Source organism: Ctenocephalides felis, unplaced genomic scaffold (genome assembly GCF_003426905.1).
Source record: "Ctenocephalides felis isolate EL2017-DRISC unplaced genomic scaffold, ASM342690v1 CF-g0.4_SCAFFOLD_01886, whole genome shotgun sequence".
Classification (NCBI taxonomy): Eukaryota; Metazoa; Arthropoda; class Insecta; order Siphonaptera; family Pulicidae; genus Ctenocephalides; species Ctenocephalides felis.
Window position 1 is genome coordinate 69,330,229 of NW_020538040.1, and position 72,089 is coordinate 69,402,317.

Below are 72,089 nucleotides of genomic sequence, written 5' to 3' on the forward strand. Positions count from 1 at the left end.
ATCGTCGCGCAAAATTGATAAACGCTCATCGAATGGCTTTTAAATTTTTAAAACCGGTCCAGCCGTTTTTAAGAAAACGTCGATTTACGCAAAAAATCTGTTCACACACACACATTAACATACTTTTTCCAAATTTGATCTCATTTGATTCAGAATGGCTTTAAGCGCCGAGAAAACATAAAATTAGCATAAAATAAAAACGGATTTTTTAATGAAAACATAAACTTCTTTTTCGGGAAGTTAAAAATAAAATTTAAACAAAATAGAAACATTTACAGAATTATGTGGTTTGTCATGTCATCTCATTGAATATGTTTTGAGGAATGATGTGATAAACAACATAATTCTATATTTTTTATATTTATGTTTAAACTTTATTTTTATTTTCAAGTAAAAAAATAATCGTTTTTCACTTCAACAATTTGGCTGCATAAATCACATGAATATTGTATATACATATTCAGTTTAGATGATATATTGTAACTAAATGACGACAAACACAGACAACGTTTAATACTAGATTAATATCAATAATTTTACAATTATTGATTTTTAACGTAGTATCTGTCCTTTATTGCAAAATATATTCTTTCATATATTATTTTTATGTGAATAATGAATATGTTTATAATGTGACGTAAAGATATTATAGTTTTTACTTAAAAATTACAATTTTCATGTAAAATAAAACAAAACTTTTAAATATTGTTCATACACCTTGACTACATTATAATAAAATTAAATACCTTTAACAATGCAGAACTTTAACAATGCAGAACCTACAGATTTTTCAGGACAGCTGCGACGGTTTTTTTTCGGCAAGCGTGTACAAACCGCTTTTGCAAGATTTATTCGACATTTCATTCTATTTTCAATAAGCCAGATTATATGAAGACACATGCAACAAATGACAAAAGGTAACATCAATTTATTATAAATAATATATACATATATACTTGACAACGAATTTGCGCACACGCACGCACACACACACACACACACACACATATATATATATATATATATATATATATATATACATATATATATATATTATATTAATTTAAAAATATGGACAAATAACACTCTTTTTTTTGCACTAATTTATTAAATAATATTAATTTTACAAACGCTTCGAGACTAGGTTTGTCTCATCATCAGTGTATTATAATTTTAAATCTAAAAGTAATTAGTAAGAGCAAGTTGTAACGGATAACATATAATGCTATTTTAGATTTCCATGTTTTAGATTTTAAATTATAATACACTGATGATGAGACAAACTTAGCTTCGAAACGTTTGTAAAAATAATATTATTTAATAAATTAGTGCAAAAAAGAGTGCTGTTTGTTGATATTTCTAAATTAATTTCTGACCACTCAGAATACATTTATTATATATATACAGGGCCGGTCCTGGGGGCCTTACCGCCCGCATGCAACTTTTTTTTCTAGCGCCATCCCCCCCTATTAATATTACCTGTTTTAACAGTTTATCATTGAAATTATATAATAATTACATTTTTTTAAAATTAATTTTTAATTATTACGGATTTAGTACACAAAAAATTAGATATAATCTAAAAGCGTATAAAATACATTGAATTTAAATTTGTTTAGAAAATCGAGGCGATTTGCGGGTTGATTATAATTAAATATTTTTAAATTTTCAATTATTTTTAACGTATGTGCAATATTAATATTTGGGTTTTGAAACATTTTACTTATTTATTATTCGATTTATTCTATTGAGCAAAAAAATCATCTCGCAATTTTTCGTCAATAATGCCCAATAATTAATTTAATCTTTCGCAGGTTTGCGCTTACGGGATTGAACAATAGATAATTTCTTTTTCGATTCCACGGTAACTTCAAACAAATAAAAAATTGAATAAGTAGATTAAGCAATAAACAGAGCTGTTATTTACTAATTTGCAGAGTTAGTAATCAGTTAATTGTTTCTACTGATATCACATTGCAATATAAATATGCTTTTTATGTCTCCGTATCCCTTGTTAAGTTAGATTGTTTATTATAATTTATTAAGTATTCTAGATTTTATTCTAGATTATATAGCAATGTATATATATATATATATATATATATATATATATATATAGCAATAGATTGTATAGCAATAAGTAACTGTTTTTTGAAATTACACTGAAGATGAGGCACACCATGGTCTCGAAACGTTTGTAATCATAAAATAAAGTTGTATTAAAAAATATGAGTGCTACTTTGTTCATATTAAACATTTAATATATATATATATATTTATATATAAATATATATATATATATATATATATATATATTTTTGAATAGTCTTGAATTTGATGTTGATATATATGTTTAATTTGAGTTTAATAATCGGGCGTAACATCAATAAAAATAGTATGAGTTTTTTTTTAAAAATTTATTTATTTAAAATCCATACGTTTCGGCTAGCATCTTAGCCATCATTCAGTGGTAATCAAGTTAACTATAAAAATTGAAACTAAATAAATTATATGAAAGGAAATTTTGTGGAAAAACAATAATAATAATAATAGTAATAAAACACTTACAATTTTGTATCCTAATATAGCATATGAAACCATTATTAATCCATGGTATGAGTATGTGCACATTGATAAGATATATATTTTTTAACACAAACATCACAAATGGTAAAACACACTAATAATCATGATAACTTAACAAGTTGTCGAAACTATGTATTTACTCTTTGGAGTTTAGGATAGAAATGTCACATTTTTCTCAAAGCAGTTTTTAGCATGTGTTGATATTTTTTGGAAAATTTAAAAGGCGATGGGATTTTGTTATTTTTTAAGGAATTTTGACACGCTATTAAGAAACCACGTGTTCGTTTCGATAAGGGCCGTATTGTCATTGCGTTTATTTATGACTCTGTCGTTATGTAATTGTAAAAACAACCCCTCAGCGAATCTTCTTTTAATTGTATTCTCTTCAAAATGTAAAATTTTAGGGTTAAAAAAATCGATATTATGATTTAAATTTTTAATATGCTCAGTTAACATTGTTTTAAATTGCTTAGGATTTTTTGAATTATTTTTGTGTTGATTAAAGCGTTTACTCAGGTTTTGGCTAGTTTCTCCAATATAAAAGAGTTCGCAATTAGAGCAATTAATTTGATATACTAAATTCCTGAGGCGGTCAAAATTGAACTTAGATTTCATTTGTGTAAAAATTGAACTAAGGGTTGCATCACAATTACATACCAACAGAATGCCACATTGTTGAAATAGTTTTTTCCACGAGAAATATAAATCTTTTACGTACGGTAGGCAAATGACACCAGTATATGATTCTAAGTCTAAGCGGTTTTTATGGTCTGTGAGGTCTTTTTGTTTGTTAAAAATGTAACTGCGTCTGTTATTTATGACCGAGTTGATTATGTTCGTAGGATATGAGTTGTTTTTCAGTGTGTTTATAACCAGGTCAATGTTCGTGTCCCAGAAGTTTTTGTCAGATAGTAATATGGCGTGGTCTGTTAAATTTATTATTGTCGCAATTTTCATTTTAAGAGGGTGGTATGAGTGGTAATTTGTCATGTAGACGATATCATTACTTGTATTCCGGAAGAAGACATTAACATATTTACTGATAATTTTAACAATTTTAATAAAAAACTACAGTTTACCGTAGAATTAGAGACAATGAATTCGATTAGCTTTCTAGACATCAGACTCATACGTACAAATGACCACCGACTAATTACTAACTGGTACCAGAAACCAACTAGCTCCGGACGATACATAAATTACCACTCATACCACCCTCTTAAAATGAAAATTGCGACAATAATAAATTTAACAGACCACGCCATATTACTATCTGACAAAAACTTCTGGGACACGAACATTGACCTGGTTATAAACACACTGAAAAACAACTCATATCCTACGAACATAATCAACTCGGTCATAAATAACAGACGCAGTTACATTTTTAACAAACAAAAAGACCTCACAGACCATAAAAACCGCTTAGACTTAGAATCATATACTGGTGTCATTTGCCTACCGTACGTAAAAGATTTATATTTCTCGTGGAAAAAACTATTTCAACAATGTGGCATTCTGTTGGTATGTAATTGTGATGCAACCCTTAGTTCAATTTTTACACAAATGAAATCTAAGTTCAATTTTGACCGCCTCAGGAATTTAGTATATCAAATTAATTGCTCTAATTGCGAACTCTTTTATATTGGAGAAACTAGCCAAAACCTGAGTAAACGCCTTAATCAACACAAAAATAATTCAAAAAATCCTAAGCAATTTAAAACAATGTTAACTGAGCATATTAAAAATTTAAATCATAATATCGATTTTTTTAACCCTAAAATTTTACATTTTGAAGAGAATACAATTAAAAGAAGATTCGCTGAGGGGTTGTTTTTACAATTACATAACGACAGAGTCATAAATAAACGCAATGACAATACGGCCCTTATCGAAACGAACACGTGGTTTCTTAATAGCGTGTCAAAATTCCTTAAAAAATAACAAAATCCCATCGCCTTTTAAATTTTCCAAAAAATATCAACACATGCTAAAAACTGCTTTGAGAAAAATGTGACATTTCTATCCTAAACTCCAAAGAGTAAATACATAGTTTCGACAACTTGTTAAGTTATCATGATTATTAGTGTGTTTTACCATTTGTGATGTTTGTGTTAAAAAATATATATCTTATCAATGTGCACATACTCATACCATGGATTAATAATGGTTTCATATGCTATATTAGGATACAAAATTGTAAGTGTTTTATTACTATTATTATTATTATTGTTTTTCCACAAAATTTCCTTTCATATAATTTATTTAGTTTCAATTTTTATAGTTAACTTGATTACCACTGAATGATGGCTAAGATGCTAGCCGAAACGTATGGATTTTAAATAAATAAATTTAAAAAAAAAAAACTCATACTATTTTTATTGATGTTACGCCCGATTATTAAACTCAAATTAAACATATATATATATATATATATATATAAAGCGAGAGGTTTTTCTTCAGATGGTGAAATAATATAATAAAATTGTTTCTTGGGCATCCATCCAGTAATTAAAAAACAGTTTTGTTGAAAAATGTTTTTATTTAAAGAACATACGTTTCGAGTCTTGATTTGACCCATCTTCAGTGCATACAAATAAATTTTGAAAAACAACACAAAAAACAAAATTGCACGAAAAAATAAATAAATGTGAAATAAAAAATTGATGAAACGTCGAGTTATGAAGAATTTTAAAAAAATTGTAAAATTAAAATAAATGATATATTTTATTATAAAAAAGCTTATTCCAAACGAACATGTTGTTAGTTTGGAAATTGTATTGCGAGTGTCTACTTACACTTGATGATTCCCTTTCCTTTCCTTGTTTTCCATCAAACACTTTTTATGCACTTTTATGCATTTTCCTTTACAAACTTCTGTTTCCATGTTTCTTGATCCTGCGCTTCGGCTTTCAGTTCCCTGTATTTTCTCTTCTCACGTCAGTAATCAATCATCTGCATTCTTTCAGTTCATCTATTTTACCTTCGACTACGTCGTGTATGAGACACTATTTTGGAAGACTGGGTCCGATCCAGTTTCCTTTTCTTCTTAAGATCGTGCTAAATAGACTTCTTTTTTCGCCCACTCTTCTCAGGTCTTCTTCATTTGTTATCTTGTCTATCCACTTTATCTTTATAATATATATATATATATATATATATATATATATATTTAAATTATTTATGAATTAATATTTAATTCCCAAACTACTATTATCGACGATATTGGAATTCATCTTACATCAATAGATGTGTACAAGGAACATAAGTTAACACTAACATTCATATATTGTCAATAGCTATAATTTTTTCTCAATTTATGGAGACAGGTAAAATAATGAGATTTGTTTAACAAAAATATAGATAAATTTAAGATTTGTTTTTGTGAAACCATTCGCATTTACAAGTTCTTTTGCAAAAATATCTTAATTTTATTTACATTTTTGGTAAACATTCTGATTATTTTACCTATCTACGTAATATGAAAAAAAAATCATGGCTATTGATGAGTTTAAAAACCGTTCGAAAGATAACAGCAGGAAATCATCTTGATTAATTTTTTGTAAAAATCGTCCTAGCCGTTTGTTCTCATTAATTGTTTTTTGGCGATTGATTTTATATGATGATTGATTTCGTGGTTTTAATGAATATCCTTAAAAATAATGTACCCATGGAAAGCGGTTTAATTATAAAGAATCCCCAAAGATTCGAATAATGGAACGTGTCAAAATTTCAAAATTTTATCGCAATAATTTTAAAACTTCATACATCTCAATTGTTATTGAATAAGTCGATAAATAATTTCGATCAATAACAACACAAATCAGATTTTCTGGCAAAAACATAAACTGTTTATACTGGAAGTTAATAAGCTGGAGAATAAGGTATATAAATTCATTAGAGATTATTTTTCTTACATTTAATAAGACTTAGCTACCTAGTTGAAGCCTCTTCGAGTATTTCAGTAGGTTTATTTATTAATATAATTTGATTAATTGTAAATTATTTTATTTTATTGGTTAATTATCGCCTGTAAGAAAAGTTAATGAAAACATTGTATCTAAAAATTTCACTACTTCGAATTCTTTTAAACAGTTCATAAAATTCACTAAATTATTTTCTTTTTCATTGATTTACAAAATAAACAGTTGCTAAAATATTCAATAAATCAGTTTAATATTTTTATAAACGGTTCAATTTTAACAAAATTTTTAAAGTTATATGAATACTTCTATTATTGCGCACATAGTAAAGAGACTTTCAGTCGCACGCGGAAGTGGATTAATTGGATGACTCCTATTTTAAATCAAAGGGAAGGTATAGACATTCGTTCTTCATATAAACATAAAAGAACACAAAACCAATTTTTTGCAAATGTAAAGTTCTGTAAGATTTAAAATTAACTAGTTGAAAGTGGCATTTAGCCTTAAGGCAAGTTGCATGAACTTCCCGAAATGTGTAATAATTGACTTAATCAATCAAAATTGAAATTTAGATATTTAGATAAAATTTTCAAATATTTATTACGAAAATAAAGTTATCGGTAAATCTAAATATTGCGATTTTCAATAGAATTTTCTCAAACACATTTAAATTATCTGTAATTATATAAATTATACTGCACAGACAAGTGCTTGTATGTCCTAAAATTGAAGCTTATTATTTTAACTTTAAATTTTAATGAATTGATAGTGTTTGACTCATCACATCACAAAAGCAACTTTAGACACAAATATTTTTTCAAATTTTGATGAATTTTTAAAATTAAACTAATTGCCCTAGAAACGTACAATTTTAGTATATTGTCCAAGAGCATGTTATCTATCAACATGAAAAGTTTCATCAAAAAATTTTAACAGTTAATTACGAAGTAACGGCTCGGTCGATCTTTGTCTAAAACTAACCAGCATGACTCCCAAATAATATTTTTCGAATAGTTTTTTAATTTTTAAAATTGATTTAGAATTTTTCGCTAAAACGTGAGCGAAAGGTGCTACAACTTTATGCAAATTACAAAAAAACGGCTCGGCCGATCGTCGCACAAAACTGAAAAATGATATCTTCATCGAGATACATAAAATGGCTTTTAAATGTTTTAAATCGGTTCAGGCGTTTTAGAGAAAACGTTGATTAAAGGTCTAATTTTGATAAACCCCAACAAAACCCGACTTTTTTTAAACTTTGACGAATTTCCAAAGTTAAACGACTTGTGAATGGCCGTAAAATTTTAGTATGATCTAAAAGACCATTATATCTATCGCAAAAAAATCATAAAAATCGAAAAAAAAATTCAGCAGTTAATTACAAGAAATTGTGCCAGCGAATCTTTACCAAAAACTAATCAGCAGGATTCCCAACCAAAATCTTTCGGTTAGAAATTTTTAAAATCGATTCAGAATTGCGGGCTAAAACGTGGACGAAAATTTTCTCGCTTTTCTGCTATTTACAAAGAAACGGCTTGGCTGATCGTCGCGCAAAATTGATAAACGCTAGTCCTCATCGAGATGCATCGAATGGCTTTTAAATATTAGAAATCGGTCCAGCCGTTTTTGAGAAAACGCCGATTTACGGCAAAAAAATTGTTCATGCACACGCACTCACACACACACATACTGTTTCCAAATTTGGTCTCATTCGATTCAGAATGTCCTGAAACGGCGGCATCCGAGTCGAAAGAGTTAATAATATTTATACTTTATACTCAGAAGACTAAAAAAAAATTAACCCTCTAGTTTTAGCAAATAACATATAACGTAAATTAAGTTATTATTACTGTTCTGTAATTTTATCTCATCAATTTCAAACCTAAAAAACTTACTACCACTAGGTAGCATTTTAAAGTCTTATATTTACACATATGTCACCAAAATTACTGAATGCCCAATATATATTTATACTTATTGTTAGGTGTGATATGACTAGCAACCCAACATTATGAAAAAGTTTGATACAAATAATATTCATTTTTATCTAGAAGGACTACATTTGTGGTATATTAAAGAACCGTATAAAATTTATTATTGCTCCATTCTATTAATTATTGCAATTTCTCTGTTAAAAGAAATTGAAAAGTATGTTTGAATATTATACATTTCATTGCAATATATTGAGTAGTAATGGATAGTACTGCGCTAGGGAATATCCAACTCCATTCAGGGAAGAATAGTGTGAGAGATTTCTCATTGCCATTTCATATCGCAGTGCATAAGCGGAAGCTTGAACTCGGGACCCTCCCACACGGGGCCGCGCGTTAATCTAAACGGCTATGGAACACCCTATACTAGTAATAAGTACTAAAAAATAAAAGATTGCATACGTTATACGTTCATTTAGTTAAATATACACTTTCAGACCTTTTTTATTTATTGACTTTTTATTCAACAAAGCGTTATTGAATATTAAGTAATTTCTTAACCATCTCTTTTATAACCTATAACATTAAAATTTTCTTTTTTCTTTGTGATGCTTCATTATACATTATTGCCTAATGTGTCTTCCCACACTTGAAAAAATATTCTTTTTATCTTCTTCTACGATAACGTCTTTATCCTACATTTACCAAAATTTAAATTCCATATTTATCTTTACTTTCAGATTCATGATTACCATTACATTTTTTTTTAAGATTGTAGCTATACCTTTTGTTTTGAAAATTTTTTTTAGTTTCGTATCTATATCGGTCGACAGCTGAGTATGATTAGAGTCGATATCAGTCCCCGAAAAAGACTTAAAGTAAACTTAAGACGAGTAAATTCGATTTATTGCTAATCAAATGGTGATAGATAATAATACAATGATTTAAAGAAAAATAAAAACTTTGCGAGGCTCCCTGAAGCGTAATGTAGTCGCCTAAAGCTCCTTCTTCACTTTGGTACTATACCGTAAAAGATGAGAAGTTTGCTAATAAAATGACAATATTACTAATATGTACTCGTGTTTATGAGATATATTTCAATTTTCAATTTTACAATGTATATATTGAAATCAACAGGGTTTTACATATTTCCTATATATAACAATATTCTTAGATTCACATCTATTTAAATATTTACTTAATTTTACTACATTTCAAATATATTTTATTTGAAAAAAATATATATTTTTGCAAAACGACTAATTAGTCATCAAATCCGCAATTACAGACGACGGTTTTTATTGCCAATCCCCGACATTTACATATACAACTAAATTTTGGTAGTGACAAAGTTGTTTCAGTTTTAAAGCTAGTTCAAACAAATAAACAAACCGATTAAAAAATAATGCATTCATAGCTGTACATATTTGGTAAGTATTTCAATTGGTCAAATTTTTAAGTAAAGCTACTATTTAATATTTAATAATTGATATCACACAAACCTTTTGAATTAGGTCATATAGTCCAAATTTAACTTTTAGTTAAACAGTATTAGTTCAACAGATTTAATGTTTAAGTTTTGATTAACACTAATAACTACAAACATATATCAATATTAAAATATTTCAACATAATTTATTAAATGCAATTTAAGTTATTCATATGGACCTGATCACTGCTATTTCAAAATATTTTAATTTATAAAGTTAATTGCATACAAAAATAAAACTGAATAATATTATTTCATAAAAAAAGCGATGGGCAGCAATTTATATTAGTGTAATTTTATATAATACGGCTTTATTTATGTAAAGTTTCACCAAAATCTGTGATAGAATCAGAGATGAATGAGGCTTTCGCAATTCGAATCCAAAGCATTTCTTTATTTTTTGTAATATGATAATTTCGGTAGTGTGATGGAGTAAAACACTTTAAAACTTACTGTTTACAATTTTCGTTCGAAGATGACTTAAAATTGATTGTTCACATATATTTTCTACAATTATTGTACCATATTAAATGTAATTTCAATAAAATGAAAGAAGTTAAATAAAATAAATAATAATGTCTGTCAACTGCGTTACTAATTAGTAACAGTAACAGAGTTTTAATGAAATTTATACTCTAAATTTTACTACACTAAGCTATACAATTAATCATTTTACACAATATGATTAAAATCAAAGTGAAAACATTCAACATCGATTTTATTCTATTGCAAAAAAGTTATGAATAGTGCACTATTTAGCAACTAAATTAACTTCAGTTTTATTTTATTAGTAGACATAACGAATTAAAAAAAATGGAAGAATTTTCATACATTATCTATTGTATTCACTATTTATGATTAAACTATATAAAAACACAATATTCTGCATATATATATTAATCCACTTCATTGTGAATCAAATGCATTAATGCAATATATAAATTGTTTATTAATAAAAAAAACAATACGGCAATATTTATTATTCGATTAATAATTCAGTTCAACCAATATGTTTAATTATTCAAATTTACAAAACTATTCCAAAATTATGTTTCATAAAAATGTCAGAAATCTATTTTTGTGAGACTTTATATACAAATATTTATATGACTTTCACTTTTTAGAAATATTCACTCTTAACATATGTAATAATATAATACGTAATTTATAACTAGCCAATCAATTTTTATATTTAAATTACATTCATCTTTTATAAAATATTTAGTTGAACTTTCTGAAATTGACATCTTACCAGATTCAGAATTTGAATGAGAAAATTTCATACCCATTCAAAATACCTTTTTTATTTATAATTTTTTTTAGACTATTAACCATGCATCATATTTATACATAAAAATAATGTCCCAAAATGAAAGTTTCAACCTTAACTAATCAAAATGATATATATATATATATATATATATATATATATATATATATATATATATATATCAGTAGAAACTAGGTTACCGGACCTCAATTATACGGATTTGCGATTATCCGGACTACCGAGCCCGACCAATTTATATGACCAATTCGTGTTATAGCAGCAATGAAAAAGTTGCTTACATCAAATGACAATTACCAAATATTTTAAACCAAATTGAACTTATTGCTTACTTATTTCATGATTACCAAATGCAAATTACCAAATACATATTGTAACAAATTATTCGTAAATAAGTGACTACATATTTTATTCTATGATTAATGCTCCAGTTTAGTATTATATATATATGGCAGCCTTAATGTAATCTTAGAAAAATATGTATGTACATTAGGGTGATCCTTAATCTGGACTTTTCGAGTTATATTGCTCCCAGAAGCTTAAATGCTTTCAAATTGATAAAAAAAAATCTCCGCGCAATTCAACCAAAGCTTCGTATGGAAATAGCATGGAAAAAATTTAGAAAATTTAAAAAATGTTTTTTAAGTATAACTTAGCGACAAATGAATTAAAAGTGACAATTCGTGTCATCTTTTATTGAAAATTCGACGCTATGCAAAACAGGTCTTTTATAATTTGTTTTGTAAAGCGTCGAATTTTTAATAAAACTCATTCATTTGTTCTTTATATAAGTTATATCTAAAAAACATTTTTAAAATTCTTGAAAATTTTGCCATGCTATTTCCATTTCCAGACAATATTAAGAGCTAAAACTTATAGAGGATTTGTTTTATCAATTTGGAACGCATTGGGAGCAAGGAAATTCGAAAATGTCCATATTAAGGACCACCCTATAGTGTACATACATAAGTGATAATTTCTTAATAAACATTGATTTTCGTTGATATTTATGTATTTGTTGTTTTTAATAAACACTTAACATTATTCTTTATACATCCGATTATCCGGATTTTCGATTATTTGAATGCCTATCGACAACAATTAGTCCAGTTAATCGAGTTTCTACTGTATACCATTCGCTATATATTCCGCACACAGCATTTACTCAAACTAAATTATATTCACATACCACATCTCTTATACTAAAAGCTACAAGTAGGGGTACTACCTCACGAAAAAGTTTCCACTTACCCTCTGACAAAATATACCCTGCATATAAGTACTATAAATTTCCCATACTAACTAAATTTTAATTAACACAAATGCATAATTCACAGCATAGACCGTTTTATCAATTACAATATTCAAAACCATCACCAATTAAAAGGAATGTTGTAAAAATTTCAAACATTTCTTGATGGTATCAACTCCTAAATCAACGGCAAGTGTGAGGCTTAACACAACTAAAATAGCATTCAAAGTTTCAAAAATCAAACAAAATTATATAAACAATATAATATTGTAATATTAACTAATATAATGCTTCTTTTATTAAATCAAAATCTAATGAGTCTCATTCCTGACTATGTTCTTTCATTTTTATTTATGTTTAAATGTAATCTATCATTAATAAAACAAAATGAATAGTACAAAAAATCAAATTGAAAATTGCACATATTCTTCGCAGACAATACATTTTGTTTTTAAAACAAATGCATTAAACAATACAATAGTATTCCTTCCTATACTTTATAAAAAGATTGATAGCTCCTACATAACATATGATAAATGTAAGAAGAAAGACTCAATTCAAAATCAGTTAAAATTGAACACAAATATATTAAGTAAATAAATAATAATAAATAATACAAAAAAATAATTTTTTGATCCAAATTTGTTGAATAAAAGTGAAACATTAAATAAAACGTCGACCTATACAAAATATGTAAATATAAATTAATTTCTAATAAAATTTAATATTTAATGACTGCCAACTCAACAATCAGTACATTACAGTCTTTTATTATAAAAATATGACAAAAAATCATTTGAAAATATTAACAAATTTTCTATAGAAAATTATAAATATATATTTTGCCATAACAATTATCTTTTCTTAAATTCTAAATTGTGACTCTCTTCTTAAATTAATATAGACTCTCAATAAAATATATAAAAAAGGTATCTCTAGAAAAATAAAAGTAGTAAATATATAAGTTAAAATAAATCTATAAAACAAATGCAAAAACACGCACAAACGCAAATATAACTACAAATATACATGTGTGACTGCATGATTCAAATACTCTTGGTTTACTTTCGACCTATTTAATAAGAAACCCACTAGGCCGCTGGAAATGCAATTTTAGAATCTTTTATTGTAAAAGAATTTAAAGGTAAGGTAAAAATCATACATAGCAACAACAGCGCATAATGATGCAATAAAGTATATTATAACGCAGTTAAATTTTCATCAATAAAAATATGAATCACTATTCAAATTAAATTGTTAGTGAGGTCCTTCAATTTTCAAGTTTCAATTTATATTTCAATAGTTACCACCAAAATTCACCTCATATTTTTTTATTTGCACATTGAAAATCAGTGCTATTATATCAGATGATGCAACCAAAAGTATGTACTACCATGCATGTATCACACAACACAAACACGCAAACACATACACAAATGCATATTTGACGCACAAATGGATATATAGATACATATCCATATACACTATATATGTATATTGTATACACATACATGTATATATATATATATATATATATATATATATATATATATATATATATATGCATATGAAATTTATGCACAAAATATAATAATTATATTTTAAATAAATCAGTTCAAGTTCAATATATTACGATTTTCGAGTGTATCCTTTAAACTATAAAAAAGTTGGAGCTGTTGTTCTGGCTTCAGACTATATACCTGAAAACCAAAATTATAATAATGTTGTGTTGTTACTTACATGCATATGTGAGTTTCTTAGAACATTTATATATATATATATATATATATATATATATATATATATATATATATATATATATATATATATATATATATATATAATGATAAATACTATACATGCATATTAAATGTTACATCAAAAAGAGTTTTATAGATAGTTTATATAAGTTTGTGTAAAATCAATATGTTTCAACTGAAGTCCTAGCATTCATTCAGTGGAAAACAAGCTAAGCATATAAACAATACTATTCTTATAAAATATTATTTAAAAATGCTTACAATTTAATCAGAATCTAATAATGAATAAAAACGACAATATTAATTCGTAGTATAAAAATACATTTAGTAAGATATTGTAATATGAAAATTAGAAAAAAAAATCTAGGACTCATAACAAAAAAAATTGTACACTCTGTACAATGCTAAGATTACAATGAAATTTTTTTTTATTTTTGAGTTACATAGATAAGTTAATACTGCATCTATATCTAATGTTTATCGAAGACTTACAAACACCAACATTTTATCAAAAAGTTCAAAGCGTTGTTAAGTATTTAAGATTTTCATAAATAAAGTTTAGTAGTCAAAATAAGTATAAAGAATCAATTCCAAACTAAAAATGTTGTACGTAAAGTATTTATGTATATAAAGTATAAATACATCAACTGAAAAACATTTGTATAATTGAAGAAAAATGTTTATATAATTGATAATATTAACATGAAAGCAAAAAATATGATAAAACAAACTATGCCAAGAAGTACAAAATTACCGAATATATTTAATAACAATGTGTAAATATGAGAGTTAGTAAAACACAGTAATAGAAACCCCATTTTATAAATTTAATTTAATTATAAAAAACTATCTTTATAAATACATTATATATAAACATATTATATATAAACAAATATAAAGCAATACATTGAGATATATCAATAGCAATGTGTACAAATGTACTTACCTGTGCCAGAAGCTTTTGTGGACTAGCAGTGCGAATAAAGCTTGAAATATAAACATTCACAAATGTAGCCATTAAGAATTGACAATCAAATCTGTCCATGATTCCACCATGCCCAGGTATTACATCCCCAAAGTCCTACAAAATATAATTAATTAATTAATTAATTTACTATATGATTATTATATAATAAAAACAAACCTTAATTTTAAAGGCTCTCTTAAAACCAGAGGCAAAAAAGCCACCAAATGGTCCTATAACTGAACTAAATACACTCATTGACAATGAATGTAATAAAAATGGATACATGTTGATATTGCTTTTAATTCCCATCTAAAACAAATTTCAAATTGAATATACGTAATATTATGGAAAAAAACTCACATATATAATGATGTATTAAGAATTCTCAGAATACTCACCCACGATAATGAATATTCTTGTGGTCTAAATATTGGGCTGGGTTCACATTCCATTGACATCCTTCCAAGAGTTTCACTATATTCGATTGGACACACAAAATATGTGTATTGACACATAATATAGGAAAGCTAAAAATATGTTGTTAAAAGTTGTGAATCATATTTACATAAAACATGATAAATTATATGTTACTTAATAATTTCATCAAAAATAGCATCTAATATGTAAAAATAAGACATTGTTCTTTAATAATAAAATTAATCAAAATTTGATTCTACATAATATTTTTTTTTATTTTTCATTCAAAATCTCACCAGTAATCCAAACAACACTGTTGAAATACCTCCACCAATGAATCCTTCCCATGTTTTCTTGGGACTTAGTTTGATCAAAGGAGTTTTACCAAAAAAGAATCCAAAAACATATGCCATAACGTCATTACACACAATCATTGATACTGGCACAATAAGCCAAATCAGACCTAAAAAATAAAACTATGTGTACATGTATAAATATATATGCATGTGATTTTTCAATAAGCAAAAACTACATTAAATCTTTTCAATGGACCAATACTGTATCATGTATAACTCATGAAATAAAACGGAGTAAATGTTCAATTGATGTGGCTAGTTTCAATATTAAAAATTTATATAGAGCTGATTTTGCACAAATAATGAGTTATATACTACTCCATAAAGAATTGAACAATATTATATTTTATTTATTTATTTAGTGATATATTACTGGGTATTAAACAATTGTGAATATAAAAGAAAATAAAATGTTTTATGCTTTACCAAAGTTTATGCTTTGATGACATGCATGAAAAAACTGAATCGATATTATCATTTATAACCTCATAAGTTTCAATATTGTTAAACTAAATCATTTTTTCATGTGCAACCACTACGTTTTTGTATACTATGTTTCAATGCAGGTATATACAGTAACATATTTTTTGTTCAAATTTTTTTCATAATGAGCTTTGAAACATACACGCAGATAAAAAAAGTTGAGAATTTTATATAAAATTGATGAAAAATAAAAATCAACTGAGAATAACATGCTTAAGTATAAATTGCCAATACAAAATTAATGACACTATTCTTACCTTCAAATATATTCTGAATAATTAAATAAGATTGTGTAACAACTATCAATAAAGCAACATGAGTCCATGCGAATAAGCTGAATTGCTTCATATAATACTTTTTCACTAAAGAAAGAACGAACCATACAAATCCAATGCAATATAAACAAAATGACAAAAACCTGTGATACTTCACTAAAAACTGCAGAAAATCCTGCAAAAATTTATAATTTCATTATTTATAATAATTTAGGCACACAGTAACTCTTAAATCTATATCACATTATTTATATTGATTACTTACTGTTCTACTGATTAAAACTCCAAAATAATCAACTAAATTTTCACCATAGAAAAAGTAATTTGAAGTTATTAAGAAATACCAAGACAAGCTTCTAAACCATGGTAAACCATGAATTCTGTAGACCAGGTATCCAATATTTATAATCTCCTCAAAACATTTCACTTGAACTATTAATGTCTACAAAAATGTTTAAATCAGTATAATTAGGTGAAGTAAAAAGAAGCCTATTTCACTTACAGTGACCATTAATGCTAATGGTCCTCCATAAATTATCAAGCAAAAGCCTCCAATCATTAGCCATGTGAAAATACCTCTGATCACCCAATTCCGCCATCTACAATAAAATATGACTATGATATTTATAAAATTAAATTTGCTATAGCGCAACAGTTTCTGAAACTTTATCAACATTAGTTTCTTATGACAAAATACACCAAATAATATAATACAATATGAAAGTGTGATTTATGTTTATAACCTATATATATTTTTTCGAGTTATAATATATATATACATATATATATACATACATATATATATATATATATATATATATATATACATATATATATTGGCGAGATATCAAGGATTGACTGCAAACATTAAAATTCAATATATATATATATATATATATATATATATATATATATATATATATATATATTATATACATATATCACAATTCTTATCAAATTGATTTGGAACCAACGAAACTCTTATCAATGATAACATTGATTATCTATTCAGGATATTACTTATGCGGAAATAAATATATTGTATAAAATACTGAAATAAATACCTAGCAGAAAGACCAGCCAGAGCACTGTCCAGAACTTCTGGTGTCTTGTCAGTACCCTGGGGCAAGTCTGCCGATAATTTGTTAACATATAATTCATCAGGAGTCCTTTCTTCTTCTGAATCTATCTGTATTTAATATTATTACGTTATTAAATATAACACTGTTAATCTAATTAAGGCAACAATGAGTTACATGGTCTGACGATTCTGATATTATTTCTTCATCGCCTTTGCGTTTTCGTATTTCCGACATATTTTATTCTGATATCGATGTTACTGGCTTAAATAAATTCTGGTTTGATAACTCTTGCACAATATTTTATATTATCAGTGACATTTGCACGAACAACAAACACACTCGTAGTATCAGTTTCTAAATGACTGTCAAAATTCAAATCAATAACTGTTCGGGACAATACGTGTACGATCGTGATATTCACGAAGAAAGATTAACATTTTGACGTTTCAAGCCCGAGAACAAAATGTCTGAAGTCATGAACATCACATCTGTCAACACTAGCTATGTTTTCTAGACAACCCAGACTTCAATCATAATATTATTGTCTAATAATGTTGATTATCCTAGGCAATATGACAATATAATATATTCGTATATTCATGAAAGATTATCATTTTTATTTCAATTGAGGCGTCCTATATTTTTATGCAGCTGTCAAGTTTATTCATTATTACATATGAAATTCGTAAAATTCATAATAAATGCAAAATTAACTGCGAAATCGCTTCGACCACTCTAGACAAATCCAATTAGAGTATATTACTTAAGTATTTACATAGCAATGTGTAAAACATTAAGTAATCATTTTAAAATCAGACGTTTGTTGAAGTCATGCTTTCATATCCATGGTGCTTTCTGTAAGGTGTTTATTCTACTTAAGCAGTTGACAATTTTAGTGTTTTGTACAAATAAATTTAAATAATATTTATATAATTTACTCATACTATGTGATATTCATAAAATATTCTCGTGCTTTTCAAGCTTCAATTGAGTAATATGTTTGAATATTTTTTAAGTTTGATTTATTACTACAAATTTAAAATTGTCTGAATGAGAATTATGAATTTATAAATTTCTCGTCCCTATTTATATTGGACGAGTGTTTGTGAAAAAGCATAGCAATTGAATAAAGTATTATTAAACCGTTAACTGTAAACTCATATTTTTTTGCATGATAATATGAAATATAAGAAACAGAGTTCACACACCTGTGTGAAGTTTAGTTGTGCAATTGTATAAAGTATAATATGTAAATATGACTATTTATTAAATTTAAAAATTATTAGAGTTATATTAACAAATATGTACATTTTGTTTAAACATAGTATCAAAATGCTAGTCTAGATTCTCCTGTGATTAGTATCTGATCTACCATTTTTGCTCTCTGCTTTAATAATTCTTTAGATTTTTCATCTAATCGTCCAGATGTCTTATCTGCTACCAGAAAATGATGTAGAAATAATCGCAAACTTTCTCGAAACATTTTCAGCTTAGGTGATTTAAGAATCCTTTCAAATATGTGTTTAATAATAGCTTCTGATGGATTCAATAAAATTCCAAATAATATTTGTCGTATCAGTCTTAACTCTCTTGCTTGCAGTTCACTAAAATCTATTATCTAAAAAAAATGAATAAAAAATATTAGATTATTCTTTAAATTTCTTAACTTTAAATCTTATTTATCTGCTTTTACAGACCTTAAGAACACACAAGGAGAGTCCATTTTCAATCAGCAAATGTATCATAAATTTTCCTAAGTGACTTATTTGATCGTTTGTTAATGTGCTAAGATCTCTAATTTTATCCCATAAACTGTATTGAAATGATATCTAAAAATAATATAAATATGTTTATTTGTCCAAATCTAAAAAAACATACTTTATTCGATATAATTACTCGGTATTTCCTATCTAAATCACAAAATTTTTGTGCCAATAAAGAATAGTAAGGATTGTATTTCTTTTCTTGCAAACAGCAACTTAGAAGAACATGAACCAGTTCCTGTTCTTGAGAACCTTTCAATCCTAAATGTAATACTTTTTCAAATGCATTTAAATAATCCTGTAATAAAAGATATTGTTTTTCAATAATGTAATATTCTTAAACGGTACAATTAACTGGAATTAAACAATGAATGATTATAATGATTGTACTGTATAATACTAACCTCGCCGCTCATTATGGCACAAAATATATTTTTCCTAATTTCAGTATTCATCCCTTGTTTTCTAGCTAGTTCAAGTAACTTTTCACTATAGGCATTATTACTACTACTGGTATTATCAGAGTTCTGAGTATTGTTTTTGCCACTTCCAGACCAAGCCGATCCAACAGACCACCACCTACCATGTACATCAGCTACACATTTAAAAATTTCAAATTAAACATTTAAAAATATATGTTATCCATTCAAGTAAAATACAATAAGTTTATTATTATAAAAATTAATTCAATGTATAATTAATTAATGTTAATTAATGCCTTGTTAGCATTTCAACTGATAGTTTAATTGAATACTTGCATATTTCAGGTGTATCACCAATTATTATTTTATACTATACAAGAATAACTTTCAAAAATAAGTTTGCAAGTAATTGACTTACCATTTATCATGTCCTGCAGGCTAACATTCAATGTAGTTACGTAATTTCCTTTCCTATAATAGTTTCTAACCACTTTTATCAAATTACTGAATAGAGTGGGATCGTATGATGGAATTTTTGACACATTATTATTCTTTATTGCTAATAATACATCAACCAAAAATTTTACTCGAGAACTGGAAATAAAAATGAAGTTGATATTTATAATGCAATGTTGAAATGTATATATATATATATATATATATATATATATATATTTATAACATATATTTATAAATTATTATTGCATGATTCATATATAATTAATGTTTTTGATAAAAAAACATCAAAACCAATAAATTGCAATAACAAAAAAGACAAATAATTTAACTTAAAAAATATGATTACAATTGCATATTATCATTATTATAAATTCAATGCAATTCATAATTTATGATCTAATAGTAATGGATAAAATAATGAACTTATATGTTCATAATAATATTAACTTATTTCCTGAGTTTGAAATAGCTTTATTAGCAGCAGCTTGTAGTTTCAAAATTAGTTCTTTAAGATCTCCGGGATTTTCTTTACGTAGCAAAAATCCACAAACTCTTAGGATAATAAGTATACAATCCAATCTTTTTTCATTAAGATCCTCTGATAGCAGTTTCAGAATGTCTAAGAGCAAAAGACTAGAGAATATCTAAATAAATAAAATAAAATAAGTTATCTCAATTTCATTAATTGATTTAATGAAATATAAATACAAATTATTACCTTAAAATTATATAAATGACTTAATACTGCTGTTATATTTTCTGTTTTTTTATTCTCAATTGGAAGTTCTTCTGATAATAAGGTATTAAATTGCTTAACAGCATTTTGCAAGTAGTAAGCCCCTAAGAAAATTAAAATATGTATAATAAATAACTTCATAAAGATTAAAATAAAATATTCCAACTATTGGAAAAATATTAACTTTACAGTTACAAGAAATGTGAGGAGCTACATAGTTAGCTTATACCTATGTCTGATCCCACATTAGCATGTAATACTGAAATCAGCATTGCATGATGCGCTATCATTATGTCAGGCACAGAATTCACGTTTACTAAGAACTCGAGGGAAAGGTTTGCTAATGTGTCATTTGTGTCATGATGGCTGTTAGATCGGTAAACATTTTCTATTTCTGATGAAATACTATGAATATTTTGCTCTGTTAGCTTATTCAATAGCCCTGAAATAAATAAGATATTTTATTTCTATGCATGTCATGAATTAGTTAATTGGCCTAAGTTATTGATATTAAACACAAACCTTTAATTTGTCGTTTCAACCGTTGCAACTTCTCTGATTGTTCTCCTGACAACATACGAGCTCTAACTTGTGGTGGTATATATTTTGTGTTTTCCTATTATAAAAATTAAAAATAATCTACTTATTCATTCATTAATTATAATAGGCTATTTAATCTATCAGTATGATTAAAATAAGAAAATAGAATATATTCTGAATAAATTTAGCTAATATCTGTACAAGGCAAGCAATAAATTAAACAAATCTTTTATTTTACAAACATCTTAACTGTACATGCAACTGACCTGCACAATATTTCCTTGCTTATCTCTTTTCCTCCCATAAATATCTTCCTTAAAATCGTTTTGCTCATTCATGCTGCTATTGCTGTCAGAATCGCCTGAATTTTCAGATACATGTGCTTCCCTCAACAATTTTTGTGATCTTTTTGATTTCTTTTCTATACAAGTAAAACTATTATGGTAAATTTTAAAAATAAACTAATAAAATGTAATAAGTACTCACGAATGCACTTTCCAGAAACAGCCATTTCATCATCTGAAAAACTATTTTCACTATCATTTGATTCCAAAGCACTAAGATTATACTCTAATGTACTTTCATTCTTAGACTCTTCACAGTCATCTTCCGAGTCCATAGAATATACATCAGATTGATTTTCACTATCGTCAAGTCCAGAATTTTCATCTTGGTTCTCAAATTCAGAATCTGTGGTAATAAACATCTTCAAATTAGGAAATTGTAATCATTAGAAAAATAAAAGTATATGTAACACATTCTAAGTAAAATTGATTATCACCTTTGTCATTTTCACTATTAAATCCAGTACTTGAATTGTTGCTTATTGATGATTCTTCATCGCTCTGAAGAAAGTTGTCATCGTCTAATTCATCAAAGTTTTGAAGATTTACTAACTGTTTCTCAGTTTTTGCTTTCTGGGCCAATACATTTGAATCACATAATTCTAAAACATCTAACAAAATAGATGACATTAATATATATATATATATATATATTTTTTTTTTTTTTAAATATGTTATATTGTTTAATTAAATTGAATATGGAGAAAAAAAATTAAATTACAAATACAAGTAATGTAATAAAAATTCTGTGATAATGTAAATAATACTATACTTAATATAAATAAAGCAATTAAATATGTAATGTAAAGGATATTATGCGATGCAGATATAATTTCTCATCTGGTGTTTTCAAATTTAGTTTTTACAAAATTCATACAATATTTTATGAAGTATTCAAATATTATTATCAAGATTATATCAGTAAAATCTTGACGAAATTTTAATAAACTATATTAGTGGATTAGTGGTAACTAAAAATTGGACTAGAGAAAATAGAACAATGTAACATTATCATATTATTTGTGACAAAATTATTCATTATATATATTCGTACACTAGGGATCAAAAAATACTTTGCCGAAGAAACGATACCTCTAAAATGAAGTCTGATGTCCCAAAGATTGGGTCAAATTTTGAAAAATCCTGGCTCAAATTGGCTCATTTAGAGCGCTCCAACAGCGTCCAAATGTATGACCGACCTCCAGTAACTTTGGAAAGTCGATCTACCCATGCCCATGGTTCATCCCCTGGGATCTCCCTTTAGAGGTCCCCCATAAAAAAGTTGCATCATTTTGGGTACTTGAACTGACAAAAATCAGTGATTTATTTTTATTATAAAATTTATTTAACCATAACATATGTAAATAATACTATGTAAAACTTATAAATTATTGTATGAAGTCTTTTTTTAAGTCTGAAAAATTTTGCACGGCTCTCTAATATCGTCGCCTTAACAGCCTCTAGCTAGCAAAGAAACGCAGAGACAAAATGCATTGGAAAAATTGGAACAAAAAATTTTAATATTTTTTAAAAGTTTAAAAAACATTTTTTACTAAGTAAAATACCAAAAACGATTATTTTGTGCAATTTTTGTATGAAAGACTTCTAAGAGGAGGTCCCAAGAGGTAAACCAAAGACATTAGTGGATCGGCCTTCCAAAGTTAGTTGGGGTTTGTCATACATTTGGACGCGATTGAAGCATTCTAAATGGGTCAAAACAGAATTATTCAAAATTCAACCGCTACCTTTGGGTCAATGCACAGGACATCAGAATTCATTTTAGAGGTATCTTATTTTGATCCCTAGTATCTGAAAATCATATGTGCCTAAGCAACTTTTAAATCCACCCGCCCTAATATATATGTGTATATATATATATCTATATATATATATATATATATATATATATATATATATTCTGAGTGGATAATAGATATTAATTTGGAAATATGAACAAACAACACTTTTTTTGCACTAATTTATGAAATAATAATTTTCACAAACGTTTTGAGACTAGGTTTGTCTCATCATCAGTGTGTTATAATTTAAAATTTATATTATTATTATTTAAATAATTATTATTTAAATTTATTATAATTTAAAATTCAGTATATCGAGCGACTTGTAATGCTAATTTAGGTTTCCATATTTTAAATACACTGATGATGAGACAAACCTAGTCTTGAAACGTTTGTGAAAATTATTATTTAATAAATTAGTGCAAAAAAAGAGTGTTGCTTGTTCATATTTCCAAATTTATATATATATATATATATATATATATATATTATAAGAAAAAAACATCTGAAAATCATATGTGCCTAAGCAACTTTTAAATCGACCCGCCCTAATATATATATATATATATATATATATATATATATATATATATAAGAAAAAAAACAAAAATAATTTTACATGCATAATTATTATGATTAATCAAACTTGTAGACACATTGTGGAAAGTCAACCATTAAAAACTATACTTCAAAACTATAAATTTAAAAAACCAACTGACTTACAATCAAGACCATCTTCAGCAAATGATTTAGGTATTTTTTGTTTATGTTTCAAGTTTAATTGCTTTTCAAGTTTCTTGATACTTTGATCTTCTAGTTCATTAGCTTCTTGCAACTGCTTTTTTCTGTTCTTCATCATCTCATTTTCTAGACTTTTATGATAACTTTTCTCTTTGTTAATGTCTCTAATGACATCGTTTACAAATAAAGATTGTTTCTTCGTAGATTTAGTGGACTTCTTAATATCCGAATTTCCCTTCTTCTGTTTTTTGTCATCCTTAAATAATTATGTACATTAATGGACAATTGTTTATTACAAAATACTATAAATGACATGAAAGATAAATACGTTTTCCCTTGTTGGATTCTTGGGCACATTATTTTTTATAGTTGTTGGGTCCTGATTTTTTTTATTTTTGTTAGAATAATACACATTTCTATTAACTTTTTTCTGTTGCCTCTTTTCTTTACGTGTTTCTTTCCTGGTTTTTCTGAGTTTGTTTTTGGTTTTATCTTTTTTGTTACGAATAGAGCCCATAGTTACAGCTAATAATAAATTATTTATTATAATTATTTTGTTTGAGAATGTTAATAACTACATAACTTTTTGAGGTTATGACATCATACAGCATGGTACTAAAAACACGTTTTTAGTTTCACCGTATTGACAGCCAGTTAACGAAATTGTTTATGTTTGCAAAGCGCTAATGCGGATAAAGTTATAACTAGTACATGTTTTGTGTCTGTGTTGTTCTATGGTGTTGTTTCTCTATGAAGTACAGCTAGCAAAGTAAGCAACCTAATTCATGAGATTCTGCCATGATTCTACTGGATTACTGGATTCCAACCATATTCCAACTCTCGTTTCCGTATCAAATTCTCATAATTATGAAGCGTATTAAATCGTATGTTTCAAGTTATTCTGAATCGTTTTACACCAAAATTGGAAAAGATATGTGCGTGGTGTGCGTGTATGTGTATGAGAGCCAAATTGCGACCTTTCAACGGCTTTCTTCCAAAAACGCCTGCACCGATTTCAAAAATTAAAAGACGTTTGATGAAACTCGATAAGGAGGAGAAGGATAGTTTTGAAGTAGCAGGAAAGTGAAAAATTTTTAGTTGACGTTTTCAAAAAAAATGTGAACTGATTTTGAAAATTTAGAAGTTCGAATAATATCATAATAATATCATCATTTTTTGATAAAAATCGATAATTTTTTTTATTTTGAAGAAAGTATTTGTAGATAATTCATTAAAATATATTAGTTAATTTGAGTAAATGGAATAATTTAAAAATGGAAGATATTAAAATAAGTCATTTTGCTTACATTTTCCAACAGTTTTAAAAAATATTGAGTTGGGTTACCAAATTTGAGTGAAATTTCTAGATATTTTATTAATTTTGATTTTTTTTTGATATTTTAAATTTTTGGTTGGGTTTAAGCAATTTAGAAAAACACTGTAAAATAGATGTAATGTCGAAATGATTAAAACTTTATAAAACATTTCTGCAAACATTGGTTTTTGTCACCACCATATTTTATGTAGTTTCTAATAAAGCCACTTCAGCTATCACCTTAGACAATATACTAATAAGTTTACAGCGCAGTATAGAAACACCAACTATCTGTTGCCATTATATTCACCATATTTTTTATAATAAATCTATTAATATCAAACGTCGTATTTTATTTAATCACCGATCACACCAACAGTTCCATTATAGAACAAATTTAAAAGTGTAGTGATTAAAACACATCGACAACACCCAGTTTAGACGTAGAAGTAATTTTTAAGCTTCGCGCCTTAACATTTGGTGGCTATCACTTTCTATATAAAACTAAAAGAACAATACAATGAAACTAGGATACTAATTATCTCCATTTAGCAACTAAATTTTATTTAAGAAAAATGTCAATAAAACCAATGGTTTATTTTCAAAATTTTATATAAATTGTGTATAAATATATAACATTAATATGAGGCACTTAATCAGATTTAAGGCAAGTACAACTTACAAATAAGTATTCATATACTAATATGACTAGGTGATAATTAAAACAAATTCATTAAAATATAAAAGTGAGTATTATATAATAAATCTAAATTTAAAATTAATGTTTATAATGTAAAACTAATATAGCTGAGCATGTTTTTGTATAGATCCATCTGCAGTCTTTCCTCTCAGTCTGCAAGAAAAACATAAATATTTATTTAGTTAATTATTTTATTCAATAAACTCCAAATTAAATGTTAACAAAAATTGATTTTAATCAATTTATATCAAATCTGTAATCCAGATTTGATATAAAATAACGTTATTATAATAGCTGATACAAAATCCAAAATTCAACATTTTTACGCCTGCTGCAACGATTAATGATAGATTATAGTAGAAATTACGAACTTTTAATATATTTTTCTTAAAATATTTTCTTTAAAACATAAAAGAATTGATATTTTACCTGTTTTTATAGAATTTACTACTATGGCTGACCCGTCCAACTGTGGTTTTGCCAGCATCCCACCGCTTGACTAAATACTGCATCCTACTGATGGCAATAACAGTGAAAACAGCAGTTCTGTGAATAACATACATATTAAAAATATAGTTACAAACTCAACACAGTTTTTCAATATAATAATAATTTTATTCTTGACGCCACTTATTTGAGACTTTGACAAAGTATGATTCAAATGCCAAATCCATAACAATAGTGATTTAAAATAAAATCTCATTTCCTGAAATTCTGGGTTAAATTGGTCCAAAGATTCAAAATCAATCAAATATTTATTTATTAGAAGGTGCCCGAGTATTTCCAAGTACTTGTAAGTATTGATATACCAAGAACAGAAGTTACAACCAATTCCTTATCTATGGTTACAAACATGTAATATTAGAAGTAAGACATATGATCTGGCAGTTTTAAATTTTTTACTCACATAAATACAGAACTTTCACTGTTTAGAAACTTCATTTCAATTATGTTGTTAATTTTTATTATAGAATAAATGTAGAATAAATATATTCAAACTGTAAGATTGTAAATAAAACCTTGTGTAACCTATTAAAGTAAACTTTAACAATTTTGCTCATGAAACAATAATTACAACTCGTTCAAATAGATTCAGATTGTGGAACACATAATGCCCGAATAGTTGAATTAAATTTTAGGTATCAGTAATAAAAATATTTTAGGTTTCACCTAAAATATTTACTTCTTTCTCATTGTCAGTTAGATTCAGATTGTGAAGGACATAATTATAAATTAAGTAATAGAAATATTTTAGGTTTTACTTATACTTTTAACCATGATCGTTGAAATAAATTAGTAATAGAAATATGTATTTGGTTTTACCAAAAATATTTACTTCTATTTGAAATATTCAGATTCAGGTCAATAATACCTTAGTCGTTGAATTAAGTTAGGAACAAAAATATTTTAGATTTTACCTAAATTTTTGTATTGGTGACAAATTGCGTTTCTTTATTGTCATATTCAATCCGGCGATCGCTTTTCTTTCAGCAACTTCATAACTTTTCTGGACACGCATCAAATAATCTTTCTGCCAAGTCAACGCCTTTCGGTAACTTTCGCTCCTCATGCATTTCGTAAAAAAATGGTTCACCTATAACATATTTATATTTTAATTATAATAATATTGGAATAATAAATACGTCTAAAATTAGTGATATACAAAATAATTAATTTACATGCATTTAATTACATTAAAATGTATTTTTGTTTCCAATCAAACAATGCAAAATAAGAACAATTCTAAACATGATTTATGTTTAAGAGTTTGAGTAGCGGCATTGGGAGGGCATGTCGGCAATAAATGCAAAAACCTAAACAATTACTTCACCGTTGTTAAACATTTTCTTTTGCAACTTCAGGTATTAAAATTCTTAATATCACTTTTTAAGATTTGTGAAAATCTAGTTATAATACTCTCCCCTCCGTTATCCCTGAAAATTTCATTTCGTAGGCTTTTCCGCTTCCCAACATTGCGCTAATCATCTACTCTGGCTATTGGAAGAATGCATACCTTTTACTTTAAATTTATGGTTTCTTTAAAGTGTCCGATTTGTTAATGTTGTATGTTTCTTTGTCGTTTGAAGTTGTTCTGAATGGTTTGGCACCAAAATTCGAGAAAATGTGGGAATTATGTTCGACTTTCGTTGACGTAATTATTAGATATGTGTAAAAATCTTTTCGTCAACGTTTACACCAAAAATCCTGTCTTGGTTTTATAAATTTAAAAACGTTTCGTAGGATATCATTTAAAAATCGTATCGTTTTTTGTAATTAATTAAATTGAATTTTTGAAAAAAAAAGACAATTTGAAGTATGATGATAGAGTTCAGGAATCCAACGAAAATTATACAATGTTATAGGCCTGCGGAAAGTGGCTTAATAATGAACATTAAGAAGACATACACCGTATATGAATCAAACGCGTGTACGTGCAATTAAATAATTGATGCGTATTATCAACTTCCCGTAGGATAGTTATAGTAATGGGCCGAAAATCGAAAATGAAATTTTTTTGCATTTCTCGACGTTTTGAAGGTTTCTGAACATTTTTGCATACCCCAGAAAAAATGAATGTGTGTGTGTGTTTTGTATGTCTGCATTTTTCCGTCCACGTTTTCGGGCGCACGGATCAACCGATTTGAATGGTTCAAAAAACATTCGATTTCTATTCATAGGGGTCCAGCAGGTCCAGTCGTTACGGAGATACGGAGCAAAGAGTGCAGAAAATACAAATCGCGTTTTTGAGAGAACGGAGTATCCTATTTGAATGATCTAAAAAACATTCAATTTGTTATGATTGAGAGAAGAAGTGATTAGTTTTTAGCAAAGGCTGGTCCAGCCATTTCGAAGATACAGAGCTAAATGTGCAAAAAATGAGAGAACTAAGCGTCCGATTTGAATTATTCAAAGAACTTTCTGCTTGTTTCAACAAAATAATTGCTTCTGGAAAAAAAATTGTTTCTAATTTTTTTTAATTTTCAGAAAAAAAAAATTTTTGTATATCGAAAATAATTCAGATTTTAATTTTAATTCTTTTCTAATATACTTTAAATAAATAATTTCAACTTTGCAATTCAGTTTATATAATTCTTATGAATATTAAACAATGTTACAATATTTATAAAAATCTATTTGAAAACACTTAATATTCATCGATCATTTCGTTACGGTATGGGAAAAGTACCAGCAATTTGCCGTAAGGCACGATGCCGTACACCACTAGTTGTAAAATATTATTACTTACACATACCGAAAAGTGTTCATGTAACTTTCATTAAGACAAAAAAGCAATTATACTATGATTACACCTAGTTACTGCCTCATTTATTTATCATCGCATGCGCATCCTTATATAAAAGTCTTACTTTTCATAGAAATTGTCGATATTATGTAAAATACCCTACGACAATTAATGGATTCACGTACAGTTAATTAGTGACCGCTAATCTAATCTGAATATTCTCTATTTGATAACCCCATTCCATCCTCATTCATTCTGGAGACACCATTTTTTGCTATCATACGGCATTGCGCATTGACAAGGATAATATTTGATCTAAATAAATAAGGGGTAACAAATTTTGCTTTTGCAAAATTCAGGAAGTTATGGATATTAGCCATTACCCTTTATAAATATAGCCCCACTTTTAGATAGACTTTCAAATTTTAGGTAGCAATTCAAATATTTCATTGTCGCGTTTTGAAATAAACAATGATGTAGTAGGCGTAGGTCTATCCAAACGTTGGTAATGGCGTTGCATTTTTGTTTATGTGGGAAAAATTTATTTTAAATTAGGATTTTTTAAATTGGTTTAAAATTAAGTTTTTAAAAACTATTACCAACAAATTATTGAAGAAAGGGGGTATAAATTTATGAAATATGTTAGATGCAACTATTATTCCGAATGCCAGGAGCATTAAAATACCTGACAATAACATGACAAATCCAATGAGGTAAGTCGAATTGACAAATATGAAATTATTTGATTAAAAGAAGTGAATTATTAACTAAACATTCACATAAAATAATAATTGCTCAATACTAGTAATAATTTGCGTATATCCGTAACCAAATGTTTCAAAATATGTGTATAATCTTTCAGTATAATCACTTCAAAAACTTCTTCAAATCAATCAAATTTAAAAGAAGATAAAAGCGAAAAGCAAGAGGAATGCCAAGTAAGATTTTTAATACTAATATTGTAGTAAAAACGATCCCAATTTTAATTTAATGCTTCAGTATTTTGGTGATTTATGTGTATACATATTTTGTATAAAAAACTATAGTTAGCATTAAATATAAATTATTTTCTAAACGTAGTTCAACAGCATACGCTTGATTCATATTAACTTCATCTAACCGTATGACACTGTAATCATATTGGTAACAAGAGAAAATATATAATCATCAAGCAACTACATAATATTAATTGTTCACCAATGAATATACTTATCTTTTTAATCAAATTAATATATTTATGAAAGATTTTGAGTAAAAAATGTGAACATATTTTGAAAATAAGTTATTGAATGAGAAAATAAAATTTTAATATAAATTCATTATTTTCTAATTATCCTCTTTATTGCAGCCACTTACACGGGTAATATCGGAGAGTAAAATTACGAACTATAGGAATAGATACAGGCCGATGTATATGGCATATGGTAAAAAATCATTTCACTTCAAATTTACTATTTTATAACTTAATTTTAAATCAATAAATTTACGTAGCATTTTTGTCATTTAATTTATGCTTGATTGGGACTCTACTAAAGTTTAAACGACGAATCAATCATAAAACTTCTCCGCGTTTCTGAGATTCTACAATTTTAACTATCTATTATCTACTATTTATTTACTACTATTACTATTTATCTATCTATATTCATGAAATCATCATTATCAATTGTAAATACGACATATTCAAGTTTTAAAAAACAGAGGCCCAAAAATTAAACAGTTATTTTCAATTTTTTAGCCACATATCTTTTGCTTAGTCGTAAATTACAACATAAATACGAAATCTTTCTTGAATATTTTGTTATGTTTCAATTAATCGATTGTGCCCGATAATAAAATTGAATATGGGATAAAGCGTCACCGATTCGGGCTTTTATAATATTATAATTCAAAATTTTATATATATTATATTTCAAAATTTGAAAATAGTGTGTGAAATTAAAAAAATGTGTAAACAATTTAAAAAAATTGTTATAATACTGATGAGCAATGTAATAAAGATATTGAATTGTAGGTATGGGTACAGAAGCACCAGAAATGGATGAAGATGAAATGACCAACTTTTTTGGATACCTGAACTCGATCAACCAAACATTGCACAGAAAACGTAACTATCATCAAAATAAATATATTTATTTCTCAACAAACCGCAATGTTTAAATATGTTAAAAATTTAGCAAGAAACATAATTATATCGCACTTTGCTATTGTTCGCTAAAAATTCTTTGCTTTAGTAATTATTGAATAACTATATACAACAAAATAATGACAACAAAGTTTTAATGTATCTATTACAATTTTTCCAATAGGCATTAAGCATTATACATCATTCACACCAAAAAGTACGGCGGATTCAACATGGTCACTGTCCATACCTCCATATTTATTGATAACTCGTCTGTTGGTTCTAATCCTCTCATATTCGCTCAAATTAACATACAAGATAGCTGAATGGTTCGCCCCGCAAATAAGGTATAACCATTACTAAGATAATTTCACCGAATAATGTGTCTTGAAAATTGTCTAAATATTCAACTTAAACAATTATGACATTATTATTAATGATGAAATTTCGAACAACTTTATTGGCACTAGTATTCCACTACGAGCGTCGCAAAATCCAGTGTATCGATTTTGCTTCAATGTTTATCACTAAGAATTTTAATTTGTTATTGTAATTATTAGTCACTTACAACAGCAATTCTTAATTTTGAAATATATTTTTATTGATAATGATTGAAAATTTTGAAAAATATGTTCTGTAAAAAACACTTCGGCGGCACTTTTACGTAATATAAAAAATACGTTTTTTGTATGTACTTTGTTATCTAATTCATTTATATTTACATATATCATTATTAATGGTAAGGTTATCCCCATATGAGTTATAAAGGTCTTCTTATGTTTAAAATCTAGGTTTTTTGCTACAAGTATACATACTAAACTATTATTGCCCCCTTATTTAATCAAATTGCTTGATAAGCACTTTTGTCCACAACATGAATAATAAATTTATAATCTTTCTTCTACTTTACAGCGGTATAGCTTATTATTTTTTCAAGATGCTTGAAAGCAAAGCTAAAAAGGGAATCAGTATGACAAACTGGCCGACTCTGATCTTTGAAATTGTAATCGCAGGAGTTATGTATATTACATATATTGTATTATTAATTATCAAATTGTTTCTAAAATTTTTCCTTACTCCTATAAGATCAAAAAGTTATACCTGAACTAAAACAGGCAAAAAATTATTGTAAATAATTCTATACAAATATATTTCATATAAATTTTATTCATTATTTTTATTTATTTTATCTTTATGCGTTTCAGCACTTTGTACCAAAAGAATTTAAAGTGTCGCACATTAATTTTTCACAAAACACATTTTTGGACTGAAAAAAGCATTTGTAGATGTCGTAAAAGATATGAAACAAAAACTATTGTTAGTGACGTTTATATTTATTTATATTTTGATATTCTATAAGGTATTATCTATTAAAATGTATTAGTCAATTCAAATAAATCGAATAATTCAAGAATAAATAAATAAGAATTAAAATAGGCATTTTGCTTACCTTTTCTAATGCATTTTGATATGAATCAAAACTGACATACTCAAGTCCTTCTAATTTATTTGGTATGTTTTTGTTATCTATTGCATGTTCTTCCAGAAAAGTGCTAACTTCCTGAAAAGAGTATTTATTTTTAAAATTTCAAACTATTTCAAACACTTATCAATCATGTGTTGAAAAAATAATATAATAGTCTAACCTTCAACTTGCTTAGTAATTCTGTAGATGTAGACATTTTTCTATCATTCAATGCTTTGCGAACAACATTTTCACATTCTATTGCACGATCCAATTCATTTTGAAGAGAAGATAAACGCGATTCTAAAAACGTAGTTTGTGTCTGAAAGGAAATAAAAATATTAAGTGCTTTTATTATAATCATCTATGCAATTGAATTTAAATCAATAGTATATGTTATTATGTATATATAATATACAAATAGTACATGTAATTGTTGATTCTTTATTGTTGTTGCTAATTGCTCTTCTTTTTCTTTCCCTCGATTTTGATTTCTTCGCATTTCTGTTAACTGTATGGTTTTCAATTGACTTTCTAAACTAGCTATACGGTCACACTGCTGAATTGATCTAAAAGAATGACAATATCAATTTATTTAAAAAATCCAGGACTTGTCTATTAAATGTATGTATATATATATATATATATATATATATATATATATATATTCTAGCAAAAAATGGTATATATACCTTTGATTTGTCTCATATAATTCCCTAACCAGTTTTGCTTTCTGTTCTTTCAAACGTCCTAAATCATTTTTTATTTCTCCAATTAATCGATTTTTGTTGTCTACTTCATATTTAAATTCCACACGTTCTTTAGCAATCAAGATTTCCGCTTCGTGCAATTTATTTTTTTCTGAATTTACTTGAGCTTTTAAAACTACTAACTCACTAGTTAATTTATCACTAACATCATATTGAACAGATAATTCTTTCTTTAAACTTTTCAACTCAGCTAGAAGTTCTTCATGCATTTCATTACTGGATTTATCACTGCTAAATTCAACCTTCAATTCTTTTCCTGTTATCTTTTCATTTTGTGTAACTTTTTCAATTAAATTTCTTTTTAGCATATTCTCTTTATCCAAAGCATTTTCTAAACGCAACCTCATGGCTTCCATTATTGCAGCATCTTGCATTTGTATCTCGTTGTTCTTATTCATCTCTTGTTGTAATTCTTTATGTAAATTAGTATTGATTTCCTCTTCTTTTCTAAGTTTATCTTCTAAATTTTTTAATTCTAGCAATAAGGTCTGTTTACTAACCATAAGTTTAACATTACGTTTGACTTCTTCATCGAGCTTTGTTTGCAAAACTTCATTTTGGGATAATAAAGTTGTAAGTCTTTTATTAGTAGAAACTTGTTCATTATCATCTGATATAAAATCATCGTTCTCTATAACTTTTATAAGACTATTATCCAATTTTATAGACTCGTCCAATTCTCTCTGCACTTGTTTTTCTATATCATCTATTTGTTGTGGACTGGCATTGTTTTCTAATCTAGTTACAACTTTACGCAACTGTTCTACTTCCACAGCTAATAATTCATTCTTCTTTAATTCATTTTTCAATTTCATAGCCAAATCTAAAATATTACCCGACTCCTTTAATTTATTTTGTATTGTTGCTAGAGCCGCATGCAAGTTATCACTGTCTTTAGATATATGATCTATAATCTTTTCTTTCTCTTCTAAAAGCTCTTTAAAATGTAAAATTTGCTCATCGCGATCTTTCAATTCATTTTTGTAAACATTTTCTAAATCCTCATTTGCAAACTCAGGAGTATTTTGAAGATGTTTGAAATTGCTCAATTCATGTGTTAATTTGTCTATAAGGTTATTTTGTTCCTTTATTTTGCCTTGATGGTAACCAATTTCTTGATTCAATTCATTTAATAAATCTACTTTCTCTTTTATGGTCTCTTTCAACAGTTCAGTATAATCTCGCAAAGTAAGCAATTCTTGATCTTTTGCAAGCAAATCCTTTTGATGTTTTTCAATTTGTGTTTGTTTTTGAGACAAGTCTATTTGCAATGAGTCTATTTCGCAAATTTTATCCTTAAGGTTCTTGTTTTCTTGTAGAACTTGATCATAATTTTTATATTCTGCAGCTAGATCATCTAACATTTTTTGAATATCTTGCTTTTCTAATGCCAGGCTTCTCAACTCCTGATCTTTCTGCTTATTGCTTTCTATAAGATTATTATTCTCTTCATACTTTTTCATTAAATCTACTTGCATATTTTGCATTATCTTTTTATTCTCATTTTCGGATTGAATTATTTTTTCAAACTTAATCTTGTCGTCTTCAATAGTTTTTAATGTATCTTGCAAATTCTCTTGCAACTTTTGCATTTCTTCCTCCAAAAGTGGTATACAAGTCAATTGTTGCTTATAACTAGCTAACTCTTCAATTTTGTTTTCCAGTAAAATTTTCAGGTGCTCAATTTCATTCTGCAGTTGGAATTGTATAATATTTTTTTCAGAAATTGAACATTCTTCATTTTCTGGTATTAAATCTAATTTTTGTTGTAATACTGGGGAACCATCACCTTGACCAATAGATTTTTCATTGGCGGCCACGTCTGTTAAATTCTTGTTACAAGTTAAGGAACGAAATTGAATATCATCATTTGATATCATATTAAACTGATTAAAAGTAAAGGGAGGAGAATAATTCATATCGGGTTTTTGCATGCTGCCTATGAGGTCACCTTCAAACCTTGTATCATCTTTTCTCATAACATCTAATTCATCATAATCTGATATAGACACAATATCACTCAAAGTCCTCGCGCTCAATTTAGTACCATTTTGTTTGTCTTTCTTTTCTTTCAACATTTTAAGTTTTCTTATTTCCTCATCTGATAACTGCAGCTGTAAAAATATCTCTAACTCTTGAACAGTTCTGTCTAATCTTTCTTTTAATGCATTGATTTCAGCATCTTTTTCTTCTATTCTGATGTCTATAAAATCTCTTGCAGACTTTTCAACAATTTCTTCATTTTCCAATCTTTCCCGAAGTTGTCTGTTCTCTTCAAATAATACATGAACTTCTTCCGAGAGCTTTGTCATATCTCTACCTCTTGAATTATCAGGAGTTGTTTTTATTCTACTTTCTTCAACAATATGCTCTAAGTTTTGAATTCGGCGGTTTTTATTGATTAACTGTTCTTTGGTACTTGCCAAATCACTCTGCAAATTATGTATTTGTAAATGTAGGTCTGAAGTACTCTGTTTGTGAATGGAATCGGCTCTCCGCCTCTGATCATCTAAACGCGACTGTAATGAAGACAGATCTATGATCTGCTGCTGCGAGCGTTCGTGTAAAAGATCCCTTTCATTTTTTAGTTCCTGCATGAAGTAATAGCACAAAATTCAAATTAGTATATAATTAAATTAAAGTTGAAATAGTTAGAACAGGGAAATAGTCACAGATTAAATATATTATATAAATTATCAATTATAATTCAATCCAAATGTTTATATTTTGCATTATGAAACGAAAGTATTAAAAAGCATACTTTACTATACATTGCTTCAAATCTGTCTATCAAATGTTGTTCATACCTTTTCGACGGACTATTGTAAATCCATTAAATTTACTGAATTTCCTATACTGGACAGTTGTAAATAAAAGAGTTAATAAAATGTTGTTCATACATATAACACAACGAAAGGATGAAATTAATATTGAAATCAAGAAATTAGTCGATTGTTACACTTATGATAATTGATTATCACAATGTGTAGGTTTAAAAAAAGCTTTAGATAGAAGTATTTAATTTAATTAAACACAAAAAATAAAAACACGTCGAATAAAATTATATTCAAATAGAGACATCAAACCATTACGTGATGTGGTCCTAAAAATCATAGACAGCAAAATTCAAAAGAATAGTAAAAATAACGATTAAAACTCTCTGGCTAGAAAAACGCGCTATTCAAAACATGAATTAAAAAAACGTGTTAACAATTGTGCGTTACAAATTTAAGTAAAGTTGACGGTAAAAGTAATAAACAAGTAAAATAACAAGCATTTAATACTCTTACCGAGCATGTATGTTTCAAAGCTGCTATCTGCATTTCTAGATCCCTTATTTGTTTTAAAACCGCTTCTTCCACTCTCCAGTGTCTAGTTAATTTCTCTTGGATATGTTGTAAATGATCCAAAATATCAACTGGACTGCTCTCATTCAAAGAACTCTCATCATTTAGATTGAAGTTATTTTTTCTACCCAATTTTCGATCTCCCATGGATACATCTTCAGAACTGCAACTGGTGGAATAGACTGCTGCATGTAAAGCTTCTAATTGCTTTGTTTTCAAATCTATGCATGACCCAATATCATCAAGCTGGCCAAGAAAGGTTCGAATTAGTTAAGTTAATGCGTAACATGCAAATATAAAAAATAGAAACTAAATTTTAAAATAATTTTCCCAAGAATTTAAGAACAAAACTAAACATTGTAGTCAAAACAAAATTCTATGCGCATCTATTGAAAAAGTAGTATGCGCTTAAACCCTTGTGTAGCTTATTATTAGGTAAAATTAGAATCATATTTTTGATTTATAAAATATCTTTTAAATTTTGGACCAATATATCTAAATTAATTAAGTAATGGCATGTATTACGAAAATATATGTCACCTGTTTTTTCACCTCGAGAATGGCCGTGGTGTTTTCTGTAGTCTGTCTATGATTATGTAACTGATCTTCTAAGTTAGAAATTTTCTCATTCAATGTCTGAACATCAGATTGGTGTTGCGCGTAGTAAATTCCTTGGCAAGCGACTCGTACTTTTTGTTCTGTTCTTCATTCACGTTATGCAGATCTGATATTTGTTTTTCATGATTTTTTTCGTTTAAAGATTTAGCTTCCAATTGGTTTTCTAGTTCCCGAATGATGTCACTCAAATTTATCATTTGATCGTTCAAGTATTATATAAGCAAATATTTTCTGAAAACGATACACAGAAATAGGACAAACTACTTGTTCGCAAAGTTATTAATATGTGAATTATATTCATGCCGTTGCTTCAGTTTAAAAAAATTACACTATCTTACAAAAATATTAATAATGGAGATAATGATTAGTTTTAATATAAGTAAATCTGATATTTTTTCCAGAAATAATTGAAACTTTTGATTATAGCTCAGACTCTGTTGAATGCTTATATAATACTTGAGGATTTATTGTCTTATAGTTTAAAAAAAGTGGATGAAATTGATAATATCATTAACATGTTGAGTCCGGCCGCGAATTTGCTGACCTTTCCGCTCTGCCGGCAGTGACGAATGGTAAGCAAAATTTACCACGTACCACATTTTTGATTAAAATGTTTCAATAAATTTCATTAAAATTATATTTATCCACATTTCATTAAGACTAATTTTACATTTTAACTTTAATACTGTCGATCAAACTGCCAAGTTAAAACAGATTTTAGTGCTGGTACTCGGGCCCAATGCCGGTCAGTTGACTGTCGGTCCCAAGGAACCGACGTCGACCAAACGGAAAGTTGATTGTCGGTCCTTGCGACCGACTCCAGGCTCAAATTGTTAAAGGTATCAAGTATCAATTAATTATAACATATCATAATATGATAAACGTTAATTGCAAACAGTCAGAACCACAAACATATTTTCGGCTATCAGAAAACCGTTTGGTTAGGTTTTTTTCCTCGTTATTTATTTGATAACTAAAGTTTCTAATAGTAATCACTATTCAAAATTGTAATAGAAAGGCTTATAAAATTTTAAATTAATTTATTTTGCCTTCTGTCGCCACTGGCGGTAAAACAAACAACAACTATTATTATTGAAATTAATAGATCAATGTATGATTGCAAAGAATATAAATCAAGCTAGGTAATTATATGTAAATATCATCAAATATTATCTGCAAATAATAATAATATGTATTTGATAAGTAAATATTAAAATATGAATATTATCATTTATTTAAAGACTTCAAAAATTTAATCGTGTTCTGATTTTGCAAAAAGTATATTTTGAAGTGTAACTTCCATAGCTTTTAAATGATCGGTTACTTAAGTTACGCGTATACTCATAGTCGATATATTACTCCGATCCAAAATAAAACAAATTAAAATAGAAGTTTCACTTCAATCTAAATTACATATTGTCCCCATCCACTACAACTACATAATGTTAGAACTAATAATCATCTACAATAAAATTAAGGGTGAAAACTCACTTTTCTTTCAACTACATTGTGATCCTGCTAATAGAGAGAGGTGACAATTTTAGAACAGGTGTGCAGCAAAATGTTTTAGAAATTAGATTTTCATTTTGATAGAGAAAGTGCCCCCAACGTAGAAATCATATGTGAATCAGGTGCGAAGAGTATACAAAAATAAAATTAATTTTACATTAGTGACAATATACAATTTTTTGCTAATGACTTTTTCATAATGTGTGTACATATTTTTATAAAATAATTTAAATTTATTAAATCGTTCTTTGTAGATCTTTCATCTCACATCAGAAAAAAGTCATATTTGGCAAGATAATTAACTAATTGTGCTTCGAACAGTGCAGGTTATTAAAAACTACATAAAAGCATGAAAATGTTGTGACACTTTGTGAATCACTTGAAATTTTATCGCACCAATCGGCAGTAATATCTCCAATATAGTTTAGCTTGGCAGCACATATTATTGCCGGATGGAGTGATATGAGGCTAATAGTTATAGCATATACAAACTATTCAATTCTTTTCCGAGCAAGTTTTCGAAATCAAAATAATATACACAATCACAAATTTTATCAAATCGCAACGTCGAACTGCTTAAATTATTTATTTTATAAAAAACAGCATTGTTAAATAATATTCAAGATAAAATAAATAAATCGTCATTTATTAGTTAAACGCAATTACTTTCAACATATTGACACAAATATTTGATACTAATTGTTTTTAAAAGTCGCAACATTTTTAAATATATTAAATAGCAATTCTGAAAAACTACATCAGAGAAAAATGATTTATAAGCGCTTATACCAATTTCATTTTAAACATAAAATATGTACTTACACGAAGATATAAGTAAAACATTTATTTAACAATGAAGCCAATTTAAAACCGAAACCAAATATATTGGAATAATACTAATAACTTAAGTTTATATAATATATTGTTGCTTTTCCATACCTCCTTAAGTGCTGTTCCATGTACATGCCTCTCTTTATCGCGATCTTTAAGCTTGGCCTTCAGTTCACTAATTTCACGGGTAAAATCATCTCTTTCCTGCTCTCGTTCAGCTGCTTGGTCTTCTAGAAATTGGCGCGTTGAGCGCAACTGTTTGTCTGCTGCTTCAATCTTAAAAGCATACCATAAAATGTTATCCCGAGAATTTACTTAATATAATAATAAATTACTTTTGAAAATATAAATCTTTATCAATGTCGCTGAGACACCAATGTATAACGCTTCATAGTATGAGGAATTTTTTGTTACACAAAACATGCTAAATAACCACAAAATACCAATAAGTTTTAGTAAAAAGCCCTTGCGTGCAGAATACTGAATAAAAAAACTGTATTCACCTGCAACTGCAAGTCTTCCCTATCCTGCGTGGATTCCTCATACATACGATCTCCTTCACGGCAAAGATCCTCGAACAGTTGTAGTAGCGGTGTATTTACCATATCTGTAAATAAGTTTATTTTGTATTCAATTTTATAAAATTAATTCGGTATTTAATTATTTCAGGGACATAAATTGCGTAGAAACGGTAACATTTCAAAAAAAAAAAAACGGTTTGAGCAATATAGAAAAAAGATCAGAAAGCACGTATTTTGATAAAAAATTAACAGTAAGTTTTGTAAATGGACATCGTTGAAAATATTAACACAAATGAAAGTAAGTCGATCGTTTTATTTATGCCCACTATCAAAAATTTTTAATCTGTATTGGAGTGGATACATTATGAATGCGTACTATGTAATAAAACTTATAAGGTAGTCGCCGTGAATCTGGTTTAGCAATTACCAATATGACTTACAGACAATGTGTTTTACCAGAAACAAGACCAGCATATTCTACCACAAAAAAACTTTTTTCTTTAATTTTGACGTCTTTCTCAAATAATTTGTTTTAATTAAATCCGTTCTTCATTCAACTCAGTCCCACACAAAAAACCCATAAAATTCGTGAGAAATACACACACACATATAAATGTATATGTATAATATAGTTTAAGTTTTCCAGGTTCGGAAAAATTTAGTTCAGAAAAATAATATCATATATATATATATATATATATATATATATATATATATATAAATTATCATACACACATATATGTTGTATATGCGTTTATTAACCTGAAGATTCTTTCATTGGCGAACTCAATAACAACGTTGCTCTTTGCCGTAACTCTGCAAATGTTGATTGTTTAACAAGAAGATTACGAATAGGTGAATGTCCTCCATACCTAAAATAATCAAATAACTAGAAAAAGGATCATACCCATATTAAAGTTTAAACTTCAAGCTAAATTAGATATATTGTTAAAACACTTGGTCATATTCCAATTTTAAATTTATGACTTAACTATTAAAGGGTATTATTACTATAGGAGAATACACTATAAATCTCACGGTTATTTTTCCTCTAATTCATGTTCATCACGAATAAGAATATTAAATTATACCGGACAAAGATAGAATCGTATTCACTAGCAGCATCCGAGATATAATAACACATAAAAATAATAACAGATGTTAAATAATAAAGAAACTAATACCGCAATAACAAAAAATCCAAATAACTATACCCTTCAGATATAATTTCATTTTTGCTGGTTGCCGTTGCAAGTTGCACTTTCAAATCATCACGTTCTCCTTGGACCTCGATCAATTTAGCGATTATCTCCTGTTTCTCCTTTTCAAGTTCCTCTACATGAGATAAAATGCCATCCAAATTTTTCAAATGCATAATTTTCTCATCGTTAATATTACAAGAAATATTATGATCAACTGCTTTGGTAGTGTTTGTCAACTGTAGTAAAGCAGATGCTTCCGATTTTAGACGATCTAAACAATTGTTGAGCTCCGTTTTCAAATCAACAGTCACGCTTTTTTCAAGCTCCAAATTTTGAAGAATTGAATCATCTTTTAATTGATCCAGAAATTGGCTAATGTCAGGAGCAAAATGAACATGTCTTTCACCAACTTTTGTAATACAAGATTGATTTAAATCAGACGATATTGTAGCATTTTGGATAGATTCATCAACTCTATAAATAACGTATTTTTATTTATATACAATAATTGATTAATTATCTGTATAAACCAGTTTAAATTAATTGTAATTAATATAAAAAATATTTATTTAGATTAATTTTAATTATAATTATACATACGTGTTGTCACAGATTTGTTCCAAATTTTCCAATTTGCTCCAAAATGCATTATTAATTTCAGTTTCGCAATCGCTGACATAGCTTATCAATTCAGTTATTAATAAGTGCAACGTACGATTAACCTTCCGTAAGCTATTTCTATACAACATACAGCAAACATTAAGAAATAAAAATAACAATTATCAATTACTGAAAACATTTTTTACTAACCTTTCCTTAAACACTTCCCCTAAGTCCCTATTTTTATCAAATGTTGTATTTCTTTGCAATTTTCTATTGAGTTGTTTTTCATGATCATTCCTCAATTTTAGTATCTGCAAATGTATCATATAAATGCATGCAAATTAACTTTTACAAAAAGTTAATTAGCAAATACAGCGATATATTTAAACCTAGTTTGAAAACTATACCTCATTCTGGTGAGATGTTTTAAGTTTCATGATTTCTATCTGCGGGTCCTCAGATTTTTTATCTTTTATTTGCGTCATCTCATCGACTACCTGTGCTTCATTTCCCGATGACAAATTCTGTTGTAACGTCTAAATAAAACATAACAAAATCACGCATTTACATAAACTCTCACAATAAATATAAAACTAGTAATTTCAAATAGTATAGCAAAAATAAAAATTAGCCAGGTTTATAATTTACTTGTTATAAATAGTTTAATTGAGCTTCAAAATAATAATGTTTAAGCAATTATTTTTTAAAAATTTAATCAACCTTAATAGATAATTACGTAAATGGATTCAAACATATTAGACTTATTTAATAATCTACTCTTACAAAACTATTTAGTATTTTCCAAATTACATACTCATATCAATTTTATAGGAAATTTTAATTGATTTAATTTGCCCTCGTCACGATATTAATTAACACACATTTAAACACACGCACACACACACACATATATATATATATATATATATATATATATATATATATCTATATGCCATACAAGCAAAATTCGAGATAGGCGCGAGTGAGAGGCATAATGTTAACTAATGAGGGTGCGGATGAAACATGCTCATCTAATATCTATTGAAACAAGGATTTTCGTATGTGAAGTCGCCTTCAACTATCATACAAATATTTAAATTAAATGATTTTAAAGATAAAAATTTGAATTCATTAATATTAATGTTGCGCATTTCGTTGAAAAGTTTGTGGATAAAAATCACCCCGAAAAAGATACAACTGGTCGAGCATCAGAATTGTGTCGAAACATGTCAAACTCATTTTCGCAATACTATAATCAGTTGAAGAAAAAAAATGCTCATTAGATAGTTTTTTTTTAAACCCAATAACTATTATTATAATAATATGGTCATTTTTTACTTAGTAATTTGATATTTTTCTGCAGAAAATGCATTTGATCTTAGCAGTTTCATTTATTTTTATTTTCAAAACAAATACTGTGCTGAAACGAATTAATGGCATTTCAATGTATTTATATGAAGAATATTGCTTCGTTATACGAGCAATTCGACATGCGTAGTAACGAAATGAATTAAGCTCGTAATGCGGGGTACCACTGTATATTCGGCAGGTCCCTGGTGCTGCCTTTTGTTTCTTTATTTGCTCAAATTGTGCGTAAAAAATATAAAAATGGAAAAAACTCTTAAGATGGCCAAGAGTTAACACATTAACAAAAAAAGATATAATCAAAATAGTTTTTGAAATCTTCGAATTGCACAGAAAAGTTGCTAAAGATGTTAACATATCGGACGTTTCGTATGTTTCGTACCGTGAATTCATATTTTTGGGCATGCATAATAGGTATGCCAACATAGTCTATTGCAAAACTTCTGAATTTTGATTGTTTAACGCTTCAGCGTTAATATGGTCCTTAATCAGATCAGAACTCCTGAACTTCTCAAAAGTGTTATAGCGTAATAAACTATGAGTATATGGTTAGGAGGGTTAGGACTTCGATAGCACGATCATCAATTAATTTACTATACTTATAAAAAATAATAAAAATCGCCGAATACATTGAAATAATCTAATTGTAATGACAATATCTACTCAAAAATGTCAATATGTGATTAACACATATGCAACAAAACTACAACTTAAAATTGATAATTTAAATTACTATATATGCTAATTTTAAAACCTTCAATTTATGTTTTAAACATATTTGTACGCACACACACAGATATATACAGGGCCGGATTTAGAAATTTGACGCCCTGGGGCACTGACAAAAATGCCGCCCCTTCCCTAAATTTTTACTTAAAATAGTTTTTATATATATCATTTTTCAAAAATTAAAATAACTATTTGATTGCAGAAAATTTATTACGCATTACATAGTGTAAATAGTGGTGCTTGGCATCGTGCCTCAAGATAAATTGCTGAAACCGTACCAAAAATTAGAATTTAAAAAAAAAAATTAAAGCGTACGGCCTGCTTTAGCTGCGTACAGGCAAAATAAAGAAGCGCGTAAGCGCCGCCTCGCAGAATAACAGATAAATAACTTTACAGAACCCATAGAAATGTAAACAAAATTTATATTATTAAAATATCTGATAATTTGATGTGCATATGGCTAATGATCATTTTTGACCGCCAAATGTTTCTCTTTCAAATTTTTTTATTGGATCACTGAAACCGCTACACCTGCCTCCCACAAATTTAATCAGTCCTCCATTTTGTCTATATATGTAAATTTCTTTTAATGATATTGGACGTTTCGTTTCTCAAAAAATGAATTATTATTTTTGGCATTTTGGCCCGTATTTCCGAAACAGTTGGACCCGTCTTCGCCAATAACTAATCGCACGTCTCGCTATCAATAGAAATCAAATTATTCAAATAAAATTTAATTTTAATAAGTTTAATAAATGAAACTTAATAATTTTCAAAAAATTTCGGAATATAAAAAAAAAAGTTTTTTTAAATTCAATTTTTATCATTTTTCAAAAATTTTTAAAGCTTTTTATAAAATGTAATTTTCAGTACGGAAAGTTTCAGTAACTTGCCCTAAAGCACAATGCCATTATGGGTCACTAATTTAATTTTTTTCGGCGCTTTGAGCTTGGAAGTGCACAAATTCGTCATCTTAAGAGGGCTCGAGATCTGATTTTATTTTTCTTAAACTTTCAACTCACTTACGAATCTTTATATTAGACTTATTAGATTATATTAGAATTATTTCAAATTGCCAAATTTTGCATTGCATTCGTATAATGTTTTGTTAATTGTATTTCTTGAAATTAAAAATGTTATTAAAAAAATGAGTTAATTATATGGTAAAGAATTTTCTTCTCACTATCCAAATTTTGCCGCCCCCGAAAATTTGCCGCCCTGGGCAGTAGCCCCGACTGCCCCTACTGTAAATCCAGCACTGGATATATATATATATATATATATATATATATATATATATATATATATATATTGTGTTAAGCTTCGAACAAGGTCGCAGTAAGTATTTTTAAGGATTTTCATTACTTATTGGATTCCTTGTTCGAAACTCGACATAACACATACAAATGCAATACTCAACTATCTTATGTATGAAATATTATATATTAAAGAGCAGAAATTGTAAAATTCATTTCATGGCGGCCTTGGTAAATCTATATATCACAAAAAGTGCGAAACTATTTTGGTAACAGTAAGTAACAAAAAAGATAGATTTGCGCGGTTGCACTGGAGACAAGTTAACTCTTGCATTCTTGTCCTTTTGTACCGCGATCAAATACTTCATGTCTTTTCTAAAAGTTCGATACTAAAAAGCAGAGACTTACTGAAATTTCCATGAAACTCTCCAGCTTTCTTTTGTATTAAGAACATATTATTTTATTATTCTTAAAGTATAGTATCTAATCAATCAAAGTTATTAAATGCGCAAGACTAAAAAGTTAGTTTAGTTCAAAGCATTGATGCATTTTTTTCTTAGCAGTACAAATATTGGTTTGACATTTTATTCTTCAGGTATATTCAATTAATGAATATATCTCAAGAACAACGTTCGAATTTTATTTTTGTATGCTTGTAGACAGAGTTGACATAAAAAAGTTCTAGTCAAGGTTGATCCATTTTCATATTACAAAACAAAGGACTGTAGTTTATTTATAAAATAATTTAATAATGTAAATAATTTTATATATATATATATATATATATATATATATGCATAATGTTGTTCTGTGAAATACGAAAAACTTCAAGTAGATTCGTTTACTGTTGTAGTTAGTACATCTCTTCCTCTCTAACTTCGTATGTGTTATTCATATGTTCATCATAAATAAGATTTTATAAATAATTAACAAATAATATATTTAAATAAATCGATATTTCAAGCAGTTAAAGTTTTAAAATAAAATCATTAATTTCAATTTCGATTTTTTTTTTGTTGAAAATTTAGAACAGTTTTCATTAAAACATTTTGGAAAATTGAAATAGTATTTAATTTAATACATTTACCAGTTTATTTTACAAAGAAACGACACGAAAGATTCATCAAGGCGGGTCAACTCAATAATAAGATTTTTTCAAATTAGGCAAAACACACGAACACATAAATACTTCTTTCAAATTTCGTGTCAAATAAAAAAAAGTAAAATAAACGATTAAGATTTTGGCAAAAATATTAAAAACATGTATCTATATGATAACAATTTTATATTTATCTTGAAACACACACACATATTATTATTATTATTCAACTTTTAATTTAATGTAACAGTGTTCATTGATCATCACAATACACTTACACTTTTCTTTTTATGAACAGATTTACCAGTCATAAACAGAACGCAATATCATGATATATTACAAAAAATGTATTAAATGCAGTTTTGCACGTGTACTTGTAGATGAACAAACTCACGAACTCTCAAATATAAACACATATGCGAAGAATGAAACACATGTTCAAAACAATTGATAGATTCAAACATACTTGATTGTATACCGCTTTTATAATATTAACATAAAAAGTAATTGAGTTTTTAAATTAATTACTATAACTATATTCTCCTCAATAAAAGTTTTTTGCACACTATGGTAATTTAAATAATTGTAATTTAACACAGAAATATTGGTTTTATATGCAGAATTATATCAACAGAGGATTCAGTGTTTGTTACTGGAGATGCAACACATCACATTATGTTGCCCTAGCGCTAAGACACACAACTGTCTCTAATATTAGAATCATTCACGTCTATTAATAGTGCCGTCTCAAAACTCACATATCTCTATAGTACTAGGGATAGATTAATAAATCATTCGGCTACTGCCACAAATTAATAAACAATCCTTAGTAGCATGTTCAAGCATCTAAAATTAATGCATTTTTTCTATGACACAATATCATCACTATGTATATAGCGAAATTAACAAACTGACAGAGTAAGCACCGAAAATCAAAAAGTAAGCTTTATTTGAATTCATTTATTTACTGAGTCACCGAAATATCGTAGCATCCGTCAAAGCACGTTAACTTTTTATAAATATATAGAGAAGATACTGTTTCAAAAAACTTTTCATAGAAACTTGTCGACAAAACGTTTACATATTTTTAACTTCCCGTAGGGTAAGTTATTGTAATGGGTCGAAAATCGAAATTGAATATTATTACATTTCTCGACGTTTTGAAGGTTTCTGAACATTTTGGCATACCTCAGAAAAAATGGATGTGTGTATGTGTGTATGTATGTATGGATACAATTTTTCGTTCACGTTTTCGGGCGTACGGTTCAACCGATTTGAATGGTTCAAAAAAAATTCGATTCCTATTGATAAGAAGATGTGCTGATTAGTATTTGGCAAAGGCAGGTTCAGCAGTTACGGAGATAAAGAGCAAAGAGTGCAGAAAATAGAAATCGAGTTTTTGAGAGAACGGAGCATCCGACTTGAATGATCTAAAAAACATTCAATTAATAATGATTGGGAGAAGTGGTTATTAGTGGCAAAGGCAGGCCCAGCCATTTCGAAGATATGAGCTAAATTTACAAAAAATGGCAGTTTTTGAGAGAACGCTTAGCGTCCGATTTAATTGATTCAAAGAACTTTCTGCTTGTCTTGACAAAATAATTGATTTTGGAAAGAAAAAATTTTGTTTCAACTTTTTTTAATTTTTTTTTTTTTTAATTTTTTGTATATCGAAAAAAATTCAGATTTTATTTTTAATTCTGACTATAGTTCTAATATACTTTAAACAAATAATTTCAATTTTGCAATTCAGTTTATATAATTCTTATAAATATTAGACAATGTTACAATACTTTTAATAATCTATTTGAAAACATTCAGTATTCCTCGAACATTTCGTTACGATACTGGAAGTTCCAGCAATTTGCCTTAAGCCACGAGGCCACACACCGCACTAGTTGTTTATATGTTTACTAGGCGCAAAATTTGTATATACCAACATTTTAAACATACTAAATATTATTATAAAAATAGTTATATTATGCGTTTTGATATACATACATATAAATTATAAAGCAAAGCTCTATTTGTAGCATCCTGTCAAAACTATTAAGAAATTATTACCGTTTCATTAAGAAAATAACAATATTTAAAGTAAATAATTTAAGTAATGCAATATACAAAAAACAATTTCATATAATTATTGAAATTAAATATAGTCATGAGGTAGTTGTTAAATTTTATATCAATTTAAAATTTGCAAAATATTCTTTCAAATTAGTTTATCTAATGTGATAATCGAAAACAACTTATCTAATATAAGATATTAGTTAGTTATAAGTTTGTCAAACAGATTGCTTCTAGATTAGTGGTGTTTGTTCATCAAGTTTTCTTAATCGTTTTATTATTCACTTTCAATATTTAATACACACAACTCTTTTATTCACTTTTATTTTGGACAAATGCTAAAGCAATAGTTTCATTTTTCAAGCCCCATTAAAGAATATTGAAAGCATAAAATACAAGTACATGTAATAAATGAAAAAGGTTATAAATATGTAGGGTATAGCAAGGCCCAAAGGTCCGAGGTTAAAAAGCTCCACCACGGCCAAAAGCTCTATTTGAAAAACCGCAAGTAAAATTAAGATTTTTTTAACAACAATATTTTTGTAGAAAGTAGAAGGAAAAGGATGTATAAATAGCTATCAACTTGATTCTTGTTTGAGACTTGAAACGTTGCAATTGAGAGAAAAACCGCAATTTTGAAAATCCATAACACAAGTTTTTTTTTCGTTGTTATTTGTTTTGGTTGTGAGCACGGTTGTTTAGTTTACGAGACCTTGCAATTTGACAAGAGAAAAATTAAATAAATAATTATTCCAATTATGCTGATGAATATTTCAGACAAAATACAAGATCAAGATTGTTTACCGTGTTATCTTTGTAAAAAATGCACCATGAAATTTATGTTTTTTATGTTTATGAATCTTCTGAATAACTTAAAATTTAAGTCGATCTGACGGCAAATTTTTAGAATTTTTCAAAATACATTTAAAAATAAAACAATATTTGTGAAATATTATTTTATTTGAATAAAACAAAATGAATATGAAACATTTAATAAGTAATATGTACTGTTCATTAATAATAATTTATAATGATATTTGAACAAAGAAGAAGATGACAGATAATCATAAAATTGTTGAACAAACTTTCAGCACAAAGTTATAGAAATTTTACAACAAATATTATTATTTATTGACCTTTAATTATATTTGATGTTTTTCATATCTATATTAAAATACTAAATTTATTTAACTTAGTTATTTAAATTTAATCTATTTAACTTTATTACCAGTTTTAATGTCGAAAATAGTTTTCACTACATTATTACCAGTTTGTCAAGATATACGAAACTGCTAAAAATATATTGCAAAACTGCATTTGAGGATATTAGTTTACGTATTATTTCGGAATTCTAGATAATCGCAAATGCGTACTAATATACCAAGATCATAGGTCAGAATATTACTAAGATTACAAGTTATCTTGTATAAAGATAAAGTAATGCAAGAGTTGAAGAAAGAAATTGACAGATTTACAATAAAATCTGTGCAACTGAAAACAAAATATTATTGGAAACATTCAATATAAAATAGTTGGTATTGGTATTTTGCCTTGAAGCATGTTGCATAAACTTCCCGATAAAAAAGCAAATTTTCAAAAATCAATAATTTTTATAATTGAACCAGTTTCCATAGAACTTTAATGGTTTAGTATGTTCATTAAGACCAAGTATTCTATCGTTATACCAAATAAATCGTCTAATTTTAATTTTAACAAACGTCAAAAAAACTACTCATTTTCTCAAACTTTGATGAATTTTTAAAATCAAACTACTTGTCGTAAGGCCGTAATATTTCAGTAAGCTCTATAAGACAATGATATCGTATATCGCTAAAAAAAGTTCCATAAAAATCGGCTTAATTTTTTTTTTCAACAGTTAATTACAAGAAAGTGGCTCGGTAGATTTTCACCTGAAACTAATCAGTGTCATGCCCAACTAATATCTTTCAAACAGTTTATGATTTTTCAAAATCGATTAGGTAGTATGAGCTTAAATGTGGACGAAACGTTTAACAATTTTTTCCAAATGACAAAGAAACGGTTTGGCAGATCGTCGCCAGGCAAAGATAGGCCTCATAGAGAATACGAATATATACATAGGTATATGGTATATATCATACATCAAATGGCTTTTAAATTTCTGAAATCAGTTCAGGCGTTTTTGAGAAAACGTCGATGAAAGGTCTAAATTTGACGAATGCCAACAAAAACGATATCAATTTTTGTAAACTTTGACGAATTTTTAAAGTTTAACGAGTTGTCGTAGGGCCGTAATATTTTAGTATGATCTAGAAGACTATGGTGTCTATCGTCAAAAAAATAATAATAAAAATAGTCGAAAAAAATTTTTTTAACACTTTATTACAAGAAAACGGACCGACCGATCTCTACCAAAAACTAATCAGCACGATTTCCAATTAAAATCTTTCGAACGGTTTTTGAATTTTCAAAATCGATTCAGAATTGCGGGCTATAACGTGGACGAAAACTTTTTCACTTTTCAGCGATTTACAAAGAAACGGCTCGGCCGATCGTAGCGCAAAACTGACAAACGATAGTCCTCATCGAGATACATCGAATGGCTTTTAAATTTTTGAAATCGGAGAATCAAAAAAAACATAAAATTAGCGAATCGGATTTTTTTATGAAAACATAAACTTCTCCTTCGGGAAGTTAAAAATATAATTCATGAAAATTACATCAATATATTTTTATTTAAAATTATTATTAACTAGTGGTGTATGGCATTGTGCCTTAAGTCAAATGGCTGTAACTTTTTAATAAAGATTCATTTTTTTAAACTGAATAAATTTTATTTTTGAGAATTTTGACATTTTTGAAAAATGTCCGTTCTCTTAAGAACTGAATTAAAATTTTTGGCACTTTTTGCCCCGTATTCCCAAAACGGTTGGATCTGCCTTGTCCAAAAACGTCTCCTTATATCAATAGTAATCGAATGCTTTTTGAATCATTCAAATCGGTTGAACCGTATTCCCGAAATCGTCGACGAAATTTTATATCGAAACACACACAGATCAATTTTTTTTAAGGTATGCCAAAATGATCAGAAATCTCTGCAACGCGAAGATATGCAAAAATTTTCATTTTCGATTTTAGACGATTACTACAACTTACCCTACGGGAAGTTAGTTCGACTTCGGGCGCACAGATATATTTAAAAAAAAAAATCGATTCCAGAGCTGAAGATGCTAGGAAGTACCCTATCTTAAAAAAAATCCTTCACTAAACTCCGTATCACACTTGGATCAATTGCTACAACATAAAATCACGTATTATACTTTCAACTTTTCGACGATTCTCGTTATTAAGCAGATCGAACGATTTATTATTATTATTTTCTTATTTGAGAACTGTACTCTGAGAACAGAATGTGAAGGAAATGTTTTGTAAACCATAATTTCGCAGAAAAAACGCCGAACACTAATTTCAAAATGTTACAGATATGTGAGCATCGCTGTAATAATTTAAAAAAATAATTTAAAAAAATTATTGCGCGAAACTTTTCTAACCACCATGACGGCGATTTTCGTAAAAACGGCTTCAACGAATAGAATTTTATTTTGTAATATTTGTTACTATCTGAACATACTTTAAATAATTTTAAAATTTCGACGAAAAAAAATCTAAGGTAGAAACAAATCTTGAATGTAAGATACAGCGACACTTAATCTATAATATATGTTTTTGAAATTATGTTGTATGTTTCCTTGTTCTTAATGAGAAAAAATTATAAGTCAAAATGTTTCTAAGAATAAAATAATGAAAAATCGAATTGCATAAATTTTTACATTGCATATATTTCCTTTTAAATCTAAATAAGAATCAAGGATAATATTCTGATTCAAAATGTAAAGAATAGTGTTATTGGAAGTAAAGTGTTAAAGATAAGATAACTTTCATCAAATATAAGAACAAATTTCTTGACAAAAAACACTTGGATTAAAATCAAAGAAATGTGAACTTTCAATAGAATGTTCGGTAACCAGGGTTCTGTGAAAAAATATTTTCTTATGATAGATAACGAATGTAAAATATGTTAAAAAAAAAAATGTAAGTGCCAGTTATTAATCTAAAGATTTACAGACACCGAACACTCCATTACCGAGTTTTTGTTATTATTGTGTTTATATAACTAACCTTCAATTGTTGCTCTAAAACCCCAAGAATATCCAGTCTTACGGTCTCTACTTGCTCTTGTAATTGATGTTCTGCTTGATCTAATATTTCTTGAATTAAATCATCAACCTAAAATGAAATATATACACATATATATATATATATATATATATATACACACATATATATATATATATATATATATATATATATATTAATTGTTTAATATGAACAAAACAGCACTCAGATTTGTTTAACACAACTTTATTTTATGATTACAGACGTTTCGAGACCAATCAGTACTGGACCAAAGTACTGGAGTACTGTGTCAAGCATTGCAAGGAATAGTTGGTGTTTTTTGTATATCAAAAATTAAATGAAATTTAAATGAATTATTAAAGAATGTGTAGTATATAAGTAACTGTTTTTGAAATTACACTGAAGATGAGACACACCATGGTCTCGAAACGTCTGTAATCATAAAATAAAGTTGTGTTAAACAAATCTGAGTGCTGTTTTGTTCATATAAAACAATTAATATTCGTTCCACTCATATCATAAAATTCTATAATATATATATATATATATATATATATATATATACATATATATATAAGTTCTATAACTTTATATTATTTTCCTCCTGCATCATATAAAATCTTTTAGTTTTTTCACTGAATGACGGTCTCGATGGAGACCGAAACGTATGGATAAATAAAGTATTTCAAACTACTTTAGTTTTTTTTACTTGATGTTACTGCCTGATTCTAAATAACTCATCAAAATATATATCAACACCAAACTCACATATTTCAATATATATATATATATATATATATATATATATATATATATATATATATATATATGTATATATATTCTATTATAGTAAGAAAAATATTGATTTTGCTCACCTTTTTAGGATCTTGTTCCAAAAGCATGTTAAATTTAAGAGCTGCTAATTCACAAATAAAATGTAATTCAATAGTTTTCAGATGAGAAGCATGTCTACCAGTTATTTGACTTAAACTTTCATTAAAGGAATTTTGCAAAACTTCCCAATTTTGATTATTTTCAGGCCTGTTGTTGAAGTTTGTATTTTGTGCAAGTGTTTTAGCAGGCTACAAATAACAAAAAAAAATTAATATAAGGATTTACATTAATTATCATTAATGTGAACCAAACAATAAGATTCATAATATCATTAATATAAAAATATCATACTAGAATAATAAAACAAAGCAAAAAGTATAAAGCAAGCAAGCGACTGTATAATATATAATTTATGTAACTTTGGAAATATCAAAGGTAAATTTAACAACATGCAATATCTAGCCATTAATAAGTATATATGAATTGAAAACTCCTTATTTAAACTTACTTCCAGGTTGGCATTTGCAGCATCACCAGCACCTTGTTCATCGCTTTCGAGTGTACTAATAACATTATTGCCCTGATATTTCTCAGGAATATCAGGATTGTATAATAAATCCCCTATGTCTCCATCTAAAGAAGAATCTACCGATACACGTTGACTTTGCTGGCTAAATATTTCCTCAGAATAACTAAAAATTATGCAATATTAGTTAGCAATAAATATCAAATACAATTAATGTGAACAAAATACAAATAATCTTACTGTTTTTCCATATCTGCACATTTTTTTTCAAAATAAGTTCTGAGATCTTCCACTTCTTTCTTATGCTGCTCTTGAAGATGTTCCTTTATTTGTAAGATATCAGTACCCGAATCTTTGAATTCACATAAAGCTTGGCGCAATCGACTTATCTGTAAGGATTTAGAAGATATTTACAAAATTTATTACATTCATGTGCTATTGGATGTGTGGGCATATAATACTATTATTTAATTTATTTATTTAAAAGTTTTGTGGATCAAAAACATTATGATAATTATGAACAATAAAGAAATATTTAGTTCGGAATACAAAATTATAGATGTTGATGGTTTAATTGAACATAAAAACTAAATAAAAACAATAGTACCTCATTTTCTAATTCTTGTTTCTCATTTTTTAAAGTATCTTGTAAAGTACGAATTTGTTCTTCATATTCCTGTTTTAGCTCATCTTTTTCATGTTTTAAAAGAATTTCAAATTTATATTTTATATCATCAAACTCTAATCTTTGAATTGGAGTTAAATCTTTCGCAAATTTTTGTAATTCACTGTTAACAAGCACACGACTTATGTGTGCCGATTGCAATACTCTCATTACATCTTCATTATATTTTTTATCCTCCATACTTTCAGTTGACGGCGATTCTTTAGAAGAAGTTTTAGCTCTTTCTACTTCTGCCAATTTTGTCCTCAACTGATCCAATTCATTATGCAAATTAGAAACATCTTTGTTTAATTCTTTCTGAACTTCCATAGACTCTTGTAAAGATTTTGTTAATGTTTGTATAAACTCATCTTTTTCATTTAAGGCACTTTGGTAATCAAAATTTTGCTAAAAATTCATATTTAATTAGTATTTTTGTGTTTACATTAAATCATATATATCATAAATAATAAACTATAAAATATTATTAGTAATAAAATACAATGCAACCAAGGTTTTGAAAATCGTGTCGACTTTTAAGAGCAGTTAATGCAAACAATTTCTCAAACTTAATTCTCTGTACCAAAGTCTGCTGCAGTCTAACTATACTTTTTATTTGCAGTATGTTAGATGAGTTGCTACTTAAATTGCACATTGTATAAGTTCATTTGAGTAACACATGTGTTTATATACTTCTTTGTTGTCATTAAATATGGTAAACTTATGTTTTGATTTCTAAATTGATCTTTTCAATTGGTGTGTAGTAAAGTAAAATACTTTTCAAATTAATATTTGAAATAAAAAAAACTTAATTACTATTATCCAAGATCATGTTTTAAATAATATTTGTTACAACCGTATCCAAATTTGTCATTCTTTGCATTAAAAATGTTAATATAGAATGGAATAGAATCATCCTTTGTCCAATTATTGGAGTTTTATAAATTTACAAATAATGTATTCAAACTTGGAAGACATACACTTAAATGTTGACAAATATTTGACAAAATAAAATGAAACAAATATAGTATGTTCGGCATTAAACTTTCCAATTACATTGACTGATATGCAGAACTTCGAATATCTATTTATTTTATATTTTAATATAATATGTATTATATTAAATAAAAACACAGTAATATCTTTAAGAGACATTTGATAATAAATATATGGATAAGAAAATACTTATTGCACATTATGACGCTCATATTAAACAATTATTCAATTTAATAAAAAAAAATGATACATGCGATTTAAATATTAAATATTGTGGCATTACTCTTGCAGTAAACTCTTCACATAAAGCTTTGTATTCCGTTGAAGTTGTTCCTGTATCAATTGAATTGAGCAGCGACTGCATCAAATTTCCGTCACAACCACTGTTGTTTAAATCCAAATTTTGTGGGTCCACATTGCTGAAAGAGTATTGGCATTGTGATATAGTTTTGGGTGTATTTATATCATCTTTCACAGATATAGTTTCAAAAACACGCTCATTTTCATTTTGTTCATCAGCTTTACTATTTTCACCTATAAAAAAACACACCAATTTATATTGATATGTAAATAAGATATATAAATAAACTTGATATATATTATTAATATTATCAATGTCTACTAAAATAAACGTATGAAATACACCTAAGTCTGTTTTACACGGTCTTTTTGTACACGGTTTTGATATAACACGGTTTGAAAATTGAATATTTTTAATTTTTTTACATGAATTTATTCCATTTAGCACGATTTGAAATTTTATGTACCTAAATTTTTTTTGTCAAATTAAATTTTTGCGAAGTATGTTTATGTCACAAAAAAGTATTTATGAAAGAAAAAAGTCTGAAACCATCGATAGTATCGATAGTTTGCGAACACTAGCTTAAAGATTTAAGTGAATTCCCCTTTAGCGCGTACAAACAATTTTTACTGATCAAAGCAAATGTGAATAGCACTAATTTAATTCTTGTTCTTAAAAATTCTTGTTTTTCACCAATTTTAATAGGTTTTAGAGATTAGGAACAAATCACCCATTTTTGTACAAGATCAATGTCTTTTTTTACACGTTTTTTTTTTACACGGATTCTTCTGGAACCAATCTCCGTGTAAAAACAGACTTAGGTGTATATATTATACTAATATATTTTAGTTATATATTAGAATTCAGCCATGGCCAGAGTAAGTGCATAAATTATACTAACAGTATATAATATGTAAATGTATTATTAGTTGAGATTAAATGTATAAATATCATTATCATTTTAATATAAGATATTTCAAATTGAACTTAAAAGTCTATAAATAGTTAACTTCTCTGAGAAAAACTTAATCTAATAAATAATTGTGGAATGTTACCAATGTTAAAGTTTGTAAAAAATAGAATGTAATATTTATAATTTAAATGGATAATGAGTAATCCTACCTAACATTACACTTTTTAAATTCAACATTGGAACTGTAGGAATGGTTGCTTCATCTAATGATCTGCTTTTTTTAATCAATTCAATTTTTTTCTCATTAGCACAAACAAGCGAATGAAATTTTCTATTGTACTTTGTAGCATTACTAAAATCTACTTCATTCAATGATTCATTTTCAAGATCAACTTCACTGACATTGAATTTTATTTCAGGGCTTAACTGCAATTCAAATGTTACTTCAGGACTAAATTCTTTAGATATATGAGTAGGGCTATTTAATGGTGATTTTGTAACGGAAAACTTCACTGAATGATCACTTATTGAAGGTACTCCAGTTTCATATAATTCAGTTTTAGGTATCTCAGTCACTTCTAAGCTCTTTGCCAAACAATTTCGTTCTAAGCTAACATTTTGAATATCTTTATCACTTGAATGAGATTCTGTTAAAATTTGTTTTATGTCTTCTGATATAGAGCTTTCCGTACTCTCCATTTTTGGTACATCTAATGGTAAGTTCTTCAATAAATCATCAATTGAACCATCAATTTTATCTGAATCGAAGTCGTTATCCAATGGATCCATAATAATATTGTTAAAAACTAAACATTTTCATAACCTCAACTTTTATAATCAATAATCTGAAATAAAATTAATATGTACAAAAGTAAATACAAATTTAGATATGTTTGTTTTAGAAGAAGCTACACAGTAAAATTGTTATTGATTGAATTTATTTCAAATTATTTAATCAATACAAAATCACCTTTGGCATAATATAAATAATATAAATTAAATGCAGTCATAACACAATATTACTTTATACAATCAAATATGACTATATCAATTATATTAAAAACATCAACTAAGGCAATCATTTTAAGTATTTATAATTCTATTTTTATACAATATACATATTTAAGCATCAACACAACGAAAGAATAACATATCAAATACAAGTAATCATACATGAAGTAGTCTACAGGACCAAAGAATTTACTTCATTAGATACATTAGGAAGATACCGCACTGAAGACATTTCAGCTATTTATTACAAATTTACATGATGTAAAAGTGAACTTTATCATAAAAAGAATTAATGAGCTCACATAATCATTAAGTATATTTTCAGCGCAACGGAGCTAAATAATACAATAATTTAGGATGAATCCGATTCTAGGCGCAATCCGATTTAAATTACTGGATACCCATAATAACAACTGTCACCGATTAATTGTATTACTTAAACTAGTGGTGAATAATGCAGGTGAATATCATTTTGCTTTAATAAAAATTGCTAGAACTTTGAATTTATTAACGTCTCCTTATCTCAGACAACGACAACCGGTACCGACCTTCATCAGAAACTAATCAACATAATCAATTCCAAGTTTCAATAATAATTAAATACTAACTTTGAATTAGTAGATGTCATCACTTGGCTAATTTGTTATTTCAATAATCGAATGGTTAATTGTTTATCTTTTTATCCAAAAAGGTTGAACTGTCTTTCAAAAAATTTATGGATAAATCGATAGTTTTTTGTATTATTGAAGTCAGACGATCTCTTGCACGAATTACAAAATATTTGTATTAAAAAATACTACAAGCTAAATATAAATTAAAAAAAATGTAATTTTAGTTATTTGTATAATGTTATAAATTTATTCTTAGGGCAGTTAAAAAGTCCGGCTAAAACTATATTTGTATGGAGTAAGTGCGTATTTCAACTACAATTTGTTTGTTCATATCATGTAATCAGGTCAAGTCATTTTGTTCTTCGGTCATATTACTTTAATGATTATTAGGCACGCACCGAATATTCGGTTACTATTCGGCATTCGGCATATTCGGCACCTTATTAATATTCGGCCGAATACCGAATAGTAACTTACTATTCGACCGAATACCGAATAGTAACTTATTATTTGGCCAAATACCGAATAGTTAAAATCAAAGGCGCCGCCGCCACTCAGCGACAGCATCGTTGTTGTTTTATCTTTTATGCGATAAAGAGCTCGCAATGGATCTATATTGGGTTCACATAATGTGATATGAAGAAATGATTTTATTATTGTATATATAATAATATATATTTCAGAACTTTTTTCTGAATATTCACAAGCTACTTTATTGTCACATGTTTATATTATTTAATATGAATCATTCAATGGTTACACGCATGTGTTGTATCAATACAATTAAGTCATTCATTATATGAAATCTAAGCATTTCCAAATAAAGAGCATTTTGTTGAATATACTATTTATTGCAAACCTAATGATTATATATGGCGTTTTTAACGTTTAATTTTATCTTTCTTTTCTCCTTTAGAGAACCCTTGTCACTACACAACCCTGTATTTTCATGCTGTCGTAATTTTTATGTGTGATAAGCCTGTACCATAGACGTTTGGTTTGATCGTTGGTTTGTTCGTTTGCCCATAGAACATAATTTATTGGTTATTTTTTATGAGTGTTGGTACGTACAGAGACAGACAGTTGTTTTAGTGTTTTGGCGCATTTTATGTGTATCTGTTCTGTGAGCGGTTCGTTAAGTTTTACCGGCTACTTTGTAAAAGGTAATTATTTCAATTTTTTGATATGTGTAATATTCTCTAAATAAATATAGAAAATCTAGAAATATCTTACAACTAAAATTGATAATTTAAGTTTCTATTATTCAGTAGTTTTTAGTTTTGCACTATTAGGTTAGTTAATTTATTGTGCATACTGTTGCTTTTGTTCATGTCTTTAAGCACCATTAGTCTTCCAATTAGTCTTCCAAAGAGTTTGTAAATAGAATGGATAATCTTAAAATCGTAAATATTTCTTTTTTACAGAATTCATCACTCTTTCAAGATGTTTGAGGCACGACTTATCGCCAGTTCAACCCTTAAAAAGGTTTTGGAAGCAATTAAAGATTTGCTAAACGAAGCCACTTTTGATTGCAGCGATTCTGGGATACAAGTAAATATTGATAAAATACTGATTGAATATTTAGTGATACAAATGAAGACTGTAAATTTCTTTGTAGTTGCAAGCTATGGATAATTCTCATGTATCTTTGGTATCAATGACTTTGCGAGCTGACGGATTTGATAAATATCGATGTGATCGTAACTTGTCAATGGGAATGAACTTAGGAAGGTACGTTGTTTTCTAGAGAATATTACATTTTTAATATGTCTGATTTCAATAAAAGTTTATTTTACATTAAACTTATTAATATCTTGATCATGAAAATTATTACTGAACAATAATACAATAAATTTTACATGAAAGTGTAATATCTAATGTTTATAAGTGCAACTGTATTAATTTAAATATGTAATATTTGTGTTATTGTCTTAAATAAGTATACAGGCTGGTTTTGGTTAAATGGTAATATTACTGTACCGACTAGTTGGTTTTATTGAATTTTCTTTCTTACGAGATATTTAAAGATTTAGGTTTCACTATTTGTGTGATTGCATTGGACAACAACTGCTAGTTTTAAAATACTGATCGATTTATGATAAAATTACTGTTATCTAGGTTTTTTTATTGAGAAGTACTATACTACATATTATATATCACATATCATATATTGCAAAATACTCTAATTCTGAATGCTTTAGTGTTGTGAAACTTGTTTGGTGCACTGATTCTTCATGAATGATTTCTAATCATATTGAAGTAAGTTTTATCAAATACTATATTTAATTCTGAACTACTTTCTATAGCATGTCAAAGATTTTGAAATGTGCAAACAATGAAGATACTGTGACTATGAAAGCTCAAGATAATGCTGATACAGTAACTTTTGTTTTCGAGTCCCAGAACCAAGAAAAAGTATCAGACTATGAGATGAAACTTATGAATTTAGATCAAGAACACCTTGGAATACCTGTAAATATTCTATCTAAATATTACTTATTTACATTTAATATTATTAATTGTTGCATTTTATATTAGGATACCGATTATGCATGCATAGTTAGAATGCCTTCCCAAGAATTTGCTCGTATCTGTCGAGATTTATCTCAATTTGGTGAATCAGTTGTTATCTCGTGTACCAAAGAAGGTAATTTATATATTTAGGTGATTTTGCTGTAATATTTATTTACCATATTTAGTATGTTATTTATTTAATTAGAATAAGTTTTGTTGAAAATTTGGATATTGAATATCAGTTAATTTTCAAAACATCTTTTTTCTTTTCTAATATACAATGTTTTTGTTGGTCATAATCAATGCAAATGTAGTTATTAGCCCAATTGTGAAAATTGTATGAAATAAATGAGTAAATTCAGTTAAAACGAGAAAAAAAATTGTGTAATGGAGCTATTAAATATTATTTCATCATACAGGTGTTAAATTCTCTGCCAGTGGTGATATTGGTTCTGCAAATATAAAACTAGCCCAAAATTCCTCTGTTGATAAAGAAGAGGAAGCTGTCACAATCGAAATGCAAGAACCTGTATCACTTACATTTGCGTGTAAATACCTAAATTCATTTACAAAGGCAACACCTTTGTCCGGCCAGGTAAGTGTGATTGTGAGAATAATGAATTATTTATTTGAATTTTGATTACAATATTAACAATGAAATCATTTTAGGTTCAACTTTCAATGTCAGCTGATGTGCCCTTAGTAGTAGAATACCGCATTCAAGATATTGGCCACATTCGTTATTACCTAGCTCCTAAAATTGAAGATGATGACAGTTAAACATTAACTATTGTTCTTGTTGTTTATGTTAAGTTTTCCATAGTAAGCAATATTGATATTGTTGCTTACTATCATTTGTGCGATATTATACATTCAACATCTGATGTTTGTTGTATTCATGTGCCACAATACATCTATTTTTTATTCTATTGATATACAGTTGTTTTATTTTATTACTTTACACTATATTCAAATATTTTTATTTTTAAAAGATCTAAAATATTATATATTATAAATAGGTAATTTTGGTTTCTATCTGGAATAATCTCAACACAGCATTAAGTCTTTAAAATATTTAAAATTACATTTTTTTATATTGATTGGATAATTTCATTACATTGAAGTAATATCAAATCAAACTAATTTGAACTAAAATCAAATATGTAGCTATTTATTTTATATTGAACTTTTATTTTTATCTAGTTTCTTTGCACTTCTTAGATACATTACATCTTTATGCTAAATTTTTAAATTAAAAATCTGCTAGGTAAAGTCTATTTTGTACCAGATATGTTTTATGTACTGTGGTTGCTTTGGTGGTAAAGATGTTCAATTTGGTGATAATAATTGTTGACACAAATTTACTTAACTATGATCTATTTAAATGCATTTGTAAATAGATATATAAATCTTCAGAAAACTAATGAAGCAGTGTTCTTAAGTTTCACACTTATCTGAACTAAGCATCATTAAGGCAGAAATAGTTTGGCAACTACAGAATTGTGTTGTTGATCATATTTTATATTGAGCAACAATTGCAGCAGACAGTTAATTCAATTATTGCAGCTATGTAAGTAGTCTTTTTCACTACATAAATCACTGTTTTTTCATAGTTTTTTTTCCTAGATATCTTAAAAATATGATAAGATTTGTTATTTGGTTATACATTTATATGCTTAAGATGTGCTCAAACTATACGGTGAGCAATTCAAGGTTTGCAGTCAATGTACTTTTAATATTTTGCTGTCATAGCATAACTATTTTGTTTTTAATAAATCAAATGTAGATGTTTTGTTGTGCTGGTATACAATCTGGTTTAAAGTATAAAAAACAAGACACAGAATTCATACAAAAAATTTGCAATAATATTTCTAATTGCAGAGAACTTGCAAGCGAACTGGTAATTACGTTTAAAATGCTGATACATATGAACATTTATCACCTGTTGCACATGGTGCTTGCAAACATAAATTAATTGGGTGATGGATATTATGAACCTCCAAATAGCTAAATAAAAGAGTACAACTGTTATTATTGCTAGCAGAAAAATAAACGAGACCATCAAGCCAATCTGGGAGTAATGCTTGATTCTCGTCTCAACTCTTACCAGCAGGTGGGTGATGCTTGTGTTAATTTTACCACGTTAGTGAGTAGTTAGGGCTGGCCTTGCTGAATTGATGTTTAATATTGGGGGCCCAAAGCAGAGTAGAAGGATAGTACTGTCTGTGGTGTTTACTTTGGTGCTGACTTATGGTAATTCATCTGAGGCGACACTTTCAAGACTCGAATATTATGAAGAATGGCCGGACCAATAAACTATCTGAGTGCCTTAAGAGTATCTTGCGCATTCTGCACACTATCAAAAGGTAGCATGCTACCTTGTACACTGCAGTGTACATCACTTCTGTAACTTTGCCTCACAGAGTTTTAGCAGAGGAAAGAGCGACCAATGAAGAAAGTCATCAACACTGAAATACCATAAATAACTTTTCTATGACCGCAGAAAAATCGATAAATGGTTACAGTTTCACCTAAGCTCTAGGTAGCACTTAAAGGCTCAAAATTTTCAAACTATGTACATGAAATATTTTTTTCCTGTATATTGCAAGTTCTGGTACACCCTGTACATCGCTTTTTTTGTATATATAATCCTAGACAATATTAGAATACCCCGTGTTCATATTGTGTATATAATATTGTAGAGCAATACAAAATACATAGTTCTTTTTTAGCTATCAATATCAAACTAAGAGGCCAATTCCGCGATAACATAGCCGATACCCTGGCGTTGTTATGGCAATGCTATGTTAATCCTTCTTTCTTGGTACTAAAAACTGTAAAATGCTATCTATTTTCTGTATGATAAGGCGCTTTACACATAAAACCTTATGTCATTATGAATACATTAAATTCTCATATTGTCTAGGCCTTATGTTATAAATGCGCCTCACGAAGATGCAGTTATGATAACATTATTTCTAGGTTTGTTTATATGTAAAATACGCCTGATCGCACGGCGAATAGATAGCGTTTTCACAGTGTTTAGTACCAAGAAAGAAAGATAAGATAGAGTTGCTATAAAAATGTTACCGCAGAATTGGCCCCTAAGAGTGGTATATACTTCAGTGATGGCATGCTATGTTATATATCGGTTTGCATACAACATCGTACTGAATACAAAATCGTACTGAATACTGTAAACACCCAAGTGTCTGCTGTAGAGTCAGGCGTTTTAGATAGAAAACCTTTATTTTTCGTGCATATGGTATAAATACATAAATGGTCGAGGTGGTCTCTAAATATAAGTACTTAGTTTAGCAAATAGGAGTTTTGTGATTTCTCAACAAATAATTTCGTTATCCGCTTATGGTGCTTTTACTTTACTTTTATAAGTACTTTGATTTCTGATGCATTTACGTTATCATATTCTGCTGCAAAGAAACAATTAATACAGCCGCGTTTGCTTTCTGTGAGACTTCTGTGGTAGATTAGTTTATGGGGTCATTTTATTTTTATAATTCTTTATGGTGTTTCATGTCATAAACGCGCAGGTTTCATAAGCTTGAAAAAGCACCGCTTTGACGCATTTTAATAATTTAATTAAATGAATGCTGCCTATCATATTCACAATCCCATATGTCAAGTTTTTAATATTATTGATTGAATAATTGCAATATGTTACAGAGTTACTTCAAAATGTTTTCGAGCAAAATTATTTTTGCAATGGTACGAAACCGCTCTTTGAAGAATCTCGACGTAGTCATTGTATCAAAAACGCGTAGAAACTAGTTGAAAGTGGCATTTAGCCTTAAGGCAAGTTGCACGTACTTTCCGAAAAGTGTAATAATTGACCTAATCAACCGAAATTGTGATTTAGTTATTTAGATAAATATTTCAACTATTTATTTCGAAAATAAAGTTATCGTTAAATCTACACATTGCGATTTCCAATAGAATTTTGTTTCTCTTTTTTTCTCTCTCAAACACTTCTAAATTATCTGTAATTATATTAATTATACTGCACAGACACGTGCTTATAGGTCCTAAAATTGTAGTTTATTATTACAAATTTTAATAAATTGACAATGCTTGACTCATCACAACACAAAAGCAACTTTTGACACAAATTTTGACTATAATATTTTCTCAAACTTTAATTAATTTTTAACATCAAACTATGTGTCGTAGGGCCGTAACATTAAATTTTATAAGACCATGATATCTATTGCCAAAAAAAGATTAATAAAAATCGGCAAGCAATTCTTTTTCAACAGTAAATTTCAAGAAAACGGCTCGGTGTTTTTTACCTAAAATTAATCAGTGTCATTCTCAACCAATATCTCTCGAACAGTTTTTGATTTTTCAAAATTGAGAGCTGAAGCGTGGACGAAAAATTTTTCACTTTTCTGCTATTCACAAAGAAACGGCTCAGCCGATCATCGCACAAAACTGAGAAAAGATAATCCACATCGAAAAACATTGATTGGCTGTTAAATTTTTGAAATCGGTTTATCGATTCATTTTAAGCAAACGTTGATGAACGTTCGAATTTTGACAAAGCTAAAAAACGATACTAATTTTTGCAAACTTTGACGAATTTACAAAATTAAACGACTTGTCGTAGGGCCGCAATATTTTAGTATGGCATCTACCGTCAAAAAAAAATCATAAAAACTGTCGAAAATTTTTCTTTTAACACTATATTACAAGAAAACGGCCCGGCCGATCTTTACCAAAAACTAACAAGGTCGATTCCCAACCAATATCTTTCGAACGGTTTTTGAATTTTCAAAATCGATTCAGAATTGCGGGTTAAAACGTTGGCAACAAATTTTTGATTTTTCTGCTATTTATAAAGAAACGACTTGTGATCGTCGCGCAAAATTGATCAATGTTAGTTCTCATCGAGATATATCGAATGCCTTTTTTTTTTAAATTGGCCCAGCCGTTTTTGAGAAAACGTCGATTTACGGCAAAAAATCTGTTCACATGCACACACACATACTTTTTCCAAATTTGGTCTCATTCGATTCAGAATGGCTTGAAACATCGAGAAAATATAAAATTAGCGAATCGGATTTTTTGATGAAAACATAAACTTCTCCTTCTGGAAGTTAATTAACGTATAAATCGATTACAATACACTGTTGACAACAAAGTTATGCACAAGCATAATATCTATTATTAAAAAAATAATTGTTTATATGGAATAGTTAAGAAGGTTCAGAAGATCCGTGCCTCTGTAATTAGTCTGTCCATGCGAAATACTTATTAAGTCAATTAACATAAGTGCATTTAGATAATTGAGAGATGCGTTTTTGATTTTTCTGTTACACGTGGATTCCTAGTTCGTGATCGGAAAATTATCGTACCTGTAATGCTAAAGTACCTTCGACGTTGTTTTTTTTCATACAGATTGGTTCCAAGATCAAATATAAAATTATACCTTTAACTATCAAAGCGTTTAATCGTCTGAAATCTTGATAAAATTTTGTACCTGTGAATATTTGGAACCTATGAAAAATCAATTGAAAACTGTTAGACTAGTTATATGTATATATAACGTGATATCATGCAGTATTGATATTGATTTTTACTTGAAAATATAGACGAGAAAAATGTTTCCAATTGAAGTTAGCTCTTTCGGATATTGCGTTCATCGTGTCAAATGCCAACGAAAGAAATTTCTTACTGCATACTTTCCTGAATGGAATTTTTCGACTCATTGACTTACCCTCGGACAGAGCACCCATTATTTATATGCATATATTTGCAAATGTGTATTCTGACTATTGATTTTTTAAAATTTGTTCTTGGTCCTTTTTTTACATTTTAATTTAACGTTGAATTCCTGTGTTACAAAATCATCTTGTAGTTGCTTGCTGGTATAACCAGCATTATCAAGTTTTATATCCATCTTTTTATCTAACTTTTACGTATATTTTTTCAAGCTAAAAGAAATAAAATTTATTTAAACTTCGTCAATAGAATATCAGTATCAAATGGACAAATCTGTTTGGCTAAAATTTTTCACTTAATCTTACTGAAGGGTGAAGAAATAACATTAAAAGAAACAGCTAATTTGGGTTCGTCTTTTAATTCAGCTCTCCTTAAGAAGTATAGAACTTTTGAATTATGTTTCATAGTATACCACATCGTATTTGCTGTATGTATAGTTATTTCAGTTTGTCCCCTTTTTGAAGAATTGTATAAAGTGTATACTGATTTATTCTATAAAAACATTAATTTAATGAGAATGTAGTGAATTATGTTTGCACATGTATCAAAGTAAAAAACTCAAGCTATTGCTTTGGTAACTATTTTCAATATAAAAATAATTTTTACACATCGTTAAGGAACGAAACTTGAGAATGCTAATACTATATGTGTCAAAATTTTAAACAATTAATATACATTAAGTTGAAAACTCATTATTTGCCAGTAGCATTCTTCAATTAAATGCAATCCTATACATATTTGTGTTTTATTACTAAAGATTTCTGTCGTCTGGTAAGTTCAAAGGGTTTCGCCCGTTCAAGTTTTTTTGGAGTGTTCTTTGATCCAGAAGTTTTATTGCACCAATATTCACATGTTTGTGAAGCAGGCGTTTCCATTTCAAGTTTCTACTAATTTGAAAAAGTACAAATAGATTTAAACAAAGTATATCTATGCAATAAACAAGCTAAAAATATCAAATTATGCATTTTTTTTACTGTGCTATCTGATTGTAATTGCGAGTATATGTCTAAAAGTCCTTTTGAAGTCGCATTTACTCCGATCAATTTTATATAAAATTGAGCTTTTTGGAATGAAAAAATTCAGACATGATAACGCCAAGCAAGTGTGGTCATTACAGTTAAACATAATGTCGATAAAAATGCGCTTCAACATAAATAATATTAATTTTCAAATCAATGATAGCCTGTATATAAATTTGTATTTATATAAAGTAACTAATAAATTAAAAATTTAACTTTCAGTCGGTATTCCAATAATAACTGTTATTGAGAAAAATAATTGAGAAATCAATTAATCAATCAATAGAGTAAGTAATCAAGTTCAGTAATCAAGTATCAATAATTTATATCAACTCCATTAATGTAAAATTAACTTATGGTCACAAAATCAAAATGAATGTTGACAAGAAAACGTAAAATGTAATTCAAGATTTCACAAAGTTTCATATTTTTGACAGGGCTCTCATATGAGGAGAAATTTTAGGGATAAACTCCGCTTGACTCCAAAAACTTTTCCTATGGCGTTATAATTTAATTCAGATTTTTTTTAGCAGTGATGAAGAAACAATTGAATTTCTTAACAAATTAGTATGTTACAAACAATAAAGCATAATATATCTGAAGAAGATAAAATAAATTTGAAACAATCTAACGAATCTCTACCAACGAAATGTTTTGAAGTATTGTATTTTTCTGGTCGATCATGCTGTAATGGCTTAAATTAACCTGCACCTCATTTTGTTTAGAACTGATCGTGGTCGATCTCTATCTCGTATCTCATCAGTCTGCTTGCTGGTATTTCATAAAAAAATCTTTGAAAGAACCGCATTTTTGAAAAAAAAATCCGGAGGAATCACCCGGTGAAGTGAGATTTTAATTCTCAAATGTTATCAATCGCATTCATTAATTTTGAATAAATATCATTACGTATATATACATATATCATATATATATACATATATCATATATATATATATATATATATATATATATATATATATATATATATATATATATATAAATATATACCTCTTTTTGCGGTTTGGTATCAGCTCCCACAAGTGCTTCCGAATTTGAAGATAAGGTTTATATTAGATAAATAATATATATATGATATTTACGCAAAACCCCTTTAGAACAATAATGGAATGTTGCCCATTTCCTCAATCAAATTGTAAAATTTAACAAATAAAAAAACAGATACACTCTGCCAACCTTTTGTCGAAATGTAAATGCACTAGGCAAACAAATTTTGAGTTCTTAGGTATCCGGCTGCTGGGATTTTCTAAAGATGCATTTGTAGCAAGCTAACAAGTGATCAATGGGATATTTGATTTCATTCGTACTGTGTAAAATAGGATTTCGATTTATTATACTGTTGTGTATTATTTATTGGACACAATAAAATTGGAGTGAATAAATATTTCGAGTTTAAGCTAATTTACAATGATATATTATTTAACATATTCTTTATTCTAATTTTGCGTAAAAATTAATACAAATGCTAAATACTATAAGTTGAATATTAAAATCAATATTAGAAATGTCTAATATCACCTGAAGTGTAATTAATGTAAGAGTAATTAAAACTCGAGTTTTATTTGCAATTTATTATAATACAATTCCTGATTTCTAATTTATTTTGAATTTGCTTTGTCACAAATAGATGCAATTCAAGTTTTAAAAAAGTATAGAATCGAATATTTAACATTTAATTTTGTGGGTAAATGATATCAAATAAAATATGTGAATATAATCTAGGAAATATTATCTAATACACTAACTTAAAAGTTATTCAATTAAAAAAAAACGATTTTGTTTTGTATACTTTAATGATTGTTTTCATAATTTTCAATGAATTTATTATTATATTAATTAAATTTAATTTATACTTATATTCAATCGAGATTCTCGATTAAAAGTTTAGTAAGACATAAAATGCGAAATGAGATTCTAAAATAATACTAAAAACATTTTAGTAACATAAACTGTATTAAGTACTATAAATTGTAATTAATGTTTATATATTTTTTGGTCAAATTGCATCTAAAGCAATTTTGCTATTTTTCAATATTTCTTACGTTTATTATATCTACTTTTATGAGGAGTTAGTAACCAAAGTGGAACATGAAGATAGATCTTAAACGCCATTCAACCGAGTCGAAAAACTTGCTATTTTTTAATGTTTTCATAATATCCACAATAAGTTTACATACTATTTATCATTTATCTTATCATTATTATAATAGAAGCCCTATACTCCACTTTAATTTTGCGTATAACGTGAACCAACTTACGAGCTAGAGCAGATTTTTGTCATTTAACGACAGATATAATCATTATGTTTGGTCCAGTTTGATAACATTATTTAGTGAAAAACTTACTTTATCTGCTTTTAAAACATAAGGGGGTTTGATGAATGTAACAACTATAAGATGTGAGGGATATTATTATTATATTGCAGACTATTTTACTATTAATGCAATAAATGGTATTACAATAAACTCATTACAATATCGTATGAATTTATTTGCAATATATATATATATATATATATATATATATATATATATATATAACAAGCTGTTATTAGCAGCAATCAGAACTTAACGAGTCCTATGAGATGTTGGCTATTTTTTTTTTAAATCAAACGGTTTTCCTATCTTTATGTGATTTAATTTCTGTAATTATGACGAATTTTCTATTGATCCAGCAATTTCGGGCAAGGGCTGTTTTTACTTGTAAATATATTACTATGCATTTTTTCAAGTGAAAACCGCTTTCATTATTGCTTGATATCAGGCTGCCCAGGCGCATCGAACCTGTTTGAGCTTCTGTTTCAAATCTAATAACTTAAACCACTGATCTACGGAGGAGCCCGCATTATGTAAATATGAATTTTTTTAAACACTTTTGAACGAAGTTACTAATGGGTGGTAGTGCAAGAAAAATCCATAGGCGTTTTATTTGAATCATATTAAATAAAATTCAAAACAATTAACCGTAGATGAGACTGGGTACGATAGTGATTTAAAATTAAGTTTTCATGTTCCACTTCTTTATAATTTCTTATCTTTAATCCGCTAATGCTCTTTATAATTGTGTTCAATATTTTGTTTTTATTGTTTACCGATTAGTATTACGTCAATAGCTTAAATTACTACTTATTGACGCGTTTCTAATTAATACATTAATATTGTTTTTAGTATCAATCTCCTTTTTAGTATCCGTTGTCATATTATAGCACTCTCTGCTTTTGTCTTTTTTCACATTTTAGAAATAAATAAACATTAGCGGTAGTCTCTTTGCAAAATAGATCACCAAATAATACAAAATACCTCAAAATATTTTTTCTGTTAAATAAAACAAAAAGGACTACTTTTATCGCAAAGGAGGCCGCAGAAGGGTTAAAAAATATCATTTATGA

General features: G+C 27.6%; 4 protein-coding genes across 4 annotated transcripts; 1 reads left to right on the forward strand and 3 right to left on the reverse strand.

Moving 5' to 3' along the window:
• Nucleotides 1-14,079: 14,079 nt before the first annotated feature.
• Nucleotides 14,080-18,198, reverse strand: LOC113377501 (phosphatidate cytidylyltransferase, photoreceptor-specific-like). The gene is made up of 10 exons (XM_026617848.1): nucleotides 17,984-18,198; nucleotides 17,792-17,916; nucleotides 17,230-17,326; nucleotides 16,993-17,169; nucleotides 16,710-16,902; nucleotides 15,910-16,076; nucleotides 15,595-15,723; nucleotides 15,374-15,505; nucleotides 15,176-15,310; nucleotides 14,080-14,169 (listed from the first exon to the last, which is right to left on the reverse strand). The coding sequence occupies exons 1-10, from the start codon at nucleotides 18,041-18,043 to the stop codon at nucleotides 14,080-14,082; spliced, it is 1,305 nt and encodes a 434-aa protein (XP_026473633.1). The 5' UTR covers nucleotides 18,044-18,198.
• Nucleotides 18,199-19,136: 938 nt separating this feature from the next.
• LOC113376542 (nucleolar MIF4G domain-containing protein 1 homolog) lies at nucleotides 19,137-25,270 on the reverse strand. Its single transcript, XM_026616497.1, has 14 exons — nucleotides 24,942-25,270; nucleotides 24,596-24,869; nucleotides 22,511-22,684; nucleotides 22,216-22,419; nucleotides 21,996-22,150; nucleotides 21,712-21,805; nucleotides 21,419-21,631; nucleotides 21,172-21,293; nucleotides 20,901-21,097; nucleotides 20,413-20,588; nucleotides 19,977-20,167; nucleotides 19,706-19,870; nucleotides 19,507-19,638; nucleotides 19,137-19,427 (listed from the first exon to the last, which is right to left on the reverse strand). The coding sequence occupies exons 1-14, from the start codon at nucleotides 25,128-25,130 to the stop codon at nucleotides 19,137-19,139; spliced, it is 2,577 nt and encodes an 858-aa protein (XP_026472282.1). The 5' UTR covers nucleotides 25,131-25,270.
• Nucleotides 25,271-26,598: 1,328 nt separating this feature from the next.
• Nucleotides 26,599-58,856, reverse strand: LOC113375276 (sporulation-specific protein 15-like). The gene is given in 26 exon segments (XM_026615218.1): nucleotides 26,599-26,781; nucleotides 27,058-27,174; nucleotides 28,047-28,222; nucleotides 33,448-33,558; nucleotides 33,644-33,784; nucleotides 33,890-34,031; nucleotides 34,155-36,823; nucleotides 37,523-37,825; nucleotides 38,120-38,241; nucleotides 38,244-38,409; nucleotides 39,689-39,712; nucleotides 40,646-40,813; nucleotides 41,041-41,144; nucleotides 41,821-41,930; nucleotides 42,273-42,734; nucleotides 42,861-42,998; nucleotides 43,071-43,174; nucleotides 43,271-43,399; nucleotides 53,538-53,645; nucleotides 54,431-54,637; nucleotides 54,898-55,081; nucleotides 55,156-55,304; nucleotides 55,523-55,987; nucleotides 56,859-57,109; nucleotides 57,999-58,634; nucleotides 58,760-58,856. Coding segments are annotated over 25 exon segments (7,185 nt in total). The 5' UTR covers nucleotides 58,579-58,634; nucleotides 58,760-58,856; the 3' UTR covers nucleotides 26,599-26,726.
• A 1,559-nt stretch (nucleotides 58,857-60,415) lies between these two features.
• LOC113377387 (proliferating cell nuclear antigen) lies at nucleotides 60,416-62,827 on the forward strand. The gene is made up of 7 exons (XM_026617692.1): nucleotides 60,416-60,574; nucleotides 60,836-60,962; nucleotides 61,030-61,142; nucleotides 61,718-61,883; nucleotides 61,950-62,058; nucleotides 62,345-62,520; nucleotides 62,595-62,827. The coding sequence occupies exons 2-7, from the start codon at nucleotides 60,855-60,857 to the stop codon at nucleotides 62,703-62,705; spliced, it is 783 nt and encodes a 260-aa protein (XP_026473477.1). The 5' UTR covers nucleotides 60,416-60,574; nucleotides 60,836-60,854; the 3' UTR covers nucleotides 62,706-62,827.
• Nucleotides 62,828-72,089: the final 9,262 nt, after the last annotated feature.

Excerpts from the sequence above, each read along its gene's own strand:
- LOC113377501 (XM_026617848.1), bottom strand. The coding sequence starts at position 18,043 with ATGTCGGAAATACGAAAACGCAAAGGCGATGAAGAAATAATATCAGAA. Across the intron at positions 15,506-15,594 it reads AAGAATATTCATTATCGTGG|ATGGGAATTAAAAGCAATAT; the intron begins GTGAGTATTCTG and ends AATTTGTTTTAG. Across the intron at positions 15,311-15,373 it reads AGAGAGCCTTTAAAATTAAG|GACTTTGGGGATGTAATACC; the intron begins GTTTGTTTTTAT and ends TATATTTTGTAG.
- LOC113376542 (XM_026616497.1), bottom strand. The coding sequence starts at position 25,130 with ATGGGCTCTATTCGTAACAAAAAAGATAAAACCAAAAACAAACTCAGA. Across the intron at positions 22,685-24,595 it reads TGCTGAAGATGGTCTTGATT|ATGTTTTAGAATTATGTGAT; the intron begins GTAAGTCAGTTG and ends CTATTTTGTTAG. Across the intron at positions 22,420-22,510 it reads TAATAGTGAAAATGACAAAG|ATTCTGAATTTGAGAACCAA; the intron begins GTGATAATCAAT and ends TTATTACCACAG.
- LOC113377387 (XM_026617692.1), top strand. The coding sequence starts at position 60,855 with ATGTTTGAGGCACGACTTATCGCCAGTTCAACCCTTAAAAAGGTTTTG. Across the intron at positions 62,059-62,344 it reads TATCTCGTGTACCAAAGAAG|GTGTTAAATTCTCTGCCAGT; the intron begins GTAATTTATATA and ends TTCATCATACAG. Across the intron at positions 62,521-62,594 it reads CAACACCTTTGTCCGGCCAG|GTTCAACTTTCAATGTCAGC; the intron begins GTAAGTGTGATT and ends AAATCATTTTAG.